General features: G+C 32.4%; 4 protein-coding genes and 1 long non-coding RNA gene across 6 annotated transcripts in view; 2 read left to right on the top strand and 3 right to left on the bottom strand.

Annotated features, from left to right (window-relative positions):
* LOC114406294 (glycerol-3-phosphate 2-O-acyltransferase 6-like) overlaps positions 1-3,865 on the top strand; it is a 4,405-nt gene extending 540 nt beyond the window's left edge. Inside the window, exons 1-2 of the mRNA XM_028368965.1 lie at positions 1-214; positions 2,644-3,865. The exon at positions 1-214 is cut by the window's left edge and continues 540 nt beyond it. Coding sequence (XP_028224766.1) covers positions 1-214; positions 2,644-3,510 — 1,081 coding nt within the window. The 3' untranslated portion in view covers positions 3,511-3,865. The remainder of the gene's footprint in view (positions 215-2,643) is intronic.
* A 16,839-nt stretch (positions 3,866-20,704) lies between these two features.
* Positions 20,705-26,876, bottom strand: LOC114405436. Of its 2 annotated transcripts, XR_003665218.1 has the most exons (9): positions 26,547-26,876; positions 25,441-25,521; positions 24,357-24,462; positions 24,154-24,228; positions 23,949-24,029; positions 23,649-23,747; positions 22,656-22,716; positions 21,333-21,442; positions 20,705-21,009 (listed from the first exon to the last, which is right to left on the bottom strand). It is a non-coding gene; the product is annotated as an uncharacterized LOC114405436 (long non-coding RNA). The 2 variants fall into 2 exon arrangements; XR_003665219.1 differs by lacking the exon at positions 22,656-22,716.
* Positions 26,877-30,924: 4,048 nt separating this feature from the next.
* LOC114406293 lies at positions 30,925-32,155 on the bottom strand. Its single transcript, XM_028368964.1, has one exon. The coding sequence runs from the start codon at positions 31,643-31,645 to the stop codon at positions 31,259-31,261; it is 387 nt and encodes a 128-aa protein (XP_028224765.1). The 5' UTR covers positions 31,646-32,155; the 3' UTR covers positions 30,925-31,258.
* A 19,083-nt stretch (positions 32,156-51,238) lies between these two features.
* On the top strand, positions 51,239-57,177 carry LOC114406292 (sulfoquinovosyl transferase SQD2-like). The gene is made up of 11 exons (XM_028368963.1): positions 51,239-51,841; positions 52,722-52,788; positions 53,465-53,535; positions 53,989-54,106; positions 54,216-54,289; positions 54,632-54,687; positions 54,770-54,853; positions 55,187-55,274; positions 55,358-55,435; positions 55,703-55,759; positions 56,278-57,177. Exons 1-11 carry the CDS (start codon positions 51,480-51,482, stop codon positions 56,774-56,776), a joined length of 1,554 nt encoding a protein of 517 aa, XP_028224764.1. The 5' UTR covers positions 51,239-51,479; the 3' UTR covers positions 56,777-57,177.
* A 13,748-nt stretch (positions 57,178-70,925) lies between these two features.
* Positions 70,926-72,089, bottom strand: part of LOC114406291 (BAHD acyltransferase DCR-like) — a 2,052-nt gene continuing 888 nt past the window's right edge. Inside the window, exon 1 of the mRNA XM_028368962.1 lies at positions 70,926-72,089. This exon is cut by the window's right edge and continues 888 nt beyond it. Within this exon, the coding sequence (XP_028224763.1) occupies positions 71,432-72,089 (658 nt within the window). The 3' untranslated portion in view covers positions 70,926-71,431.

The following is a 72,089-nucleotide window of genomic DNA, read 5'->3' as shown; positions in this document are numbered from 1 at the left end:
GCCGTTCGCGAAGACGTTTCTCGGCGCGGATACGGTGCTCGGGACAGAGCTGGTGGTGACGGCGTCGGGGAGGGTTACGGGGCTCGCTAAGGAGCCTGGTGTGCTTGTTGGTGTTCACAAGAAGGAGGTGATATTGAAGGAGTTTGGAACCAACTTGCCTGATTTGGGACTTGGAGACAGTGTAACGGACATGAACTTCTTGTCAATTTGCAAGGTTGGTATAACAGTAATATATTATGCATATACTCCCCCCAATCATTTCATAATCAATTTTTATATTTCTATTTGACTGAGATCACTACATGAACACACGGAGTTATTTGGAGTATATAATAATTCTTCTCTCTACCTCTCCCGGAGAGAACGTGAACGCGGAGTACAGCTAATTTTAACTGTTTTTTGTTTTTAAGCAACTGTTTACAGATAGTGAAACATGAATTTTAATTAAAGAAGAATACTAAAAACAGTACTTGTGAGAATATATATATATATATATATATATATATATATATATATATATATATATATATATATATATTAATTATAAAGATATAATATTTAATTCACCTTATTAAATGTTTTTCATTATTGTAAGGAGAATGTTCGTTATTAGTTATTAGTTGTTGTATTGAGAGTACTGGATAAGAATTTTTTTATACAATATACTAAATAAGATTTTTTATAAAATAATATAGCATTTAAAGTTAGGAATATATTTTTATCGTAATTTCTAATAAATAACTTTCATCTATGAATTTTTAATCAACATTTTAAATTTTTAACACACTGCCTAGTAACACATGTAATTAAATAAATAAATTTAATTAAAATGCACCGAAATGTAATTTTTTTAATATTATTAATGAATCACGGGTTATCATAATAAGATTGTTGGACTTTGCGATAATTATTTAAAAATTTATATTCAGAGTTATTTTTAATTAATTAACAGTGTATCGAAATTAATTTGTAAACATTTTGTGTGTTTTATATAAGAAATATGTATAGATGTTGTTTTCAGTCACTCGCTTTCAACTTTATGTTTAGAGGTGAGGAGGCCAGTAAGTAAGCTACATATAAAGTGCCTCTCTAATTTTTTAGTTCTACCCCGTCTTTTTCGAAATTTACTTTACTACCCTCGATCAACTTTTCTAGTGGTCCTCCCATTTTATTTTATTTTTCTATGGTTCCGTTTCTGGATACGTCTTATTACAGCTTCAGTTTCGAGCTGGTTATGCCTCTGCTTTTTAAGTTCTCTTTCACAACTCATGATTCGTTATTTTTGTTTTTGTTCTATATACCTCTAATAATTAAAAGATCCCTAATTGATTATCTTCCAAGATGGACCAAATTCAATTTAGATTGGGAACTTCTGACACTTTCCATAAGTTCCTCATGTCCAATCAATTTTTAACACTCAATCAGTGCCGTACTATTTGTACCTCATGTAAAATATATGAAAAATGATGTTTTTATCTCTCTGCATAGTTTTCTAATCATCAATAACAAAGCACGATTCTTATGACATCCCCTGCAGCTGACTTACTCTTTAAAACTTTATTTTCCCTTAGCTGTTTTTGTTTTTTTGTTATATCACGGATTCATAGACTTTTTGTTGATGAGTGACACAAACAGCTATAGCATGACATTTTATAAGGAAATAAATATCATTATAATATCACTATCCTAAATCCATTTTGTTATGATGTTCCACGTCAAGTAAACCACTCCAATAGAACATCATTACCCACCTTCCATTAAGGCCTTTTGGAGCTAAAATAATTATGGGGTGTTTGGTTTAATTGTTTTTTGTTTTTATTTTTATTAAAAATAGAAAATGGAAATCAAAATGTGTTTGGTTGGATTTCTGTTTTTATTTTCAGTAAAAATATTTTTCCAAAAAAACCAAAAACTAGAAATAATAAAATCTCGTTTTCAGTTGAAATCAGGAACCTCATTTTGGGTAAAATGAAAGCGCGGTAGCAAGAAATATAATTTTAAGCAAATTTAAAAATACATTTCCTTTTGAAAATGCATTTTTAATGTTTTTATTTCTTAAAAACAGAAAACAAGAAGTCAAACCAAATATGTTTTCAGAATCCTAATTTTTTGAAAATAAAAACAATTTTCAGAAAATGAAAACAAAAAATAAAAATACATACAAACGCACCCTTAAATTTTGTAAAATCATTTTCATGTCTTTCCTTATCAAGTCTGGGATTTGGATCCTTTCTTGTACATGATACGGATTTGTTTGAGAAAAAAAGGACAAAAAGAAAATATCATTATTGACACTAGAAAGTAGGAATTACTTATAATATTTCTTTCTCTCTTATTCTTTAACAAAACCATATCCTCTTACTCAAATAATCTCATTAGATAAACTTTTTTATAAACACTTATGAAAAAACAAAATAAAAAGTGTAAAATTAATTAAACTTTTTGTAAAACTGAAGTACATAAATTAATTTTAACTTACCAAGAAGTTTAATTTATTTTATTTTCTTATTTTCTTGCATAAGTATTTATAAAGAAAATTATTCAAATAAGATCCAAATTCAAGCAAGAATTAAATGAAAATGTCACTCATGCTCATTTTTCTCATGTATCCAATCTATTCATTAACTGTGTTTTCCCCTACAGGAAGGATACATGGTGCCAAGGATCAAGTGTGAGCCACTACCAAGAAACAAGCTTCTAAGCCCAATAATTTTCCATGAGGGCCGTTTAGTTCAAAGGCCAACACCTCTAATGGCACTCTTGACCTTCCTATGGATGCCAATTGGCATAATCCTCTCCATCCTAAGGGTCTATCTCAACATCCCTCTGCCAGAAAGACTTGCTTGGTACAACTACAAGCTTCTTGGAATAAGGGTCATTAGGAAGGGTACCCCTCCACCCCCAGCAAAGAAGGGCCAAAGTGGAGTCCTATTTGTATGCAACCACAGGACAGTTTTAGACCCTGTGGTTACAGCTGTTGCATTAGGAAGGAAAATTAGCTGTGTCACATATAGCATAAGCAAATTCACTGAAATAATTTCACCAATCAAAGCTGTGGCACTCTCTAGGGAGAGGGACAAAGATGCTGCCAACATCAAGAAGTTGCTTGAGGAAGGGGATTTGGTGATTTGCCCTGAAGGCACCACTTGTAGAGAGCAATTCCTCTTGAGGTTCAGTGCCCTCTTTGCTGAGCTAACCGATAGAATTGTCCCGGTCGCCATCAACACCAAGCAAAGCGTGTTCTACGGGACATCGGTTCGCGGCCACAAGCTGTTGGATCCTTATTTTGTATTCATGAATCCCATGCCAACTTATGAGATCACTTTCTTGAACCAGTTGCCTGCAGAACTCACCTGCAAGGGAGGGAAATCTGCGATCGAGGTCGCAAATTATATTCAGAGGGTTCTTGCAGGGACTCTCGGGTTTGAGTGCACCAATTTGACTAGGAAGGACAAGTATGCCATCCTTGCAGGAACAGACGGTACTGTTCCATCTAAGAAGAGTAGTTGAAATTGGAGAGAGACAAAGTAAATTAATCAATCAATCCCTTCTTTTGATTATCTCTATTGATCTCTCAAGTTGTTTTCCAAAGCGATTAGAATTATTAGAGTAATAAAGACTGATTGTGTTTATTCCCCCATAAAAAATACAGTTTATGTATATTGTTATTATGATAAATACAAATTATAGTTTATGTTATATCGTCAGTCCTGAAATTTCTGTTAGACTTCTTTTTTTTTTTTGCATAGTGGTTATGAGTATCTTTTTTGCTACAATGTATGATAGTTATGACAAGTATAGTACTACAGATGGATGTTTGTGATTATAAGGTACCAGCAATAAAGGCATTGGTTTGGTTCCTTCAATTTGCAGGCAATTATAGCTAGAAAGCTGACAGTGGTGTCTATGCATAAATAAATAACTTGTACTAGAAATAATGAAATATACAAAAGACTAGTTAATACGATCCATGTGTTACAGGGAGGCATGTCGTTCAATTGGCCAAGTATCAGCCGAGGCAAAAAAAAGTCACCGAGACAAACAATCATAGCATTTCCAAAAGACATCAGTAAAGACTTGGATCAGAGAGCAGAACAAACATAGATTAACTGTGATTTCTTTATAAATATGGTTGACTATATGAGTGAAAAAAAAAGACAAATGATTATGTGGTTGAACTATTATGTTCTCAATCAATTTTCACAATATATAATCAAAGTTTATTTCTCATCAACCGATAAACAGAGCTATATATTAGGTGGAGATTGATTGAGATAATTTCTAGTGTTGACTCTAATTTAGCTTCTATGATCTGGAGAAATCATTTGATTTGATTTAATGGATTGATTAAAGTTAACTAATTGATCGTCACAAAATATGTTAAAGGCTTTTTTTTAATAAAAATATGTTAAATTTATTTTATATATGACAGATTAAATTATACCGATATAATTTTGATAAACTATTACATCGTTTAATAATTTTTAATTGAATAATGTTGGCTTAAAATTCATCATTGGATTGAAGAATCATTTAACATAGATCATATATATAAAATTTCATAAATTCAAAATTAGTTGTTACATTCATATAGATTAAAATTAACGTAAATCAAAATATACTATAATATTAATCATTTGATTACTTTTGAATTGATGTTCTATTTTGATAAAATTTCACATAAATAATCTTGATAATATGTAGATATAATTTAATGGCTAGATCAACAAAAATTATATTTTATATCAAATTATAAAATAGTATAATAATTAAGATGAAGAGTTACATAATCCCAACTCTCTTTATATTTGAAATTAGAGGATGTTTTCCTATTTAACCGTAGTTGTAATTGACTTGATGAGACTAATTAGTCCTAAAAAAGTTAGTTTAAATAAAAACATATACACTTCAAATTTTCATTCAAAATTTGATCTGAGAGTGAAATAAACAATGGTTGTAAGCCAATTACAAGTTAAACCTAACTTAGAGGAGTGTTATTTATGGATGAGATAAATGTTTAATTATATACAAACATGTGGTCCCTCAATTCATTAAAACTAGCTAGAGGGTATGGGACCATAGGGCCGTTTCCTATATATGAGATTATTCAATTAGTATATAATTGAAATTAGTTGTTACCGCATTCATATAGATTAAAATTGATGTAATACAAAATTTTTAAAATATACTATAATATAAATCATTTTTTGATTACTTTCTTATTGCTATTCAATTTTGATAAAATTTCACATAAACAATCTTTGTAATATGTAGATATAATTTAATGGTTAGATCTATAAAATCATATTTTATATCAAATTATAAAAGAGTATAATAATTATTTAAGTTACACCAGTATATATATATATAGGCTTAATTCCAAATTTAATCCCCCTATTTGTCTCAGATTTCAAATTTGGTCCCCCTATAAATTAATCACCAATTGAGTCTCCCATTTTTTACAATCCTATTATTTCAGTCCCCAAGTCCGAAATTGGATGTTGACTATTACTTGCGAATGTTGACCGTCACATGTCACGGTTTGATTTGATAATATTTTGGTGCACGCTTGTAACCACTTGTGGTAATTTTTATTTTACCTCAACCCTAAAACCTTCTTCCCATAAGGTTTCCTAAAAATCTATAAAAGTTGTAGTTTCACAAAATCCCTAAAAGTTGTAGTTTTGCGAAATCCCTAAAACCTTTAAGCTTCTTCCTATTGCCGCAACAAAAAACCGAAGCAAGCTTGCTGTCCTATTTGGCACTTTGTGGTCGTGGTCCTAAAACCTCCTCGTTGCCTGAGCCACATCGTCATTGGCATCATTCCCAAGAAAAGGAGTTTGTTGTCTATAGGTCGAAGCCCCAAAGTCACGTGATGTGTTTATGTAACGTAGAGGCTCCACTGGTGACATCGTGGATTGAAGATAATTCAGGGAGGCGTTTTTGTAGTTGTGGTCTATACAGGGTAAGGAATAATGTTTAGTGTTGGTCATGTTTTGGTTTTTGTGTTTATTTTGCCCATGTTGGTTACAGGTAGAAAAGGGTGTCTGTGACACCTTCTACCCCGACATATATATAAATAAATAAAATATATAAAAATATCGATAAACAAATTCACGTGGATAAAAGGTTCACATTCACTTCACTATTATCAATTAAAACTTATTAAAAACATATTCGACTCAAATTAAGGCCGTCAAAATTTACAAAAATATTTTTTTAAATCAATGAGGTAAAATAAAATAGACTAACATCATACAATTAATATAAAAACTTATGCCCCAATGTCACATCATATCAGAGCATTGGGTCCCCGACGTCCTTCAGCACAAGGTTCCTTAAAGCAATTCACCTAGTCATCTGTTCACCTGAACACAAAGTTCAAGATCATCACAGGATCCAAACACAAACAGCACACAGGGATTGAGTTATCATATTCCTAACTAATGGAGAGAAACAAGATAACATGTAGGTATAAATATCATATAAAAAAACTAAAACTTACTTAAACATAACTCACGTCATTTTGCCATTTTGTTGTCCAACATCACATCACAACACATTTCATTCATTTTCACAACATTCACATACTCAAGGATCAACACACAATATCATCAAGTCAATCAATATCGATTAATACACAAGCATTATGCAACATATACACTAAGACTCAATCCTATATGCAATGTGGTATCATGTCAGTAAAAAACCACGTCAGCTGCCTAGGAGTACATGACAAGACAAGACAAACCACATACTAGTAAGTCAGGTCACTCTCACTAGGTAAGATCACAGGGAGACCAGTCAGGGTCACGGTGTTTTGTGAGAATGCTCCAACCATATGGGATCAACATAGGCTTAAAGGAGCACTCAAACCAGGTGACCCCCAAGGCCTACACTCCGAAGAGTCCGTCAGGGTCTCTCCCTCCTGATTCAGGTCCAACCCAGAAAATATTTTAGCACTTAGACTCTATCTATGAACTGTACAAAACACACGACTCCTCAATTGTTCTCAAATAGTTTATCTCGTCGTCCTTAAAGGGTCTTAGCATTAACTCGTCGCCCTTAAAGGGACTTAGCATTAACTTATCGCCCTTAAAGGGTCTTATAGTCGTGTGATTGTACAATTCATAGTTCATAACTTAATGCACAAAACATCTCAATCACATACATACACAATTTATCACATACACTCGATCTCAATCACAATGGTATAATCTCAATTAACATGTTATCACACCTCATGAATCATATACACTTTACCTATGAACTCTGCAATACACACAACTACTCAATTGTTTTCAAAATCATTTTAACTCATCGGGTTCCCACATGTACAACAGATCCCATCACAATATTCGTCACCCTTAAAGGGTCTTACAATTATGTGATTGCACAGTTCATAGCTCATAACTCAATACACACATCTCAATACACATCTATTTCACCATTAATCACAGGTTCAAATTATCACATACTCACAATTTGAATCACCATTTCATAATCTCAATATAACAATTTATACAAAAAGTTTATCACAACATGGGGAGTAAAACCCCTCAAATAATTTGACATAATTATACCAAAATCAATTAATCAAAATCATAGATATATATAAAAAAAAACACCAAGATCACTCTATTTTATCCACCAATTTGCATCAAGACATCAATATTGTATTTATAATAATAAAGGAAAAATTATAATTTAATAAACATCCCAAAATAAACCCAATTTAATTTTCTAAGGATCCCTACACATGTTCATTTTAACCTCAATTGCGATAAACTCATCCCTTACCTCTAAGCGGGCTCATGTGTCTTCCGACAGCGATAGCAGAATCTCTAGAAAGTTCCTGAGATTCCTCAATTTTTTTCTCTGATTGCTCTGATAGGGTTTCCAAACGTCAGAGAGAAGAAGGGATTGAAGCCTCCATTTTGTACTGTCTTCGTGCGATTCTGTTTTCTCTCTCCATGGATAATATTTCACAACTCCCATCGGTGAAAGTGTGCGGAATTCAACCACAAACCACATAGTAAAATTTTAAGACAATCCAATGGTTAACAAATTTGGAATCATAGTTTTACCGAGATAGTTTTTGGTTTCTACGAGAAAAGAAAAGGCTATGATGCGAAGTGTATTTCTCTCAGCTCCGACATGATTTTGAAATTCCCAATGCTAAGAATGTTCGGAAATGAGTTCTAAACTTGATGCTCAAATTTCACGATAATCCAACGGTGAATGAGTCTGAGATCATCGTTTTTCTGATATGGGTTTGGTGGTATGCGGGAAAATGAAAGTGAGAGAGAGAGAGGAGGCGTAAAGGGTATGTCTCAAAACTGACCTAAGATGTCCCTATTTATAGTTAGGCTACTCATAACCTATTATTTACTCTATTTATTTATTTTTATTATATTATAAAAAGGAACACTATTTTATTTTCTATCAAATGAATAAATCAAATATATTTTTTTTCTTCAAACCATTATTTTAATACAACCATTTCTCCTTATTTATTTAATTACAAAAACCTCATCATTTTTCTAAAACTCTATTTATTTATAAATAATAATTTTTTTAATTAGTTTACGAAAAATGGGATGTTACAGTGTCACTTTTTTTAGTGGCACGATCCACTTGTCAATAGTCGTGAGAAGATGATCATTGTAGCATTTTTGAAGAAGGTTGATGAATTGAAGGTCGGGGAAAAGGGTTTGCAAAGCAAGATCAGTGACATGAAGATGAAGGGAAAATTTTGAGGGATTGGATTGGTTTTGTCTTGGGTCAGTGTTTGCTTGTTGGTGTTTTCATTATGTAGCAGGGGAATATGATTTAATGGTGGTAATTTGCTTGTTAGTGTTTTGATTATGTAAGGTTTAGGATGAAAGTACTGGTAATAAGTTAGTTGTTGGTGTTTTTAGTCTGCAAATTATAATTACTGAATGGTTATGTTAATGAAATAAGAGTTTATTGGTGTTCAACTTTGGTATTCATTTGGTATTCAGGTTTGTTTGGTTTTCATTTTTTAGTTGGTGCGGTAATTAAAATTAGTGAATGGACCTATATTATTCCCATGGTTGAAATCTGTTTCGACAAAATAGGACAAATTCTTTTTGGATATTACCATAATCGTTTCTTATTGCAAAGATGAAAAATATGATGAGCTTAATATATGCAAATTGTAATATGATGAACTAGAGTAATGGATAAGTTTTCACACAAAATATATTTTCACACTAATGATCAATGATGAGCAAATTAATGTTGAAGATATGGTTAGTGGTTTGTTTAGAAGTATTTCCACATTTAGGTAGGTAAGGTTGAACCTTGTTTCTCAAAAATCAAAATTTAAACAATATCACCAGAGCACCAAAAGTTGCATGTATTAAGACCAGATCACAATATCACCAGAGCACAAATATGGCAATGAACAATAAATAGTAACTTGAACATAACAACAAAACATAATTACATAAGAGTGCATTACATAGCCTCATTAAATAGTAGCTTAAACATAACAAGAAAAATTAATTAGATAAAGAGTGCATTACATAGCCTCATTAAACAGTAACTTGAACTAACAAAAAACAGAGCCACAAAATATATAACTTCTACATCCAAAAAAACTTCAACAGATAATCCAATTGTGCTTCAGTCCTCCATGTCAACTCAATTAAATGATTCTTGATTCTTGTGTTAGATTGGTACTTTCACCTCCTTGAATTCCTGTAGTTGTCACTTGTACATAAAACATTTTTATGTTTCTTTGTTACAACATTGGTGGGAGAGGCTAATTTTCTCTTCAAATTCTGTTAAAATTGAAAGCAAATATTGTGAAAATGATTAAACTGATTTGACACACCTTAAATAAAGGTTAAAAGTAATATTTACCTTATTCCCCCCTTGTGGAATGTTCGTATCAGCAGTTTCCTTGCCTTTACATGTCCTTTTGTTGTGACCAATTTTCCCATATTTTTTACAAACAACTGATTTTGATTGTCTTGGCAGCTTGAAGTTGTTCTTAGACTCATCATTACTCTTGTTTCTTGTTTTCTATGGTCTTTCAGGTGCCCTCCTCATCACTGGTGGAAGCATGACTGGTCTTTGTAAAGGAGACCACAAGTTTGATCCATTACATGGAAACACAATAAATGAATATGTTGACAAGAAAGTAAATCTCCAATCAAATGCAATCAAAACATTCAATTAAAAATAGTTACCAAAAACAATCCAAAAACAACAATATAACAATAACAGAAAATAACACATGTAATAAGAATTGACACTAACTTAGGTTGGACACCATTGAGCCACATGCATGCTAATTTCAGTTAACTCTCACTTTCTACAAGAACATGTATGTTCTTTTAGACTAACCACAAACCTTTCTATGTCTGTTGACACCTCAAACAAAGATAAATCAACATCACCAGACCAATGTGGCTGCCTTGCTTCACAAGCTTTCTTGTTTTTTTCAATGATTGCTGAATTTTGGGACAAATAGTACCCTCATACCTCATCATCATAGTCTTTAACTTCACAATTCTGGAACTAATGTAAAATCAGATTCCTTCTAACAAACTGATTATTGGCTTGTCTCTGTACTCTATAATTGCCTAGTTGAATACCTTACACATTTTGTTGACTTGCAAATCACACTTGGTGTTTAGTTTAAAAATCTTGTCCAAGCACTAGGGTTTAACTTTTCCAAATCCTTCCAAGCTTTTGCATCATAATCCTTAATCTAATTCATAGCCTTTTCCCTATCACGAACAATAATTGCTCGAGCTACCATCGACATCAATTCTTTCATATGTGCTACGAGGTCCTTCTTTCTCCAATTACCATCTAAATGTTTCACACACAACCTATGTTCTACATTATGTCCAAGCTCCTTGATTACCTCAACCAACCCTTACAAATAACAGTTAATAAATTAAATAACAGTAGAAATGCAATGATACAAGACTGTTGTGGGTCAAAATAACAACATCAAATTTAATTTTACCTTTTGTTGGTCAGAAATGAATGCTCAACATCCTTCATGAATACCATCTAAGTTAACTATCAAAAGATCAACAAACCACTTCCAAGAAGAATAATTTTCAGATTCCACAACAGAAAAAGCAATGGGAAGCATTTGATTGTTTCCATCTTTACCTACTACAGACAACAATTGGCCACCAAATTCTCCTTTTAGAAAGCAGTCATTCAATCCTATCAAAGGCCTGCAAATGGTTGCAAATGCAGTCTTACAAGCCTCGAGACATACATAGATACGTTCAAACACAGGACCATGAAGAGTTAAGTCACATTTTATTTTGACTGTGTTGTTCTTGTTTTTGTCTAGTATCTCAACAACATAACTTCTCAAGTGCTTATACTGATCTCTAGTTGCACCTTTAATTTTTTTTTCATTGCCCTATCCTTTGCTTTGTATGCTTAATCCAAGGTCAACCTGATTCCCTTTTTTCTACACCATAAGCAATTAAGGCTTTTAGCTTCATATCGGGGGTGTGCATTAATAAAGACATCAACCTTTTTGCCACCCATTCAGGTGTAGCCTGGCTGTTTCTGGCAGTTCTAAAGCAAGAATGTTGATCTTTGAATGTCACTACTTGTCAATAAGTCGCTTGAATGGATTTGTTGACCTGTAAGTAGAACGGACAACCCTTTTTTTTTTTTTTTTTTACAGATTTCAATGACTATCTTATTATCATATTTTTTAACCTTCAGATTCTACTTAGAGATTGTAGCAAAGGTTTTGATAGCCTCTAGAATTTCTTTCTTATTACTGAATTGTAGCCCTACCTCAAACTTTACATCTTCATCATTTTCAGGCACCTTATACCGAGGAAACCTAACTTATGGATAAGCTTCAACATCACTTCCATCTAAACTATCTAACTCATCAAAATTGTCCATCTTCATCACCAAAATCAGAATTGCTTGCAACTGAAGTATTATGACCATGCAAGTCTACTTCATTAGTCTAATATGTGGGTTGACCAGTCTGTGTAAATGTCTCTCAAGGTCCAAGGATTTTGTTCAATCCCAGTTTTCTTCAAAGTCACTATGTGAAACTTCACTTTACTCACTACTATCATCATCATCTTCCTCAGCCTCAACATCATCACCTTGAACACCAATCTCCCCTTCAACCTCAGCCTCCATCTCACCTTGAACACCAGCCTCCCCTTCAGCCTGCACTTGAACCTCCACCAAACTCTGTTCATGAACCTGAACTTCAGTGTCCATCTCAACTTGAACATCAGCCTCCCTACAGGCTCCACCTGAACCTCCACCAGACCTTGTTCATCAACTTGAACCTCAACCAAAGCCTATTCATCAACCTACCCCCTCAGCCTCAACTTCACCCTCCACCATAGCTTCAACTTGAGCCTCCACTCCATCAATTACAACAACATCATCATCCTCAACATCATTCAACTTTTTTGACAATGTTTCAATCACCCCTTGGTCCACATAGACATCAACCACATTGAAGTCAGAAACATCTTCAGCCAATTGCAAAATATCAGAGTCAGAATTAAGTGGCTTCAACCCTCTGCTCAGTGCTTTTTCGGGGTCCTTATACCATAAACACTTGAATGATTTGTACACGAGGGAGTTAATCAACTTCTTGAAGTCAATATAGGACATAGTATCAGCATCCCAACCTCATTCTTTTTCTTCGATATTACCATTGATATACATAGTAAAGGGCTAAAAAATGAACATCCCACCATGGTGAATTTTTAACCTCACTGTTTGTTCTTCGATTGGCCTGAAAAAAATGATAGTAATAAGAAAAAAAATTCCTTTACATAGTGAAACCCACTTTATATGTCAATTCAATAAATAAAAAAACTTGAATGAAAAGGCAGCCTAAAACATGAATAAAAACTACATGAACCAAACAACCCCACAAGAAAACAAAAGCAAAAGCCAAAATGGCGAGGAAGACATAAGGGACCACAACAAAACAAAAACCAAACAACCCCACAAAGGAACCCCAATCATCCACCATGGTAATATAAAAAAAGCTTCAATACAATAACCTAACTTATCTACAAAAGTACTGGCGTTCCATCTACCTACGACTATTGTGATGCTCACGCGCACAAAGTCACAAACCTTCCACACCTCCCCTTGTTCAAAAAGTAAGTGACAACGACTTCCACTTGAACGGAGGCCCAAAATCACGAGGAAGACCACTGTCAACAATGACTCTAAACACCTCACGTGTCTCACACTCTAGGGATTCACTTCGGGTTCTTGCTTCGAATTTTGGGATTTCATAGTTTTGGGTTCTAGGAAGAAGGATAAGTTTAGGGACTTTCAACTTGCCTAAGGTAATTACTGATGAAGGTTGAGGTAATTACCATAAATGGTTAAAAGCGTGCACCAAAAAATCATTCAATCAAACCGCAACACGTGACAGTCAATGCTCGCAAGTAATAGTCAACATCCAATTTCGGGCTAGGGGAGTGAAATAATGTGATTGCAAAAAAAATGGAAAACTCAATTAGTGAATTAATTTATAATGAGACCAAATTTAAAATCAGAAACAAATAAGGGGACTAAATTTGCAATTAAACCATATATTTATATACACACACACACACAAACACACACACCTTATGATTAACAGTTTAAATTACTTATTGGAATTATTAAATTAAAATAAAATAAATAATAAAGATGAAGAGTTTCATAATCCCATCTCTATCTATATTTGAAATTAGAGGATGTTTTCCTATTTATCCGTAGTTGCAATGGACTTGATGAGACTAATTAGTCCTACAAAAGTTAGTTTAAATAAAAACATATACACTTCAAAAATTCATTCAAAATTCAATCTAACAGTGAAACAAACAATGGTTGTAAGCCAATTACAAGCTAAACCTAACTTAGAGGGGTGCCATTTATGGATGAGATAAATGTTTAATTGTATACAAACATGTGGTCCCTCAATTCATTAGAACATGGTGTGACTCTAGATGGCTTGCATTAGGACCTCAAGTGTTATTGATGAAGGCAAACCAACCTTGTGTTATCGCTGGCAAATGATGTGGATCGGTTTAGATGTAATTGTTTGGCCCTTGTAATATACACAATTCCAAACAACAGATGAAATCATCTAAAAAAAGAAGAGTTGATGCAACACTAAGTTAATTGATGTTATGAATACGTACTATAGGTTAATAAAATTGTGTGGAAGGTAATACCTACGTCAGTTATATTTATAGGCAAAAATTCTTAAAAAAAGGTTTCGTCCAGTTAGGCAGAAAAATTAACAAAGGATTATCATTGTTGCTAACAAAATCAACGGCCATGACAAAATCGAATCTTCTAATCATTATCACTTTACCAATAAAAGTAGTGGTCATGATACTGACAACATTTTTTCAACTAATTAAATGTGAAAAATTAAAATTAATCCCCATAATAATATTCAATTCCACATTGTCAATGTCTCATGTTGCATGGAGGATCGTTCCACTGAAAGTGATAAAAAAAAGTTCCATAATGCTATCTTTTCAATTCTTGTGCAATATATATATATATATATATATATATACCAGAGATCAGCGGAAAAGGAATCGAACAGACAGAAAGGAAGTAAGAACGAAATATGAATGCAGTATGTAGTATGTAGTATTGAAAATAAGGATGAAAGCAGTAAATAAAATAATTTAAAAAAAAAAGTGAAATCATAAAACAAACAAAAATGGCGGCAAAGCTGCACAGAATCTGTGAAGGGGGAGAAGAGAAGAAATCGAAGCGGCGGCAGAGCCGCACAAGATCGGTCAAGAGGGAGAAGGGATGTGAAAAGAAACTTTAAGTTTATTCAAATTGAAATTGAAAGAAGAGCTTACAAAGATTTTTATTTCTATGCAGAGTGCCTCTCTCTCTAAAAGTCTGAAAAATGGCTATCTGAAAAAAATAATTGTTCTAGGTATACTGCATTCATATTTTCGCTGATACCAAAGATTAGCGGAAAAGGAATTGAACAGACAAAAAGGAAGTAAGAACGAAATATGAATGCAGTATGTAGTATGTAGTATTGAAAATAAGGATGGAAGCAGTAAATAAAATAATTTAAAAAAGAAGTGAAATCATAAAACAAACAGAAACGGCGGTAGAGCCGCACAGAATCTGTGAAGGGGGAGAAGAGAAGAAACTAAAGTGGCGACAGAACCGTATAGGATCGGTCAAGAGGGAGAAGGGATGTGAAAAGAAACTTTAAGTTTATTCAAATTGAAATTGAAAGAAGAGCTTACAAAGATTTTTTCTATGCAGAGTGCCTCTCTCTCTAAAAGTCTAAAAAATGGCTATCTGAAAAGGAACCTCACAATGGGGACGAGGACTCCTTAAATAGACTAATTGATTACTGTTTCTACAGTGCCGATAATATCGACCGGAACTATTACAAAAGTTGGCTTAAACATTGATTTTTTGACTGGATTGATTAGTTACAATGATTATTCATTCATTACAACTAATTAATCATCTTCCAGTGAGATGCCAAAACAATCATCCTTATTCTGGTAGAAAGGATCATCATCTTGGTCATCAATGTCTTCTAAAGATTCGGCCCCCTTCTTTAAAGATTCTTCATCTTTTTTCTTGTTGAAGTAGGTGGAGAACTTCCTTAAGGTTTTGGGCAAGACTTTCTTTGGATTTTGAACTGGCTAAGAACACCACAAGCTGAGATTTCTGATTCAGAAATAACGACATTTCTGGATTAGCAGGTTTGAGAAATTCAGGGTGGCTCTAGAACTAGTTCTTGACTTGGTCTGGAGCATCCTTTGAGGTATCAAATTGTGTCCACCATTTTACAAAAGCATGTCTCTGCAAAGGTGGATATTGCTTGTTGTTTTCAGTTTTCCCATACCTGTATTGCCATGAAAAGATCCATGACAAAGCAAAGCTAGAAAAATACATTAAATCGGCAGGAATTCTTGATTCCTGGTTGTTGAACAATCTATTGAACTGTTGAAATCCTTGTTGGACTTCTTCTGGGAATATTTGTGGTATTGGACCAAAATAAGTCCACCATTGGAGAAACCAGTTTGGAAAATTGTATACAGTGTTGTTTTTGAAATAAATTAACCACAAATGCTTGTATTTATTGTTCTGATGCCAAAACACATTGGTCCAGGCATCAATGTAGTCCCAATAAGTGTATCCTGCTGGGTCAAATGGTGCAAAAAACTTTTTGGGTTGGTTAAGATTGGTCCCGTAATGTCGTGGCTGCATTACTTTCAGAATTTGGATTGTGGAGTGGGTATTTAAGCTTGGGTCTTTTGAATCTTTGAAATGTTTGATGGATACTGAATTTGTATCCACTAGAATAAATTCATAGAACTTTCTAGTTTTATTGAGGGTTGTTGGCCTATAATGGAATCCTTGGGGGAAGACTTTAGCGGTTGCTTTGAAGGGATTTTTGTCCCAATATTCTGGCTCCATTTGTAGGACATTAAAAAATTTATTTTTTGGAATACAGTTGTTGGTGGGTTTTGGTGTTGGATCTTGTTGAGCCAACATTCGTTTTTCTTTTGGGTTACAAACTGTCTTGGTTTGTTTGGTCTTTTGGATTTATTTTTGGAGATCTGTTTCAGAATCATCGTCTGATTCTGAGGCCATTTCTCCCCAGGTTTTCTTGGCTAATTTTGGGATTTTGGTAAGGCCTATGTCTTCTAAGGACTGAAGGGTTTGAATTGACCAGGCGTAGTCAGCCACAATCTGTTTTGCTGTTACTGGTTTGGGGGAGTCCTGAGTGGATGACTCAGGTTTAATGGTAATGACCCTTCAATTTTTGTTTTCTGGGTTGATGACCTAGTCTGGGTAGGTGACCTAGAGGATGATGAAGTTTTCTTCTTGATTATTGGCTCTGGTAGAGCTAAAAGAACTTCTTTTCCTTTACTACTTGATCTTCCTCCTCTCCCGGAGGAGCTTGACACCTTAGGAGACATTGGTATTTTTCTGTAAAAATTCACGTGTGAGGTAGTCAGGTAGAAAATTTGAGGTGCCCTTGATGTATTCTATTTCAAAATCAAAGACGCTCAAGATTGCTTGCCATTTGGCAAAAAATTGTTTTGATGCAAGATTTTTAACATCTTTTTGAAGAATGTCTTTGGTCAACTTGCAATCAACCCTTATTAAAAAAATTTGATTTAGTAAATCAGATTGAAATTTGGAAATGCACAAAACGATTGCTAAAACCTCTTTTTTAACAGTTGAATATTTTTCTTGTGCAGAATTCCAATGCTTTGATGTATATGCAATGATATGTTCTTGGGCATGGACTTTTTGTTTGAGGATGCCACCATAACCTATGTCTGATGCATCAGTTTCGACAATTTTAAATGCCTGCAGAATGGGAAGATATAGACATTTTATAGATTGGACTTTGAGTTTGATCTCTTTAACTGTTTAGGTATGGAGATCAGACCAAGGAGGCGGATTTTTCTTCAGCCTATCATGTAATGGTTTGACAATATTGTTTAAGTAGGGGACAAATTCTCCTTCATAATTGAGACAACTTAGAAATCTTTGTAATTGGGTTTTGTCTAAGATTTGGTTGGGGAATTTGTTAGCAAATTCTATTGATTAGTCTATTGGAATGATTGTACCTTGATATATGTTATGACCAAGGAATCGAATTCGGATTTGGAAAAGATTGATTTTTTATTTAGAGACTGCTAGTCCATTTTGTCTTATGATATTGATAAAAGTTTGTATATGTTTAAAATGTTGATCAATATTTAGTGAAAAAATCAGGACATCATCTATGTAGACAATGATAAATTTTGAATAAGGATTGAAAATGTCGTTCATAATTTTTTGAAATTCGGAAGGGGCATTCTTTAGTCCGAATGGCATTACATTCCATTCGTATTGCCCAAAAGGTATAGTAAACATTATTTTGTACCTATCCGATTCTTGGATTTGGATTTGCCAGAATCCAGATTTCATATCAAATTTTGAAAATATTTTTGCAGAATTTAATCTGTTAAGTAAATCTTTTTTGTTTGGAATGGGATACCTAATCCATTGTAATGCTTGATTCAATGGTTTGTAGTTTATGACTAGGCGGGGTGTTCCACGCTCAAGTTCAGATTGTTAGTTGACATAAAAAGCCACGCAAGACCATGGGCTTTTACTTTTCCGGATTAAACCTTTATCGAGTAAATCCTTAATTTCCTTTTGACAGTGCTAAAGGAGTTCTTCATTCATTTGAATCGGCCTGGCTTTTGTGGGAATTTGTTTTTCCCTAAAGTCTTTCTCATAAGGGAGATCGACAATATGTTTCTTTCTATCCCAAAATACATTTGGCAAATCAGAACAAACAATTGATTCGATATGACTTAATAAAGATTGATTTTTTTTCTTTTACTTGTGGTTTTCCCAATTGTATCTGAATATTATTAAAAGATACTTCTTCTTTTAAGAAGTTAATTTGGTTAATCTTATTTTCTATAAGATTTATATTTCTGGAGATTGGTTTAGTAGAGAAATTAAATATAATTTTTCTTCCTAAATAATCAGTAGTTATTCCTTCATTAGATATTTGAATGGGAAACAAGGCTCTAATGAAGGGGGTTCCTAAGATCATTTCGTTATTAAGGTTTTTTACCATAAGAAAGTTTATGTTAATCCTAAGACCTTGGTTTTCAATGATTGCATTAGATAGTTTGTAATTGATCTTTAATTTGGATCCATTTGTTGTGCTGAGTTTTTCTGAGGTTTTCTCGAAGAATTTTGTAGGAATTAATCCTTCTAAAATACAGTTTGAATCAGCCCCTATGTCAAATAGGGCCATTGTATCTAAAACAAGATCATTAATAATTATTTTTATGTTTATGTAAAAATTTTAGATTTTAATCTTGTTGATTAATCCCATAAACATATCATCTTCTAGATTATCTGGTTGATTTCTTTCACTGTAGTTGACACTTTCAGAATCACTATCTTCCTCAAGTTGAGAAAGAATGATCTGATGAATTTCTTGTTGTTGACGAAGTTCTTTCACTTCTTTTTTTTTTATTGTTTATCTCTGTTTGAAGATCTTGGATTGTTGTAGGTTTGGCTGAAGAGTTTTCTAATCTTTTGAATATGTTACTTACATCAAATTTATTATTTGTAATAAAATCCTTTTGTCTAGGTTTTATCTCTAGTGTTTTCTTGAGTTTTTCCAAAAAAACCTTCTTTTCCTTGGGGTCAGGTATAGAATTGATTGCTTCAAACAAGAGATCTTGTTCTCTTGTTAGAGTATTGATTTGTCCATCATCATCTATTGATGATAGTTGGTCATTTTGTTGGATTAGGTTTAGGTTTTCATCGAAGAGCACGGAGGATTAAGTTTCTGTTTCTTCCTCCGAGGTTTCTATGACCAAATTGTTTATTTGCTCTTCAATTGTTGGTTCTAAGTTAAGGTTTCTTAACTTCTTTTTTAGTCTGCAATATTTACTAATGTGGCCTTGTTTTCCACAATTGTAACATGTTATTTTTTATTTTATTTTTTGTCTAGGATTTTCCATTTCTTTACTGGTTGAAGGTTTGTGTGAGTATCTCCTTCTTGGAAATCTCTTTTTATTGACTGATTTACTGTCATTGATTTCTCACCTAGAGGATTGTTTTTTCTTTTGTTTTGGACAGGCCGGTAGACCAAATTGTTCGCAGAAAGAACCTAAATCTTTCTTTGTTTGAGCCTTTTCTTTGGCTAATTGCCTCTGAATTTTGTCATCCTGACAAATTTTTAAGGCTACCTTTTGGGCATAAGAAATTAATTGACCGTAGCTTAAGCTTTCATATGGAATATCTCCATTGGCAGATTGACTACGGATTTTATCTCTAACTTTGTCTCCTAATGATCTTGGAAGACCGGCTATAAATTTTTCTTTCCAAAAAGGTTGTTGACTATCTTCTCTAGTGTAAACCCTAGTTAGGAAAGTATCTCTATACCACCTAAAGTCTGCTAAGGTTCTACACTTAAGGTTTGACAACAATTCTGCAGACCTATCTTTCCATAGTGATGGGTCGTCAATGAAGTGTTGAGCTATTGTAAAAATTAATGTATTAACAGCATCAGGAATCTCCTTATCTTCGTCATTTGTAATGACTTTTCCATTGAGATCTGTCTTAACTGCATTGTAAATCTTTGATTTTTCTTCATTTGTGATATAATTATCCCACCAACCTTTTAATTGTCCGAAAAATCCTGCCACCACTACTACAAAAAAGGCTTTCTACATCGGTTATTTGAGCCATTCTACATCAGTTTTCAACCGTCGTAGTAGCGGACGATGTAAAAAGGGAAAACTTATTCTACGACGGTCGTGAAAAACCGTCTTAGAATGTTGAACATTCTACATCGATTATAAGAGGACCGATGTAGAATGCTAATGATTCTAAGACGGTCCTACACCGAAGACCGTCTTAGAATGATTAGCATTCTACATCGGTCATCTGAGAACCGATGTAGAATGTTCAACATTCTAAGACAGTCTTCGGTGCAGAACCGTCTTAGAATCGTTATCATTCTACATCGGTCCTCTCAAAACCGATGTAGAATGTGTTTTTTTTTTGTTTTTTTAGGTAAAGCTACTTTTATTATTCAATTATTAAAGAAAATTTTTAGTTAAAGCCATTATCAAATGCCCATATATCCCTCATGAACCACTAATAGTAAATATAGCAGTAAGAAACTTTAAAAATTTGCTTCATGAAAATGCAATTATTTATAGTTAAGAGTTACCATACAACAAAGCAAACATGAGAGCAGAAGAGACAGTCTAACTTGAGCTCAATATAAACTTGATCTAGCTAGTCACCACATGCACAAAGTTGGTCAAAGGTTTTTAAAAGTTACCATACAAATAAACAAAATCTATATTGAGCCAAGGACATACGTCAAGAGAAGACAAAGCAGAATTTTGAAATGGCACAGGAGAGCATAAGACAGGTACGTCTACACTAGATAGTGAGGTCAATAGAAATCTGCAGAGTGCAGACAAAAAAACATTAGTCAGCAACACATGATTGAAAATACAAGAGTAAATATCAAATAAGTCTGATTTAATTTAGGCCAATGAAAATGACCGATGACCTTCCTAAAAGCATTGTTTAGCTTATTTCATAGTCAAGCTTGTCAAAATAATATTTTTTTTTTCAATAGACTTCACAATCATGTTTACAAATAAGCTCTCATTTTATAAGAACTTATAGAATAAATGCTTAGTTAACTTGTTTACCAAAACATGCCAAAGTCTCAATTAAAAAACCTGGAAAGGAAGCTATAAAGAATTTAAAAGGTTAGTCACCTGTAATTTAGTAAAAAGTCATATAAAGCATGTACATTGTTGTTGCCACTAAAAGCTAGCAAAGATGCTGGGCTATTATCAACATTAGAGAATGACCTTAATCGCCAAGTCTGTGTTATTTCAAATAGCAAGCACCAATTAATATAAATTATACAAAGAGAACAAAAAAATAGCACTGGAATTAATTGATAGACAAACTCACAGAACACCATAATATGCATAAAAAGGACAGCCAACTATTAACATGAAATGCAAGACAAACTCAAAGAGAAGTAGGCATTAATGGGAAGCTTGCGTACACGTTATATTGTTTAGATAAATTTGAGAGAGATTTTCGTAGGGTCATTAGGAATGTTAGGGGGGAAGGGGGTGAAATTAAATTTATTCACTGGGTGTAACACAGTGAACTGCAATTAATTGCACTTTAATTTCTTTTTCTACTGTTCCTTTTCTCTTTTCTTTTCAATATTCAGAACAAAAAAGCATATATATTGCATTGGTGGTTTCCGAAAAATCTTATAGTTACGCAAGAAAAAAATGTTCAAACAAGGAAGATTTGAATGAACCAGTTATGTGATTATGACTTTCTACATACTCTAGTCACTGGGTTTCTCACTAGTTGCTATCCTAAACTTTATTATTAATATTATTTACTTTCTAGCAACATATATATTAACTCAAAAAATGTAGATAAGAGACTAAAGTTTTACTTTAACCTAAATTAAATAACTTCTACTTTTGTTATTTTTTTAAAAAAAATCAAGACAATCGACAGAAAAGAATAATTAAATGAGACGTGAACTTTTTAACTTAAACCAATAGAAGAAAGAAAATGAATTAAAGAATCTTCATGCACGAAGAGTAGCAAGACCAAGACCATAACCTCTTTGCGACTTATTCTATCTAATATAAGTTCCTTAGCGAGGAACCTATGTCACAAAGGACATTTTGAAGTGCATTGGATTCTACCTTTGACCCAAAGAGGTCCATGCATTATAGCATTTCTTGTATCAAAATCAAAAGACACTATGGCCTACGGATTCCACCCTTCGTTTGCAAGGTTGGCAGCCAAAAAGGGAGTGAATTAAAAGTTGTATCAGAAACTATATATGACTAAGAAGTTAAGACATATATATTGGAATCCAAGAGACATTGGATCTTGTAAATATTGCAAATGTTTTAGCATGTGTAGAGCCGTAGACCGCGGGATTCCAGAATGTAAGTTACATTTCAAAAAGAGTGCAGGAAGCAAACATGGGAGTGCAGAAATTGATTCCCAAATTTAATTGAAGGCACAAAATGGAGAATAGAAATTGAAGGTACCCATATTTAATTGATTCCCAAAATTCAGCTTTGAGCTGAAAAGACTTGAACTTTCTAGTTGCTGAAACGAACAGAGAAAGCATTACAGCAAATAAACTATGATAAGAAAAACGAACAGAGAAAGCATTACAACAAATAAACTATGATAAGAAAAATGAACACAAGGGAAGAAGACAAGACAGTGAGAGGCACCAAGAATGGATTGCCCAAAACTATGATAAGCACTAGCCAAGAATGGATTGCCCAAAACCAGATGTAAAGGCACCAAGCCCACTAATCTTGGAAGAAAGATAGTTAAATTAATTTTTTCCTCTAATTTATTTGTTAAATTTAATTTATTCTTTTAATTTTTTCAAGATAACTTAATCCTCTTAATTGCTTAAATTAATTCAATTTAATTTTATTATCTAAATTAAATCATCGTCATGGAGAAATCATATTTGATGAAAATTTAACATCGTCTTATTTTAAACGATTATAAATATATTTTTAAATATGATTAATTTAATTTAGACAAAAAAGGATAAAATTAAATCAATTTTAAATAATTTTAAAAATCATAATTTAAAATTTTGAATAAAAAATTAAAACATCAAGTCAAGAAAGAAAAACTAATTTAACTTAAAAATGCTAAAGGAGGAGAATTGAATAATAAGAAATAGGAGTGGCAAGGTGGCAGAGGGGGCAAATCAAATCAGGAAAACATGAGCACATATAAAGTGGAGCCACAGGATGAAATGGAGCCACCTAAGCAAATAGGAATCTCCATGATGCCTAAACTGGTAATATTCAATTCATTGATGCAAATCGGGTTGTCTGAACTTGAGAAAAGCTCAATGCATTGAGCAGAATATGTACACCGTAAATTATGTTCATTGTTAACTAAGCACTATAGCTAGTAAATAGTAATTATCACAAGCATCATACTAAAACATCAAAAGAGCATCATGGGCAAATTTTTTCTTTAAAATAAAAGATAAAATTTCCACTTACATAGAAATGGTCCAGTTTCAACAGAGTCACCCTCCACAAGCTTGAGCTGGATGGTTACTTTCCGAAACATATATTTTCTCTTAGATCCAAATCCAGCACCTACAGTGTTCAAAAAAAGGTCACATGTTTAGATGAAAAATAACACATTTTGCAGGGCTATTAAATGGACTAACAAGAATTAGATCTAACAAAAAAAAGTGCAAAATTAGATCTAATAAGAATTAGTTCAAAAGTGATTTGTAAAGACTTCTCATCACCATGAAATAGATATGATGTAAAGGAGCTGCTCACTCCACATACCTTGCCCAAAAAGCATATTCCTTGGGAATCCTTTCTATCCTTATTTGGTAGATCAAATTTTGTGGCATTGCAGACTTCATCCTGCAGATGATGTGGCAGGAGATAAAAAATAGATTAAATATTTCTTTAAAAATAGTGTTAAAAAAAATCTTCATTAAGAAAAGTTTAACATGTTAGCATTCATAAAATTGTGATACCTGGTTACCTTAGTAAAAATAATTTTTCATTTATTTGATTTTTATGCTTCGCCTTGAAGAGTCCACATTTTGTGATACAATATCTTGCATTGAGAATAATGATGGGTCATTACAATTCACAAAATTAATACACACACACACTGGAGTACACTAATTAATTGAAGATTCAAATCCAGCAATTACTGACAAGACAGTAGGAAACACGACAAACCTTAAGATGACCAAGCTTCTTCACTGCACTAATGCTCTCCCTTGAAACAGCTCCTTCATGCCATTTTAGACGCGATCCATGCTTGAAATATTTTTCTGCACCCTTGCTACATATTGAAGAGCAAATGAATAAAAAAGAAGTTACTACATTTAGTATATTTGGTGATAACTAATTAGCTTTTGGCTTTTTCCTAGTCATTGATTCATAACTTGTCCCTAAAAGTGAGTCCCTAAAACATAATATAATATAAGATATTGTTTTTCTCCTTTAAAATGAAAACAAATAGAAAAAGAGTTAAGCACCCTGCCATTACACATTGTGAGAGGCTTAATGGTGTTGGATCGGAAATCAGCGCAGTTGTCTAAACTTTATGCATGCACTCTGTACACTTGCAACAAAATCATGGAATTATACAATCTCAAACGTAAGCACTTCTAGAATTGCCTACATTGCTGCTAAAGCTTAGGATTTATAAATCAAACTGGCCTACATTTTATTTGATTATAATTATATAAAAAAAAAATATCATTTTAAAACGTTGGATTAAATTCAAAAAATATCTTATTTTAAAACGTAAGCACTTCCTCTTATGCTTACTGGGATCATGAATCTATAGCATAACCCCATTTTAAAAGTAAGATGTCAAATACACTAATGAGCTCAGAAAGATATTTCTCTGTTTAAGATACAATACAACTTTCAAATTCCCATGAAACACTAAATCTTATCAACATCACGACCACAAGTGCTATACTATGAATCCTATGAACGGTTTGTTTTTGATATGCAAGTTGTCAATATATCCAAATAAAATAATTTACCGGGGACAGTTAGACAATGCAGCCTATATTCATATAGAGAAAAAAAAATTCTTAAATGACTATCTAAGCATTATCATCCAATTCAAAACCATGGCCAAATTCAGAAGAATTATGTCTACAGCTAAGCATAGATGTATAAAATGATAATCAATAAAATCCAACAATCAAATTATTAATGCTTACGCGATAGGTATAGAGATTTCAATGCTCAAATACACTGGAACATGATGAACAAACAGAGTGTGTAAAAATTTCAAAATTACCTGGAAAAGGCTTTGATCAGAAGCTAAGCTATAGATAATCCCACTAACAAATGCATCACCAGCAACCTTGCCCTTAAATTCCTGCACAAAAATTAGGCAACCGCCATTAGCATAAAACTGAGCATTTAGAAGAGACAAAAGAAAAAAATGTGAAATGATTGAACATCAAAGAAAACCTAGTATCAAATTTGCATTTGAATGTCCCTGTTGACTATCCTCAAAGAATGAAAAGGGAAAAGCTTATATCAAAGTACATCCAAATGAAAAATAAATTTAATTATAGGTTTTATACAAAAGGTATAAACACTTAGTCAAATAATTTATAATTTAATTATATTTTAAAATATTTTTTAAATTTACTAATTTATTGTAACCACAGTAATATTGGATCTTTAATGGAATCTTAAATATTCTAACCACTAATATTGGATCTTTAATGGAATCTTAAATATTCTAACCACTAATAATCAGTCTTTATTTATTGATAAGAATTAAATCTAGTATCAAAGATTTACAATTTTTCCACGTACTAAGACTCATTTGATAGACTAATAACCAGTCTAATATCATACTTAAAAAATTATAATAAAAAAATCAAACAATATCTTAAAAAATTCCAAAAAATAATGAATGATTTAGAATTTTTCTTTTAGCATGAAATTCTACTCGTAATCACCATTTTGCAATAAGGAAATAAACAAACAAAAAATTGCTTGGAAGATTTCTCGCAGGTAAGGGTATTAAGAAATTGCCATCAACAAGACAAAATTAAGCATAAAAAAAAGTAATTGAATTCTCGAACAGCAACGCTCGAAGTCTCGATCAAGCACATACACCATAGTAATCAACATCAACTTGTTCAAAATCAGGCAATTGCAAATTTGCAATAAGAAAATTTTAATAAGGAATTAAGTATCTAAAAACAGAAATAAGAAATCGTGAGAAAGCATGGTACAAAAATTGAAACTGAGAAAATTGATGATGAAGAAGAGTTAGCTATTTCTCTGAATCTCCTGAAAAATTGAAACTGAGAAAATTCCCAAAAGTTCAAGCCTTTCCCAACATGCCACAAATTAACAAGAAAACTAGTAGTCTTTTGATTTCACCTGTAGGCATTTCTTTTTCCTTCTTTCACACCGGAAACACGCCAAAACCCAAATAGGATGTAATGGATTTGGTAAGTTCCTTGATTCTATTCCAAAGAGCTATTTGGGGGTGGAGATTTCATCGCGACAGGGGTTTGGGTTTTATGGGGGTTAGGGTTTTTTGTAGTTTTACTGGAGGAGAGGGGAATGGGGGTGGTGGTGGTACCAGGGAAAAGGTGGAGAAATGTAATGGAAAGAGGAGAGAAAAGGAGAAGGAGAAGACAACTAGGGAGTGGGGAGAGGAACAGACGCCAGCTGGGAAAGAAAAGGAACAAGTGCCACATTTGCGAAAAGAAGAGGAACAGACGCGAGGGACACATTAAAAATTAAAATGGTAAATATGATGTCGTAAAAAGAAGCTTTTTTAGTAGTGCACTAAAATATCTATAATGGTTTCTTCCGAACATTCATGGGAGGTTTGGTAGGCTGTAGCTACCATGGTCATATGTTGGAGTGTATTCATGATGTTATACTCTGTTTGTGCATCTATGTTCCATTCATAGATATTGTTTGCACTAAAACTCTTAAAATTGTTTTCACCTCTTTCTTCTAATAGAAGGTCAGGGACAGTTGGGCGTTGATAATATAATTTAGAAGGTGTTTTCCAGTGTTTGAAATTAATTGGATTTATATTCTTTTCTGCTACTGATCTTATCTCAGTTGCATTGTCGGAGTTTTGGTCACTATCTTCATTAATAACATTAATTAATTTTGAGGTACTTCTTGTTACCATTTAGGAAGTATTTTCCGAAGTTTGGGGAGTTTATGGAATGACCTTAAGTAAACTACCAATTTTGTTTAGTAATTCACTATGGTTGTCTCCTTCTCCTTCAATTAAGGATTTAGTTTTTCTAAGTTCCCTAATTTTCCGTTTAGCTTTATCACTAACTTTGAACGGCTTGAATAATGGTTTTTCAATGGGAATGCTCGGCGAAGCTTCCTCAACTATTTTTTGTTTAGGAACGACCTTAGTTTTAATGGTTTCTCCTGAAACTTGTAAATATTTGTTGGTGTAATTTGCCTGTTCCATTAGGCTCTTAATGTCTTTGGAGGTTACTTCCTTGTTGACATCTTTGGTTTTGAATGGGACTGCCATGACAGGCTTATTGTTACTATCTTTGACATTTGGTAGTTGATATTGTGTTGTGGGAGGTAATTCTGATTGGATTAACTCACCATCCTTCATTTGCCAGTTTGTTATGACATTTGTTGCTCGATCACCTATGATGTCTTGTTTCCATGGGTAATCTATATGCTTTCTGATGGTATAAGCATTGAATCAATCAAAGAAAAGGACATTAATTTTGACTCTTTCGACAAATTCATAGAATTTGTCTTGGATCTGTCTTCGGTTTGCACCCTTGTAATGTTGGAAAAACCATCTCCTTTGAAGTTCATTCTCTGAAGAGTAAAAGTCTTTCCTAAGGGTTTCCTTATCAATGCTAAAATGGTCAGATAACATCATAAGGTTCCATAGAAGAATAAGTTAGGGATTAGATTGACTTTTGGTCGTCCTCCTACTCTTGGTTGTAAGTTGTTCTAGGTATACTAGAAGTAGTATCTAATCCAGATCCAAGAAAGGAATCGAAATATGAATGTATTATGAAAGAAGAGCTTAAAATATTCAGCGAATATATATATATATATATATAACAATAACAACAGTCACATGTAGAAAATAACTTCATGTTAATCTATAAATATATATAAAAAATAAGATATTTTGGTGTAAACATTTTTATGCACATTTTATTCCAATAATTACATTCATAAGTTATTATTTTATCGTTATAACTACCTTCACAAATCACCCATTAACTTTTATTATTTTCCTTTTTATTTAAAAAAATAAAAAAAACAGTTAAGCACGGAGTCCCTATTTTTTGCTAATACTAAATAATAACGGCCACATATAAAAAATATAACTGCCTCATGTAAATAAATTTTGACTTTCTTCTATTTTCCATCCAGAAATTTTGCATGGCCTATCAATCCCATTTCTATAACTACATGTAATGTTGGGGCAAAATATCAAAGCTTGATCCTTACAAGATATCTTCCGAGTTTGAACAAAGTGCCTAGTCAAGGAATCTGTGATCTCGAAAATCTCTCAGTGGATTCTTAATGATGATATGAGCCATTTACTCAGAATGACCTTTGGAATTTTTGCTTTTTCTAACCATGGTATGATTAATGGATTGACATTATTAGCGTACGTGTGAACTTTGGTGCTTTCTATTCTGCTTGTTCCATCATTGCGTGCCCTACGATTCCTTTTTGTCACAATTTTTTAATTGAATATGCTTTATAGATAACCGTCCAATCTTGTTTACAGGTTCCAGTGGATGACGATGTTGATGATATTAGACTGATGTTGCTTTAGCAAAGTTATTAATTCATTTCAACTAAAGCAAGACAAAAGGAGTAGATAAATAAGGCGTCACTAGGAAACAATTCTTAGGTCAAAATTCTTTTACGCACTTTTTCATGGGACTTCGGAACCACCTTGCACCTGGCTTAGTTAGACCTCTTGGAAAGAACCCTCTTTACATGTCTCAAGCTTCACTCAGAATTAATTATAATACAAATAACTTCCTGAAAAAGAAGATCGACCACCAGCAAGAATCACAAACTTAATAGATATGATGATCGATTTCCCAATAAATTGAAGGACCATTCAATCTGGATAACACATGCATGAGTATCAGTTTTTATCCCATAAAATCACAATGCAACTATAAAAAAGTAAAAAACAACTATTTATTGCTTTATCTTCACTTGAAAAATTAATTAGTTATTTGTTCCCATGAAGCTAATCCAAACATACTGTTTGTTCGATTTTATAGTTGATTTCTATTTATTTATAGCTAAAGTGAAGATTATGTACTAGTACTAGTATTACATATAGTCGTTGGATTCCCTGCTCAATGGGTAATTTTGGGATAAAATTCTTGTACTCTGCTGGTCAAAGGATTATGGAAAAGTGGAAGCCAATTGAAGAATGTATATTCACTGATTTCCAGGATATGGCTGGTAGTGGCTTTCAAAGTGATGGATAGAAGAGGCCTAGATACACGAGCATGATCTTGTCTATGAGCTGTGGGGTAGCGACGTATCATAATTAACAAGAAACTTTCAGCAAGCATCTTGAATGGTTTAATTTGTCTTGGGCTTCACAAAACATTGAAAATTGCTTGTGCATGGCCTAATTAATTGCAATCATCAACCAACATCGCAAAAAAGTTATTTAATTTATAAATGGTTATTCTAACATTAGTTAAAATAACCAAGTGATTGAATAAAAATAATTAATATATTAAAATTAAAATTAAATTGTTCTAATATTATTCAAATTCAATCTTCAATAAAAAATAATTTTTAATTAAATTTTATTTATCTTTTAATCAAATTTCATATTTGTCATAATCTCTTTCCTCTCGCACTTGAAATAATTTTTAGACTACTCGTCTCTTTCATTCTCTCACAAATTTCATACTATTTTGTTAGGCCACGTACCTTTTTGTCCGTTTGCCTAATTCAAAAGCTTGTAACTCTGACTCAACAACTGTTGAAAAGGGTAAAGGACCAAAGGTAAACTGCAAAATTGGCGAATTTTATCGTAATGTCAGATTTATAATCATATAATGACTGTGCTTTGAAAAAAAATGCCTAACTATCTTTAGCTTAAAATTAAAATTGCGTTAGTAGCAAAGGAATAATGCTTGTTGTTTTTATAATAATAAAAAAAATAATGCTTGTAACTCCTTTGTTCTCAGACAAAAAAAAACTCCTTTGTTCATAATGTAAAAGACAACTTTACCAAAACAAATATTTATTAGGCGGAAAGAAAGTGAGATATTTGAAAATGTGCATGATTTAAGTTTTGATTTCCTTTCAATAAATTACAGATGCATAAACATATGCAATTGCGTAATAATAAAGGTTAATTTAGTTGATAAAAAAATAAATTTATATTCTAATAAGATGTAAGTTTGATTTTCTTTGCCAATAAGATTTTATTCATCTTAATTTTCAAACTCAGTGAGCAATCCTTTTCTAAAAGTTTTTTTAATATTTAAAAACTAGTTCAGTAATTATAATAAGGTGAAATTGTTTATAGTTCGAACCTGTCCAGTAATATTTTAGATGAATCTCTTCTAGAAGTCTTGACATACCATATTATATACCATGAGGCCTTGTCTATTAATATTTAGAGTTTCTCCGTTCTACCACTTTTTTATGACAAAAAAATATTTTTCTTTTCAAATCTAAGAGAATCATAAATTTGTTATATATAAATCAATCAGCATTCTGAAAACAATATTGACAACAACATAACTAAAGAAAGGATAGTTGGTCATTAATCAATTTCGGGTAATGATGGTGAGGAAATAAATAAAAACCGACTATCATATCAGGACCATGACAAAGTAGAACTAGATACAATGTATTCTTATGAATCAACGATCAAGGTTCACAATTCAAACCATAATTTAAACCAATGCTTATATGAGAATCTCAATCTCTACTCAAACTCCAATACCAAAGTGGCACTGTGTACAAATGATTAACTTCTATTTCCTACTAATGAACATGTCAATGGAAACCAATAAAGCATACCATTTTTTCTCTAATATACATCGATCTCTTGCATGTAGAAATTACAAGCATTCCTAGAGAGAACTTTCAGAAACTGAACTGGGTCTCTCCCTAGATGAAGAAGAATGTAAGAACTCAATACAATCTTCAACAGCTTTGGCACGATGTGAATCAGGGGGGTCTGACACAGAACGTGTTCTGACCAAAGAGGATGAAGAAACCTTCCTAGAGGATCTCCTTCTCATGGAAACAACTCTTATAGCACTTGCCACTTTTGCTCCAAGTTGCTGCAAGAATCTCACAGGTGAAAATTTAGGGTCTTTTGGAAATCTGAAAGTCCAAGTTCCTGTGACCCTCTTCTTGTTTCCACCACCACCAACACTTGTTTGCTTGAGAAACATGATTGGTTTCTCATTAAAATCAGGAGTGTAGCACACCTTTTCAGTTGTTCTCAACATCATGAGAAACAATATAATAAAATGCAAAAAAAAAAAAAAAACTCAACAATTTCAATGTTTGTATCTATTTGTTATGTAAGACAGAAAAACAGAAAGGAGACAGAGAGGGAATAGCAGTAAAAGGGGACAATATAAGACAGTAAGACACTATTGTTTGTCACAGGAGTGTGTATATATATAGATAAACTAATTTAAGGAAGCAAAGGGATAGTAGCTAGCTAGGTTCAAAGTTAAAGCCTAGAGAGTGATGTTTCAGGAACATATAATTAAAGACATAGATAGGGATGTTTCAAACTCATAGCTTCAACTTGATGACCTTGAGAACAAGCAATCTTATACCAGAGGGTTAAGTGCATATAAAATCATTCATATGTGATATACGTACGTGCATGAGACATGCACACATGACACATGGGCCTATTACGGAATCTAACACATTACCACATTTATTGTGGGTGGTAGGGGGGTACAATTATTATGCTATCTGTGGCTGTTGTGTTTTATAGGCTAACCATAAGCATGAACTATATGATGTGAATTGTGTAGTATGGTTAGTAGATATTTATATTGGTTAAGTATTCAATCGCTCGTTGGAAGAGATAAAACTCTTAAACAAATTTTAATATTTTAGAATATTAGTCAATGATTTTAGGTCTAAAATATCTTAGATTTACCAAATAAAAATATATGTAAATAAGAACAACAAAATATTGAATGACCAACATGTTTTTAGTTTCAGTGATATTATATTTAAATTTTTTAAGTAATATTTTAGATTTAATGAGTCCGATGGATAAAAAGAAAATAAATAAATAAAGAGATTATACTAAAGTTTATTGGCAAGATTTTTTGAAAAAAATTATTCATAAACTTTGCTAATAAATAATACTTCACACAAATATGATTGTGAAAAAAAATAGCGAGTGTGTCCTTTTCTTTCTCTTATATCAAGAAGAGAAAAGGGAGTTTTGGTCAAAAGAAAAAGTAGGGGAGAAACGAAGAATGAAGAGGGAGACAAGAAAGAAACTGTTGAGGAGGTTAAAAAAAGTGGTAATGGATAGATATAGAGAAGAAGGAACCGATAGATACTCTTCTAATCGGCGTTACTTTTGAGGATGTATTTATCGCAGGGTCTACTTGCTTTTTTTTCTGTATCTGAAATCTAGATATAAGGGCCCCAATATTATGTGCAGTGAGAGAAAGAGAGGAGAGGGAATATATTTGAGTTTGACCGTGGAGTAGGCGTAAGAAATAGGGCATTGGTTATTTATCTTTTTTCTATTCTCTGGTTGGACTTGGACATTCACAAGACAAAAAATGTGGCCCATATATGGCCTTCATAGTCACAGTCATATCTGCCAGGTCTTTATTTTCTTCACATATCATTAATTATTTTTTATCTTTTTTTTTACGGTAACACTATTGTCATATTAGTAGGTAAAAAAAAAGTATCCAAATTTTATACTATGGATTGCATTTGAGACTTTTTTTTGTGTTTGGCAAAAATTAGTTGGCAATTTTTATTTTACAGAATTCATTGGTAGCATTTATGATATTAAATTTAAAAATACACATTGGTGTAAGTATCGGTCGAGAATGAAATGTATTTTTATCAAATGTGATGATTATGAGAGAGATTACTATTCAAGGACATCTTGTTTCAGTGTCATTCCTAACAATGATTTAGTCTACACTATAAATTATTCATATTTTTATACAATATTTGCATTTAAGAATGATCGTTAGAGTCATCAATTTATATATATACATATATACTAAAAATACAAATATCATCACACTACTAGAAAAAGTGTTTTCTACGACAATGAAATGACAACGGTTCCCCAAGAACCATCTTAGTATATTGGGCTATGGCAATTTTGTAAATATGGAATTTTTCAATGAAGACGATTATACGAAAATCGTCTTAGAAGGTTGTCCTTCTAAGACGATTTTTAGAAAACCGTCTTAGAAGTAAGTGCCTTTTACTCTCTTGCTTCTTACTCTATCCTTCTCACTCTCACTTTCATTTGATGACTGTTATGTTTTGAAAACCCTAATCACCTTCCTCTCCTCTAACCCCTACCTTCGCCTGGTATTCCTCTTCTTCATCCCCCCCCCCTAATCCTCGTCGGCCTCTACCTCTCTCACATCCACTCCCCAGAGCCATCGCTCCCCTCGCGGGGTTCAAAGCCATCCTCCTCGCACGGTCGAGATTCGTGATGATATGGAAGGGAAATGGGAGAGGATTCCCTTGTCGTGGGAGATTCTACAATCATCGCTAGAATCCTGAGGCACTGTCTATTGGGACTATTGAACTCTCAGGATGTGAAGGACGCAGTGTGGTGCTTGTACGTTCGCACTTCACACGATTTGGTGCCATAGGCGTACTCGGGACAAGGAGTCTCATCCAGCTTGATGTTAAGATTCGAGAGGCTACCAAGGCGAATGCCGCCACTAACTCGAACGCCAACACCTTCATCATTTGACATGATGTCATTGAGCCTCTACTATTAGAGGTCGACTAGATTTACCATCTCGCCTGTGATGTAGCTCCATGTGGAGCTTGTAGGCCTTGGATCGTCTTCATCAATGGAGTCCTTTGCTTCTTGAAGTTTAATGGCAGCGGAGTGAAGAAAGAAGAAAGATGATTGGAGACGCCACTTCAAGGAGAAGATAAGTCAAGAAGAAGCTCACCACCATAGGAAGACATGGATAAGAGCTTAAAGGTAAGAGAAGATGAGTGGAGAAATTCCTATTCTATTTCTATTTACTCTTCGCCGTCTACAACACAAAAAGTTTTGGTAACTTACTTACAAATTGTATCTTAAATAAAAGAAAGATCAACATCCTTTAAGCTAAGACTAAGGAATAAAAGAGGTCTGAACTTTGAAGTGAAATTCTCAAATGATCAAAGTTGAAAAAATGCACACACATGACCTCTATTTATAGCCTAAGTGTCACACAAAATTGGAGGGAAATTTGAATTTCTATTCAAATTTTACTTGAATTTGAAATTGAATGTGTGGAGCCAAAATTTCACTAATTATGATTAGTGAATTTTAGCTATGGTTCAGCCTACTAATCCAAGATTATCCACTAAGTGTGCTTAGGTGTCATGAGGCATGTAAAGCATGAAGGACATGCACAAAGTGTGACTATATGATGTGGCAATGGGGTGTAGCAAGGAAATGCTCACCTCCCCCTCTAAAATTTACTTAATGCATGTGAAATTACATGAAGGACATGCACAAAGTGTGACTATATGATGTGAAATTACCTCCCCCTGTAAAGCATGAAGGACATTTCACCTCCTAACACACACATCAAATATTCACTTAATGCATGTGAAATTACAAAACTACCCCTAATATAAAAACTAGTCTAGGTGCCCTAAAATACAAAAGCTAAAAAATCCTACATTTCTAGGGTACCCTACCTACATTATGGAGCCCTAAATATAAGACCCAAAAATAATGAAATCTTAATCTAATATGTAAAAAGATAAGTGGGCTCACACTTAGCCCATGGGCCCGAAATCTACCCTAAGGCTCATGAGAACCCTAGGGCCTTCTCTTGCATATCTGGCCTAATCTTCTTGGAGTTTTCTATCCAATGCCCTTGAGGGGTAGGATTGCATCATTCCCTCCCCCTTGAAAAGGATTTGACCTCAAATCCATAGGTTCTTGAAACTCTGGGCTTCTTCCCTCAACACTTATAAAAAGAATAAAAACATATATATTAGTGGCGTTTGGTATGTTGGAGTAAGGTAAGGTCTGAAAACTCATTTCCTGGGCATTTTCCCATGAGGGAACATGGTTCCTCACCAGCTCAATGAGTGGTGCTACAAATATAGACAAATAAGGGACAAACCTTTTGTAAAAGTTTGTTAAGTCATGGAAGCCCCAAATTTTTCTTATACTTGGTAGAGTGAGCCACTCAGGAATGACATTTATTCTCTTAGGGTTCGTGGGAACCCCTTGATCACTATTTAAAAAATTAAGGAAAGTAATGCAATAAAACATACCTTTTTATGTATTTTCATGTTGATTATTCCTACCAAAAAGTACGACAAACCTAAGGTGTCCCATATGAGCACCTAAGTTTGTATTGAAACTAAAAATAAGAACAAACCTACCTAATGAATCCCTATGTACACAAATCATGAAGATGTTTGGTGCATGAGTGATTCTAAAAAAGAGGGTTGCACCATTCAACACATTCATCATACCACCTATTGGATCTATTGTAGTAGTTAGACATCCCTTATTCAAATGTTCTTCCTTTTCTCTTTGATTTGTTTGTAGATGCAACACAAGTAATAATGAAAGAGAATGATGTTGAAGTTGCATTAAGGGCTCTTGAAAGTACACTTTTAGAGGTAATATCTCAAACTACTAAAGAGGAACAGGAATATCAAGCAAAACAAAAAATTTATGAGAATGTAAGTTGAGAATCAAATCCTAGAATGTCATGGTTCCTTCATTCTCTCTATTTTCTTATATTTCACTCTTTCTCAAGTTAAAGAAAGGTGTCTTTAATGAGCATGATATTAATGAAAACAAAACAATTGCAGGATCTGACCTTATGTCCTTACAAATATTTAACTAGTGTCAATTGTTTTAAAAGTTTTTTATAGACTTTGCTTCATAGGTTACATATACAACCAAAAATCTTAAAATTATTTCACTAACAGAGAAAAGTAGAGTCCTGACCCCATCAATATAGAGGTGATATACTATATTCATAAAACATAATAAAAAAAGAAAAATTAATTTTGTAAATTTTATTACCAAAGACAATGTTATATTGCTCCTCTCCCAAATTTTAGTATTAGTTACTCTAGTTCATGTGATCTTAGTATCATTAATCACTTAAAGGATTTTAATTGCTTAGCAAAATTGGAGCATATGAGTTAACATGTGGTTTATACTTTGGTTAAAATGAAAACTTGTAGGTACCTTAAGCACTTGGGTTGTGAGATTAACATATATGCGGAATTTCACTTATATATGTTGATGACAAGGTAATGATACAATCTCTAAGCTGCTAGTGTTGTTGGTACCATTGCATCTTGAATTTTCTCCCTTTTTTCATCCTTCTTTGTTCACATGATTCTAGTTGCTTTTGTTTAATCCTTTCAATATTCTGTGAAGGATATATAGTATCAACGCTTTAACAATTGACATGAGGTTTGTGTTAATCAAAGCATCGTATTTAATAGACCATATGTACTTATGTTGTATCAGTAGCAGTGGCGTTTCCTAGTTAAGTAAAATGTATTTGGAGATGGCCATATGGGTTGAATGCTTCTAGTATTGCCCATGTTTATGAATATATTACTTAAGTCTAGGTCAATATATGGCAGCTCCTTCTCTAATAAATATTGTGAATTTTTCCAATGATCTTTCCCTTTTATGGTTAGTTTGGTATGGAGGTAAAAATGGGGTTAATAAATCTTGATTCATTGATTTTATTTGTAAAATTGTATTCAAAACTGATCTATAAAGTGACCCCCATTTTTTGGATAAATACTAATATATTAAGAGTAATACTCTCAATGATTGAGATTTGATTTTAAATTTAATCCAATGGCTTCTATGATTATTCAGTCAATGTGATATACTATCATTGGATTGAGTGTAATACTCTATTTTTGTCACATTATGCTATGCCTAACTAACCCTTAGCATGCAAGAAATTTTTATCATATGAAAATCAAATCAGTGCTTAGCATTCAATGGGGATATGTATTGAACAATGTTTTTATATAATATTATTTGGGATTCAAAAATTAAAATCCTTGATCTAGTCACCCCTGTTACTGTTGATGGATTGGTAAATGCACCAATGTATCCCAAATAGTAAAGTTAAAACAAAAGTCCGAGTATCGTATCCACAAGGATTTTGTTTGTACTTAGATAGATGAATATTTAATTAAGAAAATATTTGAAAAAGGTAGTAGAAAACAATAAATTAAGTTGTTCAAAATTAAATCAAACAAGAAAAAGAATTAAACATGAATTTAAATTAATTAATTAAAGACAGAAAAGATGAGAAAATCCAATAATATTGTAGAAGGAAATTCAGAAGATGAGAATGTTGGAAACTTAGCCTACCAAAGCTACTCCTTGACGTAATGTTAATGATTTTTCTCTATTTATAATTATTTCAATTCACACATGCATCTACTACTAGTATACTCTAACTTTGGTTTCCGCACGAAAGAGCCTAATTTATCTATTTTCTCTTCCAAATCCCTTTGTAGAGCTAAAATAGTAAATTGCATTAAGAATAGAGGTGTATAACAGGCTAAAAAAATATCAACCTATCCCTAGTGATGACTTTATTTAGATACCCTTTTTCAGTTCTATTAGAAAATAATCTTTCCCAACACTACCCCTAAAACTTACCATACAAATGGGTGATCAAGCCACAAGCAATAATATTAAGCACAAGAAAGGATAATGCAAAAGTAATATTCATAAATAGATAGGGAGAGAAATTACATCAAAAGTAGTTAGCTGCCAAGTTCCCAACAAAGAGATTTTAGCCTCTTATTGTCATGAAGGCTTTACAATTGCAAGAAGGGAATATTTAGTAAAGGGGAAAAGATAAGAAAGGGAATGGAGGGAAGGGATGACTCTCATTGCTTGCTTCTCCTTTTGTTAGCCTTTGCCTTCTATAAGGTTGGAATTTTTGTGTGTCTTTTGCTTCTTATCTCTTCTTCTTTTATAGGTGCAGATTAGTGGGCTTCTGAATTAGTTTGATTTCCTTAATTAGTCCTTCTTTCCTTAATTATTTTGTTTTCCTTAATTATTTTGTTTTTCGCTTTCCTCAATTAGTCTTCTTTCCTTAATTAATCTTTATTTCCTCAATTAGTCTTTTTCCCTCAATTAATTTGTTTACTTAATTAACTTGTTTTCCTTAATTATTCCTACATTTTTGGGCTTTATTTTACTCATTAAGCTTCATAAATCCATCACTTTTAATATTCTCTACACAAAAACTTAAATGATGTTAATTTAACAGTTGATCAAAAAGGAAAAATTAGAAGAGAAAAATTACACATTCCTTTATAATTTAACCCCAAAATATACTCATAATTAGCAGTTATCAGTTACCCCATGATTTTTCAATTGCTATCAAATCTTTTCTTTTGTTAAGTATTATCTTATACTGGAAAGTTTTCAACTAGATACTAAAATGCATTGAGGTAGATTTAATCTGTTTTATTAATTGGAACTTGCTTTATGTGGACATAACCTTTAAACTAAGCCATTCACATAGTACATATCTCTTCATCCTTCATGTCTGGGGGCATCATCCTTTGTGATTTCTTTTATTGGTATCTTAGGCACATGAAAGAATTCCTTCAAGTAAATATAACTAGGTTCTGTAAAAAAAAAAGAAGTAAATATAACTAGGTGACCTTAGGACTTCTTTGTATTAAATTAAAAGTTTACCAGTGTGAAAGCTGTTGCTAATTTAATTGGTAGAAAGTTGGTATGTTCATCATTCTCCCAAGCTCATATTTTAATTGATAAACAAGTGTTAGTACTATAATTTCATAATTATTCTATCAGGTATTTGTTGGCATGTCGTTAAGAACATATTTAGATGCGGTTTGGAAGGATGGAAAGGCTCTAATTGATCCTTTTACTTTGGTAATAAACATTCAGATACTTCCTCTGTCGTTCTGCCTAATTCATTGTATTTCATAATTGAACTTGTTTTATAAACCTTACTTTTCTATAAAGTAATGTTAAGATAAGACTTAAGTGGGTTGTAGATGGAAATTGGAGGTTTGAGAATTCTAGTGCTGACCAACTAGTATTGTATTATTGATTAGGCTAGAGTAAATTCATTGTAATTTGCTAGTAGGAAAATAACCAATTATGAATTTTTCTTTATTTTTAAAATTTTTCATATGATTTTTTATTTTTCAGTGTTTTTTGTTATCGGTTGGACCTAGTTGTAAAGGACCATAGTTCAACTTCTTTCTTTTTTTTTTTTACTTTTTGGACTCTTTAGTTTTTGAATAAGCATAACCATTGCAAGTTGTCAAATAATTTAATAATATCATACTAAGACGGTTCCGAAGGTCGTTCCTACACAGGATCTCGTGTTGGATCTGGCACATGCTCAAGCTCCTCTAGAGCGGGTTCTGAAGCTGGTTCATATGTAGGGTCAGGATCATACGATGGTAATGGAAAACAAATAAAATCATGCATGCATGTGAGACAAACCATATTATATACAATCATATGAGGAAAAGAACATGTCAGTGTCATTGTTAGTTCACTAGAATTATACCTTATTATGCAAAAAATAAGTTTACACTACTAGAAAAAAGGTTTTCTAAGACGGTTCTCAAGCACATTTTACGACGATTCCCAAATCTTCTTTGAAGTTGATATCGTGAAAAGTACGATGATTCCCAAATCTTCTTTGAAATTGATATCGTGAAAAGTGTTCACTTTCCACGAAGGTTTTACAACCGTCTTTGTTTGTCGTTTTCTAAGACAGTTTTGAGTCAAAACGGTTTCAAAATATCTTTTTAAAAAAATTGAGGATTCTAAGACGATTTTCACAAAAATTGTCTTAGAATGTCTTTTTAAAAAATAAATAAATTGAGGATTCTAAGACGGTTAACTGTCTCAAAATGTCATTCTGAGACGATTTTTCAAGGAACCATTTTAGAATGTCTTTTTTTAAAAAATAAAAATAAAAATTTAGGATTGTAAGACATTTTTTCAAAGAACCGTCTTAGAATATTTTTTTTATAAAAAAAATAGTTTTATTTGGAAAGATGGGAGCACTGGTTAACCTCGGCACATTATTTGCACCTACACAAGTTACAAAATAGTATCAATCTATAGCACCAACAATGCACCAACAATAACTTGAATTATTATTTTTAATTTGGAAAGAGTCATTATTTCAGCATTGAGTGCCTACTTGGTGACTTGTTAAAAAGTATTAGATCATGATATATATATATATATATATATATATATATATATATATATATATATATATAACATTTTTATATTAAAACTTCATATTTGTCCTTTTAGCTCTAGTGGTTGGTTTGGTTGAGAACCTATGGGGTACGATGAGAGTCATCCCTTTTATTTTTCCTCGTCTTCATATTTTAAAAAAATACTAGCTAATGTATCTAATTATTTTCTTTTGTAATATTTTATTATTTTTGGGACAATTTTTTAATAACCTAAAGTAATCTTTAATTAAAGGTAAAGTTAATAGCATTGATAGAGAAGTATTAAACTTCACCATACTCGATTTTTTTTATCAGCAAAAAATAGGTATTATATTGAGAATATACGATATACCCAACCTTACAAAATCTGCATTATCCCTTCCTATCTGAAACCAAGGCATTGAAGGGGATTCAAAATCAACATCCCAGCATGGGTTACACCATATTTGACATTAACAATGCAAATATTAAGTAACCATCAAAACTAAAAAAAATCCCACTTATCCCAAAAGTTAAAGGAGTGAATAGGCAATTTAGTCCCTGAGATTGTACCCATTTTGCATATTAGTCCCTAACTTAATATTAAATTCAAAATAGTCTCTATCTTTGCATAAGTGTTGCAAAATAGTCCTTCCGTTAAATTTTAAAGTAATACCATTAGTGAGGTCAATTTTAGTGCCACATGGACTATCCAACATGGCACTAAAGGATGATGTGGCATGACACGTGGACGTGCCTCTTAAAAGATGTCACGTTATTTGATGATAAAAAAACGAGTAAATAGGCAATTTAGTCCCTGACTTTGTACCCATGTTACATATTAGTCCCTAACTTAATGAAAAATTCAAAATAGTCCCTATCTTTTGCATAAGTATTGCAAAATAGTCCTTCCGTTAAATTTTAAAGTAACGTTGTTAGTGAGGTCAATTTTAGTGCCACGTCATTTGATGATGATAGAATGAGTGGCTTCTTCAAATTTGATGGTTTTGAACCAATTGAGGCATATATACGAAAAATAACCCACACACACTTGCGCAAATCAAAAGAACCAAAAATCCACAGCAACAACTTTATCTATGTAGTCGTCAACACCAATGGGCGAAGTCTGCATAACTATTCTCTTTTCCTCTTTTTTTTTCTTCAATTACCAACAATGTATCATTACGGGTTCTGTTTTTTTTTTTTTTTGTGTTTTGAATAGGAAGAGAAAAGACCAAAGGAAAACAAAGTGGAGGAGAAAAAAACAGAGGAAGAAGAGAAAAAATCAGAGGAATCAAAAGATGACAAGGAATCCAAGGAGGAATCTGAGCCGCCAGACATCGTGCAAGGCACAACCTTCGCAATGCATGGACACTTTAAGCACGATTTCTGGCATCTTTTAAGTTAGGGACTATTTTGCAACACTTATGCAAAAGATAGGGACTATTTTGAATTTTTCATTAAGTTAGGGACTAATATGCAACAGGGGTACAAAGTCAAGGATTAAATTGCCTATTTACTCATTTTGTTATCATCAAATGACGTGGCATCTTTTAGGAGGCACATCCATGTGTCATGCCATGTCATTCTTTAGTGCCACGTTGGATAGTCCACGTGGCACTAAAATTAACCTCACTAACGGCGTTACTTTAAAATTTAACGGAATGACTATTTTGCAACACTTATGCAAAGATAGGGACTATTTTGAATTTAACATTAAGTTAGGGACTAATATGCAAAATGGATACAATCTCAGGGACTAAATTGCCTATTCACTCAAAGTTAAAGACAACTAATAATAACTAGAACCATTATTTCACTGTCAAAAAAAGCTTTGAGAGAAAAACATACCATGAGAGCGAGAGTGATAGTGACACCTACACCGTGAGCAAGAGTGAGATCATGAGTGAGAGTGACATCGACAGTGACGACACCGTGAGCGAGAGTGGTTTCACTGTGAGCGAAGGGTGGTTTCACCGTGAGCGAAGGGTGGTTTCAGTGCCACGAGAGTGAGAGTGAGAATGACACCATGAGTGACACACCGTCAACGACAATGGTTTCAGCACCGCGAGAGTGAGAGTGAGACTAACAAAAGGGTTTGTGAGGGAGACGAGTCGTGAGGGAGAGATGGGTAGTGAACTGTGAGAAGTGAAAAAAAATTATAAATAGGACAATACAACGTCGGTTTTTTCTCCAAAAACCAATGTTAGCCAACTCACGTTAATATCGATTTTTCAAAGAACCGATGTTGAAGAAATCACGTTATTTACGATTATGGCACAATGTTTTGGTTTATATCGGTTTTCTATAAAACTGATGTTATTCTAATGATGTTAAAAGTAAATTTTGTAGTAGTGAGAGGAACATGTTCCAAGTTAAAATGCAGAATTCTCATTTAAATATCTTTTTTTTTTCCAGGTGATCTCAAGTGAATTTGTGGAATCGACCTTGGCTTAATTTCACAATGTTGTCTAACAAAGCATGTCTTCAAAATCACTAAACAGCTGGGTAATGTGTCTCTGAAGATCAATGTGAAAGTTTGTTTGCTCTCAATCACCAAACTACATATTCCTTACTAAACCATTTTTTTTGTATTGAAGTCTATTTGGATTTGGTTAATTATTATATAGTTCAATGTCCATCTTTTTCTTCATTATTGTGTGGATAACAATTTTTTCAATAAATACATGGACACTGGCCTAAAATCCCATTCCATGGTGTAGAAATTATTATGCATTCATGTTATTTTATTTTTAGCCAATGTTGGCTCCCTACTTTTGGGGTATTCATAAATTAAAAATTAAAATTGATATTACTTTTGATAAATGCTTTCAATAACTAAATAGTGGTATGATATGGTATTAATAATATCTTTTGCTATTTTAATTTTGAATATTAATTGTTCTAGGTTGTTGTGTGATGGGTTTCAATTATCTTACATTATATCTTGGTTTATAATTTTCATGTGTCCTTTTTTGTGTAGAGATTTACTGGTTTCCTTTAGAAAGGCAATAGGACAAAAGCCACTACCAATTATTTTTGTATAAGGGCGTGCAAGCATACACACACAAAAATCAGTCTCTTTTCTAATATCACTCATTTTACTTTGTTATTTTTTTTTCTTTTGCTTTTCTTTTATTATAATATGTTTATTCTTTAATATATATAATTTTTCTTGGTTGTTTTATCTACATAGTGTTTTGTTTTATTGTATATTTTTTAATTTTAAAAAAAAATATATATTCTTAAATGGTTCTCTGAAAAACTTCTAAAGGAAAACCATTTTAGAATCCTAATTTTTTTTAAAAAAAAATACATTCTAAGATGGTTCTTTGAAAAACCGTCTTAGAATGTCTTCATTCTAATACGGTTTTTGGGAAAACCGTCTCAGAATCCTAAATTTATTTAATTTTTTAAAAAAAAACATTATAAGATGATTTTTACTATAAATTGTATTAGAATATGGTCATTTTAAGATGATTATTTTCCTAAAAATTATCTTAGAATGATAGTTTTTTTAAGACGGTTTTTTAAGAACTGTCATGAAAAGTCAAACTTTTCACGACGTTGAATTCAAAGATGGTTCAAAACCATCTTTGAATGTGTCATAAAACTGACGTAGAAACATCTTTTTCCAGTAGTGCTATTTTACACAATTCATTTGTAACATCTATCTATGATATTAAATTTAAGAATTCATATTGGTGTAAGTATGAGACAGACAAGGGATGTATTTTCATCAAATATGATAATTATAAGAGACTACTATTCGAGTTCACCTTGCGCCACTCTCATCCCTAATAACTATTTAGTCTAATACAATATAAAATCGTATTTCTAAAAATTATTAATAGTTTTATACAATATTTACACTTAAGAATGATCATTAGAGTCATCAATTTATATATATACATATGTACTAAAAATACAAATATCACTATAATATGAACATAAAAATAAATATGATTGCACTTTATATCACTAATATATGTAAAAGCTATAGTCTTTTTTATAATAAGTATTAAAATAAATAATTAATATATTTACATATTAATAAATGATACTCTATATTTATCTTAAACAATTTAAAATTACATATCTTAAAATAAAAATAAAACGTTAATTTTCCATGCATGAACATGCATACTAGTTAACAAAATAGAAATATAATGACACATGAGACATAAAACAATGCAATTATATATGATTTAAATAGGAATGAAACATGGGGCACAACTACATGTGTTTATGTAGTTGTCACATTAATTACTAATTTTTACAAAATAAAAAATCAAATATTTTTATTTTAAAATATAAGACCAAAATTAGAGATTTTAAAAATAGGAGAGAAAATTTGTATTTAAGTCTTTTTTAAGACATTTGTTAAACATACCTCCCACTTTTAATCTTATATCTCCCTTTCACTTATTTTATAATTTTTTTCCAAACATATCCCTTTCTTCTTTTGGAAAATAGCACACCCCTTTTTACTTCTTCTAATCACATTTCAACCACTTTCTTGTTTCTTTTTTGTTCCATCTTCATTATATTTTAGAAAGAAAATGTTGGATACTCGATCCTGCGTGTGCATTCCCAGCGTTTTCGCTACCGACAAATTCATCCTCATTTCTTGTAAATGATTCCTACGTTGATAACCAATGAATTAACAAGGTCATGGCCAACAACACACATGTCACCAACAATCTAATAATTTTGAAAAGTCAAAAAGGGAACTCTTGAAATTTAAGATTTTTTAGAATACAAAGGATTTTATGGAAGTGAATGCAAGTACCCAATGTGGGTCTTGATTCATGAGAGAACCTCTTTTTCATTGAGTTCCTTGATCGAAGTTTGAATTGAGGGACATTCCTTTGAACTATTAAAGTATTCTTTTACAATTTCATATCCAGTTCGTCCCACATGTCCAACTGCACCACTTTGTGCCTTAGGATTTATGTTAGTGATTTCTCTTTTTCTTCTTTTAGTCTCCATATGAAAGAGAGAAAAATGATGGTTGAGATGAAATGCTACGAAATACAACAATGGGGTGTACTAATTTATGAAAATGAAGAGGGATATATTTGGAAAACTAATTGCAAAATAAGTAAAAGGCTGCTATGTAATTAAAATTGGGAGGTATATTTAACAAAAGCCTTTGTTAATAACAAGTAATTTTTATTTTTTGATTTGGATATTTTTGTTTTTAGTTCATCTATTTGGGTCTAAAATGTCTCATTTTGATAGGAATGTAAAATTACATTCCAAAATGATTACAAATTTTGACTTTCAAAATGTGAATCCGAAAGGTAAAAAAACCATTCCAAAAAGAATGCATGAAACAACTTGAAGGTGCATGAAGCAACAACCCAAAGCAAGCCATGTTGTAGCTTTGTTAATAACCAAATGGCCTTCAAGTTTAAACGAATTATGTATATGGGGAGTTGTTATTGTCCCCGACAAAAGTGAGAAAAGACCTTTTTACCCCTCATTGTTTCCTTTCACCTTCTTATCACCCCGCCTAACCCATCATCACTACACCAGCACTACATGTCATCACCTCCGTTCAAATCCAAAATTGCCGCACATCACCAGAGTCACATCAACCACATTCTTGCTGCACCACCACCTGATCGTGCAACCCCCTCACCGACCAAATCTGAATGCAACACCACTACCAACGTCGCATGTCACTCCCAACACCAAATTTGTGTGCGCTACTCCTCACTGGTCCAACCACCATCATGTGTCTTGACCACTGTATCCAAACACCATGACAACTCCGCCTTCCCTTGGTTCGTGTGCCCCCACCAACTCTAGATTTCTCGTCTGTTAAGGTGGAAGAGAATATATATACGATGAAAATATGATTCTGTTGTACAATATACAACGAAATCATATTATTGTTGTATATATTTTTTTTCACCCTCATTGACAAATACACAATGAAATCATGTTTTGTTGTGTTTTTTTTTTTTTTTTTGCACCGCATCACATAATGGAAACACAATTTTATTGTATAGTTATACAACCAAAATCAGCCCCTTGGAATTTGGTAATGACAGTAGGGCCAATAGCAAACCCCATGTATAAGTGACACAACTACCAGGCTGCAAGCTCATCTCTATTTGCTATCTTCGAATGTCTTCTATAAGGTTGACCAAAAATATAATGTTTTCTATAAGTACACGTATATTCAGAGAAATTATCAAATGATATTAGGAAGAGTGAGATATTTATCTTCCAAAGAATATGCATTAAGCAGTTGCTTTTTAATATGTAAGAATTTTTTTTAATAGTGAATATGTAAGAAAATTTAGTTTGTATAACAGCAGCTTGCTGATATCAACCTACTATTTTCAGTATTTTGGGTAGCCAATCATACACAATTTCTATTTGTTTTGTGTACGAAAGCCGATTTGAATTAAAATATGTTGTATAACAGCAAACTGTCTTATCGTATACCCTATGGCAAAAGATGCCAAACGTGACAAGTATATCCACGTTTTATGACGCTGATCGAAATATATTTTCATTTGTTTACTTGCCCCTTCAACAAGCTTTCTAAAATAGAAAATTTTTAACTAAAAAAAATCTAAAAACATAATCTTTTGAACAATACCTTTATAATTTATTAAATTTATTGAAAATAAAAAATTGTATGAATCCCACTAATTATTTAATAAGTTTATTTCATAATTTTGTAATTTCTAATAAATTTTAAATCAATAATATAGAATGTGTTACAAAAACTGTGTTATTAGGATTAAAAAAAAGTATGTCTTTAGTACTTTTCTTTAAGGCTTAATAGGTTATAGGTATGTCTGTTTCATATAGAAAAATAAATTAAAAAAGGATATGATGTTAAAAAAAAGTTCATTTATTTATAAAAGAAATCTGTGCTGTTGCCAGACGAATGAGAAAATAATTCAATGGTGGACATAGAATAACCTAATAAATTTTCAATTAGATCCTAAGTATATCTATATAACACTAATGCTATTTTTTACAATAATTTATTTGACAAGAAAGATAAGTATATTTTTTTAAATAAAAATTAATAAAAGAAGAGAAAAAGACCTATGACGTAAAAATGTTTAAAAATAGCATTTTTTTAATGTAAACTATTACAGCACTGTCATTCACGTAGAAAATAGAAATACACCCACACAATCCTCTTGTATCCTCCTTCTCCGTCCATTTTTGTTTTCTTTATATTACTTATTAAATGAAAAATGAAAGCCCCTCTTTCTTCCTTCAAGTACGTACCTTAGATTTTGTGAGCCATACAAAGAAATATTCTTGGCAAAATTATTATTTCCGTGACCAATAAGCATCAATCAAGTTTCTTTAGACACAATTAATTATGCGTCTACCCAATGGATACGATTTAAGAGGCTTAGGAATTAAGGTTTTAGGTTTGATAAGTATTTGATTTATTGTTCCTATGGCCCATATATATCTTATAAATAACCAATTCAAGATACCATATATATGGTAATCAAGTTGTGGATCGAATATCCAATGGAATATGTTCCTAACCCATTTCTTTCTTTTCATCACCATCTCCTACTTCTACTTTTACCAGTCAATCAACTTATAGAATATTTATTGGGCTAATTTGAGCTACATTTTGTCTAAATATAGATATATTACAATCATAATTCAATAAATTATATTCTTGGTCTTCCTAACATTGAGACGATAAAATGAAATAAGTAAAATCAGAGAAAATTAAAATAAAAAAGTAAAAGATCGTGCCAAGTTCATGTTGATTTTTCACATACAAGTTGCGCTTAAGCCACTTTCATCCTTCTGTCTCGCCAATTTTATAGCATTTGGGACGGGGTAACTCAGTATATTGCCCCCATCAACATGTGCCTTGTAAAATAGGTTTAAACTTTCACTCATCTCTTTGGATTGAAATAATTAGATAAATCTAAGTTCTCATGTAAAAATACTCTTTGAGTTCAAACTAGGGAAACTCTTCCTGCCTTGAAATGGATCATGGAATATCACCCCTCTTTCTAAAATTTCCTAATGAAGAAACAAATAGAGAAAGAAACAAGAACACACAAGACAAAAGATGAACAAGCCATAGCCTCACCACGTTACAAAAAGTAATCACCACTATCACATAGGAAGGATGACACATGGGGGTGTGAAAAGGATTTTATTTGTGAGGCTTAAAATGTTCTAGGAGTGGTGGGACTTATAAGAATGGGCCCAATGGTATTACAATAACCACTAACCAGTTGTTGTCTGCTGGTAAAATTTTCAGTGCCCCAACAGAAGGGAAAAGTAGTAATTATAAGTTAATAAAATCAGTTACAGCTTTCTCGATAGAACTTATTATTGTCTCAATATGAATGTAAAAATAAAATGAGATCAGATTGTCACGTGTTGGGTAAGTAAAGGATGTGGGCATGTGGCTTTGTACTGCACTCAGCTAACTTATACTGAAGAGAAATAGGGAAAGGTCACCGATGGATTTCTCCTGCTAAGAAACAAACTAATAATTAATATTTATCAATAAAAAAAATTATACTGAAATTGTGGATAGAAAAAATCACACAGTTGAGTTATAATATCTTCTCTGTCAATTATGTAAGCCTAGACTTTTGTAAGGAATCGTCATATTCCCATTCTTGGCTTTTTTAATCAAAGCTTCACATATTTAGGTTCAATCAGAGAAAAAATAATGTACATTTCCCCTGTTTGTGTATATGGCTGTCAAGTGTGGCTTGAGCTTGCTATGGTTTAGGAAGTTAGCTGTTAGGTGGTTAATTCTGTTATATCCTTTATAATAAATATCCAGAAGTTAGTTAGCAGTTAGAATTTGAATGTAAAGCTCTTATATAAGACTTGTTCTTCTTCCATGCTAACACTAATGAAATGCTAATGATTCCCACTCTTTCTTCTCAATTTTCTATTGCTTTCTAAACACTTTAAGTTCTGTGTACTCGAGTTTGAGATCATAGAAAACTTGCAGTATCTATTTATCATAACCGTTGCAATACTTAAAATAAGTGTTATATGTAAGCAAACTATATGCTTATTTTTGTTTTAATTGCAAATTACAAAAGATATTTAAGAATACGTGTGAAAAAAAGTTACAGTTCCGGCAAAACGGCCAGGGGGAGATTCAATTCTATTGTCAAACAACAGGCAAAAGGACTGTGTCATTTTGATAGTTAAGGTTCTTGGACAAAATTATGTCTTAGTTATCATCTTGGGGCTGATCTTATATTTCAACCAAGGTTGCTATATGAGCATTATTATTGATAAATAAAAGGGTGTTTCATTCGGTAAATATAACTTAATTGAGAATATTTTGGGATTTTATCAAAGAACCAAATGCTTTATTTACAATGATTATAAAAAAAATAAAAATGAAGGAATATTCCCGTATCTTAACTCTTGTGCATGCGACTGAATTTATGATAAGTAAAAATCAATGACTTGGTAATATGAAAGTAGTGATTGCTCTTTAAATTATAAATAAATGAAAATATGTTTTTGTTCTTTTGATAAATTATTGACTTTATTTTAAATTTCTAATAATTTTTTTATTGAGTCCTTAATAAAATAATAATTTTATTTTTTTATCTTTGATATTTTTTAATTCCTAATAAATTAGATTATTTTGTTTTGAATTCCCAATAATTTTTTTTTCATTTGTTATTAATCCCTTCTCAAAAAGGGACTAATAGTTGAGACGGGATGGATGTTCTTAACAACTTAAGGAGATTCAATGACGCATAGTTACATTTACGAAGGAGGCTTCACAAATCAAATTATTCTTGTTCTTAGATTATATTTTTGACCTAGTGAAAAATACTAAAAAGGAATATAAATGCACATTTTAAAAAAAAAATGAAGATACTATGTTGTATAAATCATTATTAGTTTTATACCTCTCAAGAGGATACAGCCAATGATATTGGATTGGATCACTAACTTTGAAGTTATAGTAAAAATGAATTAATTAAAAGATACTCCATTGAATCAAAGAAGCTCGCCAAGAATATTTGTTTCAACTTACACAACAATACAAGTATATTATCTTCCATGACTCTTAATTATTCAACATTTTGTGTTGTCAAAGTTAAATCCTAGAAAAAATGATTAAGCTCAACAAGTTACTTCCAAATAGGTTTAGATAATGAGTCAAATACAATTACAATTCTAATACAATTGAAAGCAACTCCTAGCAACTTGTAAAAGAAACAATAAATGATGATTTTACTTCCTAAATGCTTAAACTAATAAACATGAATTTTGATTTAATTCTTGAATACGTAAAAATATAACAATTGCGTAAAAAACTTAAACTCACCTAGAATATTAGCGCACATGTTCAAACTGCAAACAATTTCCCCCTTCTACTTATTTGTAGTTACGTAAACTAGCTCCTATGTCACTAAATCTCCTCGAAAGGGTTTCTATTTAAGCAAAGAAAGTGGCGTGAGAAGAATTCAATTCTCCAATCACAAAAGATTATAGTTCATATCAAATCCTTAACTATTGTGTCAAGTGTCAACCCATATTCTCATACCTTATTTTTGTCATGCTTAAAAATATCCCTAAGTTAATAATTGTGTCAAGAGTGACCCAATAGCATATGCTCCCAGTTCCTTTTTGATTCCTTGAAGTCCCGCCAATGTAAAAGAGAATATCCATTGCTGGAGTCCCCTTGCATGTGTCTTAGATTCCTCTCTTTGCGCCCCTACACACACTCTCTCTCTCTTCCTTCCGTGCACAACGCACAACTACGTAGCATATAATTAATCTACCATTCCATTCAAGGCTGTAACTTTATATATTATCATTATCGCTCACGCATTTGCAATCGTCATGAACAACTCTACGTCTCTCTCTCCTCCTTTTTGTTCACCTGCCACATTTACAACAACCCCCTCTTCTTCTTTATCAACTTTTCCTCAGAACTCTCTTAGATTTAGCTGCTCCCAATCGTTTGGACCAAAAGCCATTAACCCCTTTTGCAGAAAAGCACGATTTTGCTCTCTACAAGGGTCAACGAGTGTGAAAAGCAGAAAAAGCTTGGTGCTTTGTGCCATCAACATGACTATAGCAACGGATAGTTTGTTGCAGGTGGTGGAGGAGGAAGAGGGTCCTCCTGATTTTGCTTTGCTTGATCCCGAGGACAATTCTAGGCCTCGTAGAATTGCTCTCTTCGTTGAGCCTTCTCCTTTTGCGTGAGTTGGTTTCTTAATCTGTGATTCTAAAATGTGCACTGTTTGTGGCTTCCAATTCTCATTGAATGTATAATGTTTTAGAGTATTGAAACCCCTTTTGCCTATTTAGTGGTTTTTAATATTCTTTTTATTTTTTCATTGTTGAAACATGGGAGCTGGGTTGGGACAGCATTGAATTTTAGTTTCTGCAGGAGTTGACTTGTTCTTGTTATTCTGATTCAGTGTTGACTCTGGTTTTTGATGAATTGACTGTTGAGGTTTTATAGATCATTTGAATTTGGTTTTCATGTCTCTTTTAATGAAAAAAAAAATAAGAAAGCTTTTTGTTTTATAATTGAATTAATCTAGCTTTGTCATCAACTGTTTCGGAATAAAATTTCTATTAGCTTAATAATAATTCTGTAGTCTTACCATCAGAAACGTGCATCTCAGCTATTTTCTGCTGTTTTTCACCGAATCAGGCTTGTGAATAAAAAACGTTGTCTAGTAGACACTGTGAGAGAGAAAGAGATAGAAGATAGAGAGTAGAAGCGGGTTAATGTGACTAGTGATATGATGTAATAAAAAGAGAGATGAAGAAAAGTGAAGGGTGTGAATGAGGTGTTTACATTATGCAGGTGTCCAAAAATCACAACTCTGTTGATTTGGATGTAATATTGAATGGCAATTACAGCTTATGAATGTGTGAGTGACCAAACATTAATTTTAGGAAAAGTTGATGGGAAATTAACCTTATAATCCCTATGAGATTATTGCATTACACTTGGTACTATTGATGTGTGATCCTTAATAAGATTTGTGGTATGGTGTCTGCTATGAAAGAAAAAATCTGTTCTTCAATTCAAACAGAATGTTCATTCCACCTTTATCTATTTTGCAGATACGTCTCAGGATACAAAAATCGTTTTCAGAACTTTATAAAATACCTTCGTGAAATGGGAGATGAGGTAACATTTTCTACTTCTTTTGTTTCTAGATACACACATGTCCTGTATTTTTCTCTTAACATTGTAAACAAATGAATAGTAGAGTTTCAAGTCAAAAGATAAGGTGCATGCATATTGGGAATTGGATTTTTATCATTAGTTTAGGTGATTTAAATGTAAAGTAAAAAATTACATTTTACTAGATGAACCTTAGTTGAATGAATGCATTGAAAGTTATTTTTGTTTCAAATTCCAAGAGAACTTATTTATTATAATTGGTGACAATCTTCACTATAAACAGAGAAGAGATTTAGTGAAGAAACAACACATGAAGAGAAAGTGTGTGAGAAGAGAGATTGTAAAATAAAGTCACTTTGTTGAGAGAAAAGAGTATTTGTATGAAAGTGTTATCATTTCTTGTAACCATTGAGTAGGGTACTCGAGTTTGTAAAGTGATATACTATTTGAGGAGGGTTACAATCTTGTAAACATTTTTGTGATAGTGAAATATTGTTTGAGATGGTTCCGTGGACGTAGACAAGAGATATCGAATCACGTTAAATTTTTGTGTTTATTATTATTTTTCATACAGTGTAATCTTTATTGTGTTCTTACTATCCTTTGTGGGTGTGAATAATTTTATTTATGATTAGCCAACAGTAAACAAATGCCTTAGCTTTATTTGTGCATGTTATAGGTAATGGTTGTCACCACACATGAAGGAGTACCCAAGGAATTTTATGGAGCCAAATTAATTGGATCCCGAAGGTTGCTGACTTTGATTTCTTTTGTTTTGTTAAGATATTTTTGCTTTTAAGCCATAAGGAACTTAAATTTTTTGTTTTTTAATCACAGTCAACGCTTACTTTTGTAAATTGTCATCCTGGCTTATTTCCTATGCCACTACTTAGAAAAGTAATTTTATGGTACGGCATATTCTTGTTATTTTATTTTTTTGTCAAAGCTATTTTTTCCAGCTTCTCAGAAAAGTATTAAAACTGTTTTTAGGTATTCTGCATTTTCTTTTTTAAAACAACTTATTTAATTATCATAGAAAAATTCAAATATTCTATCAGTTACAAAGCACAATGAAATGGGCTAGTAAGTCCTCATGACATTCATATTGTACTTGCCAATATCTTCTTTAAACTTATGATTGCTACCACAACCATTGCTTCGTACGAATGATCTTCATTTAAACAAAAACATTGAAAAATGCAGCTTCCCTTGTCCCTGGTATCAAAAGGTGCCTCTCTCTTTGGCACTTAGTCCAAGAATAATTTCTGCGGTTGCTGAGTTTAAGCCTGACATAATACATGCATCATCACCAGGCATAATGGTTAGTCTACAATTCCTGCATCTCCTCATTTATTAACTGCAGGATTCTGAAGAACAATGTAGTTGTAAAAACTTATTTATCTCAAAATCTGAGGCTGACTTAATTTCAGGTTTTTGGTGCCCTTATCATTGCAAAGCTTCTGAGTGTTCCTATTGTCATGTCCTATCACACCCACGTACCAGTGTAAGTTGCATATTTAGGACCAGTTTGGATAATGCTTATAGGAGAAGAAAGTAAGAGGTAAAATGAATCAAACTTCTCTTTCAAGTTAAAATTAACTTATGCGCGTCAAGTTTTGGAAAAGTTAGGTAACAGAACTACTACAAAAGTTGAACCGTATAAACTGATTTTAATTTATGGAAAATATTGATTCATTTTCTTCTCTTACAAGGACTTGTGGAGAGGTTTATCCAAAATAGACTTTTCTCACATTTCAATTTTCTGAATGTATTTCATATTTGCAAAGCTGTCTGGGCTTCAGATTAAATCCACTAGTTCTTGTGGTTGATCTTAATTGTTTTTCAGATACATTCCAAGATACACCTTTAGCTGGCTGGTGCAACCCATGTGGTGGGTCATAAGTATGTATATGCTCTCTTTCTTCCTTTGTTCAACTTGGAATCATATTTTTGTGAAATAACATGAATATGCTATTTTATGTAGAATTTCTGCATAGAGCAGCTGATCTTACATTGGTGCCATCAGCTGCCATTGCAAAAGATCTTGAAGAAGCTCGAGTAACAGCAGGTGAACTCAAATACCCCTTATGAAGTGATTTCTTGGCTCTTTGCTCAGTTGATAATAGCAGCTGAACATGAGCATTTGTTTATACTACTAGTTTTCTGTAATGTTGTGTGTCTTACATGATCACATCTCATCTCTATTTATAATGGAGAAATCAAAATTGGTATTGATTACATATCAATCAATTACTGATTATTAGGTAATTGCATATCAATCAGAATCATAAGTTTCTATGTAATAATAAATACAAGATAACATAAACATAAATGTAATCTAACAACTACATTGTCAATGCAGCAATTTTTTGTCTAACTCAATTCTCCTGTTGATGTCCAGCGAACAAGATTTGTCTTTGGAACAAGGGTGTCGATTCTGAAAGTTTCCATCCACGATTCAAGTCCCATGAAATGCGATTAAGGCTGAGGTGCAGACCATTTGCCATTTTCATGTGCCCAAGGTTTGATATTTAATGGGGTTTCAATTTATTCTTAATCTTGTGTCATACAGCAATGGTGAACCTGAGAAGCCCTTGATAGTTCATGTTGGACGGCTTGGAGTTGAGAAGAGTTTAGATTTTCTCAAAAGGTAAAGAACATACTGAAAATTTCACAACACAAACTTATGATTTTGCGGTCCATCAACTGGAACATTGCTGAAAACTTTTTGTTGGTTATTAATGTACTGAAGCTTAAGATGGTCATAACTTTTTCAAGATATGTTTTCCAAATGTTCTGTTTGAAATGACCCTATCTTTCTGTTACTTCTGTTCTTTATAGTCCATGCCAGAGCATATCATAAATATAACTAGCATATGTATCTTGCCTTAACATTTGAAACACACGATTTTGGCAGTCTCATGGATAGGCTTCCTGAAGCACGAATTGCCTTTATCGGAGATGGACCCTACAGGTGACTTGTTCTAACGTGTCTTTGCTTTCTTTTATCTATGCTAATTAAACTTTTCAATAAGTACCTACAGGAGAAGAAACTAAGAGGTAAAGTGAATCAAACTTTTTCCATAAGTTAAAATAAACTTATGCATCTCAATTTTTGGAAAAGTTAGACGAGAGTTTCTAGAAAAGTTTAAGTATTTAAGTTGATTTTAACATACAAGAGATGTTTGATTTATTTTATCTTCTTATTTTCTTCTATAAGTACTTCTTTAGAAGTCTATCTGAATTGGCCTTAAGACTTTAACTAATGGCATTCTCTAAGTGGATGTTTGTGTACTCTTAACTAATAAAATTTGTAAAAAGGGTTTCTCTTGCCATGAAGTTTGACCATTTTCTTCATCTCCATTGTTCTGGCCAATGTAGTTGGTGAAGCCCATCAATATCCCCCATACATGATAGTTTTACTCCAATGATCGGACATTATTATTCTCTATCTTTGGCATCTTTTATTAACATGGTTTCCTAACTGAACAGAGAGGAACTAGAGAAAATGTTTGAAGGCATGCCAGCAGTGTTCACAGGAATGTTAGGAGGGGAAGAACTATCTGAAGCATATGCAAGTGGAGATGTCTTTGTGATGCCTTCAGAGTCAGAGACACTTGGCCTTGTTGTTTTGGAGGCCATGTCATCAGGGATTCCTGTGGTAGGAGCACGTGCTGGTGGCGTTCCAGACATAATTCCAGAAGACCAAGATGGCAAAATTGGCTACCTCTATACACCAGGTGATCTTGAAGACTGCTTGAGCAAACTAAAGCCTCTTTTGGATGACAAAGAGTTGAGAGAAACCATGGGAGAAGCTGCACGTTTGGAGATGGAGAAGTATGATTGGAGAGCAGCCACTCGAAAGATTCGCAATGAAAACTACAAAGCTGCCATTTGGTTCTGGCGCAAGAAGAGGGCTCAACTGTTGAGACCCTTTCAATGGTTGGCTCAACCTATTTTCCCATCTCCAGATCCAGAAGCCAACTCATAAGGGTGGTGATTGATGCAAAGCAAATTCTTCTTTTAAGCTAGCTTTGGATGGTTCTTTAAATGGTTGATTGCTTTGGCTTTAAGGAAGCCTTGTATGGGACAGAAGTGTGGTTGGTTGTGTAATGTATTCATTTGATAGATGTATATATAATGGGATAAAAATTATGGAATGTGCCATGGTAGAGTGGATTAACTAGATTTCAATGTCAATTCATATTGAGGTATTGGATAGTGTAAGATACATTGTGCAACCAGTAAGGGGAGAATCCATTCATGTTTTACTAGTGGAAAACTAGTGATTAAATGCATAAAAATTGGCCCTTGAGAGGATCGAGATACAGATTAAAAATTGATAAGACATTGTAAATCTATGTCCAAAGTGTAGAGTTTTCATTTTGATTTGATTCTGGGTTTTGTTTTGTCTTGAAAGAAACTTTGTCCCGTGCTATTCACATCCACACATTTTTTTCTTTACACTACCACTAGTCTTGGTTTCTTTATATTTCCAAAATACTCCTTTTTCTCTCTCACACTTTCACACCCCATACTTTTGTAGATTTTACAGAAACTTGTCTATGTAGTGAAATTTACATTATGAAAGCTAGTTTCTAAAACGCAGTAAAAAAAATTACATTAGGTATATAGTTTCGGAATAGGTATATGTTATTCCAGAAAGGCAACCCAGGAGAAAAAAGTGGTTCCAAGAGGTATACTTCTTTAAAGAAAAAGGGTATAATGGGTAATTGGAATAAAACAAGGGGTGGATGCTCTTAGCAAAACTGAGGGTGTAAATAGTAGCAGCCTTATTTCATTGTTGAACACTTGGACCCGTTTGTTTGATAATCAAACCCAATAAAACAAAAACACGTTGGGTTGTTAGTGATTCTTGTGATAGAGATCAAAGAATTAAATTTGGTCTCCATTACGGAACAAAATGAGATGGAGAAGGGCTAACCATGAATTAAATAAGAAAAGATTCAGATACTTTTTTTTTTTTTTTAATGAAATCGTGCACCTCGCTTTCCTTGTTTGATGGCCTCCAATTTTGTTTTTCCTCCACGCTCTCCCGTGCTCTCTATCATGCATGCACTACCAAATGTTAAGCTATGTGGGACAAGATGATAGAGAGTGATCGGAAACTTGAGCTACATGGTGGTGTTGGGCCTCGGGGAAACACAGGAAGAGAGGTGTATATGAGGTTATTTTTCTTTCTTTACTTCGTGAATCAATGAAGAGAAAGAAGCTAGATCATGTTTAAGGTAAAGCGAAAATAACTGATCATATTAATTCATATGAAAATAAATTTAACTAAAATATACTTATTTTGTAAATAATTAATTATATTATATAGTTATAATTATATATTTATGACTGTATTTATTTAAAAAATATTTTCGAAAATGATTAATATTTTAAAATAACAAATAATTTGAGATAAAAAATACTTTGAAAATAATAAATAAAGTTAGATAGAAAGAATATATGGGCCGTCAATGCAACCTAACATTATTTTTTGCTGAGTTTAATGCAACCTTACATGTTGGAGCCCAAATGGACTAACAAAAATTAAGAATTATCAAGGAAATTCATATTTATATAAAAAAAATCAAAATTAGTGTCATTACTATCAATAAAAATATCTAGTAAAAAACAAATCGAAGGGAAAAGCGTGGTCCACGAATGGGAGTTGCTATTCACTCTACCAAAAATACTATTCTCACTATCCATATGGGTTTTTTTCTTTACTATTTTTCATAAATATCCTTCTAGGCAAACATGATTCCGCTGTAGAGTTTTACAACAAAATCATGCTTTCATTTAGTTTATTTGGGGTAAAAAAATAATACAACAAAAATATGATTTTGTTGTAAAATTATATGTTAAACTCTACAATGGAATCATGTTTCCATTTCTTTTTTTTTTCACCCCAAAAATGTACAACAAAAACACAATTCTATTGTAGAGTTGTATAACAAGATTGTATTTTTGTTGGTTTGTTTGATGGACGTGATAGTTATGGGTATAAAATAGAATTTGAACTTGAATTACAATACAATATTCATGGCTAACAAACATTGTAATCAACATTAAAGGAGAAAAATTATTAACTATTGAGTTTTACCATGTCTAAAATCAGTACATATAACCGTAATTAATACAATAATTAACTAAAAGGAATCTCTAATGATCTCTATTACATATTAAAATCCTATTGTTGAATGAAATGGTATTGAGTTAAATTATTGTATGCATTGCAAGTAAGATCTTTGTCATGAACAAGCTTCACATGTGCAATATATACTCCATTGTGGTATAATAGGAGGCAATAAACAATTATCCTTTAAAAATAGCTATATTATCATGGAAACGGATAGAGTTGAGTTAGTGAACAAATCAATACATGCTTCAAGAGCTTGATGGAATATGGGTGTGAGCATAATATATCTCTAACAACATCTTGAGTTCTATCAACTTCATCAAATGTTATATTTTTGTTCTTGGACCCCTTTGGTCGTGAAGATATTTTTATCTTTCATTGTATTTAGTTTTGATGGTGGTGAAATTTCTTTGATTATTAACAAAATTTGATAAAGTTTCACCATATTTTTTAGTTATTTGATTAAACATAGTATTTGGTTATTTGACCCAACAATGTTTCAGTGAGTTTATGATTATGAAATCCACAAACTACATAATGTTTCCTCCTTAGGATCCTATCAAGAGGTTGCAACTTTAATTCTGAGTTAAAAATAGGTTGTTTACGTCCATCTGCGGATGTATTTGTCATAGCAATCCTAGAAGCAACCTTGCTAGGAAATCAACCAAAACATGTAGGCAACATGTTGTATCTACATATTACATAAATAAAAGTCAAAACAAATAAAAATAATCTTGTATGCATAATGAAAACTTATTTCTATTTTGAATTTTATTTTTGTTGTGTGTCAAAACTCAAATACACAACAAAAATAAGTTTCCAATGAATTGGCAACATTGACAACTAACCACCCAAACGATTAATTTTTTTCTCTGTTTTTGTACATATACATATTCAGTATTTTATTTTGTATGTATGGTTTATATTTTGGATTCTATATATCTTAGACTTATTATGTCATTGTCATTAATAGTACATTTTTTTGTCTAAATCATAGTTATCTTCCATGGAGATAATCTTGTCTGAGTCGGATTTATAGGATTACTATGGACAATAAAACTCTCCCTCTAAGTATTTCACACAACTATTTATCTAAGACTCGAATCCAAAACCTCTAGTTAAACTGGAATAATCTCACATCAGTTGATCCACATGCTTGTGATTTACGAGTACACCATTACAATAAAAATGCATGATAAAATTAATAACAAATCAACGCAACATAATTAGTACAATTCACGTGTTAGTGAAACATTAAAAGATCTACTCAATAAAAATAATTTGAATTTAGAAAAAAAATTTCACAAATACATAAAAGAAACAAATTTATGTTGTGTGTGAATGTCAAACACAATACAAAATAAAAACACAATTTAGTTGATAAAAATACGCAAGATAAAGTGTTTCTATTGTATATTTGTTTGCATTCCTCTTAATTATACAAACGAAAATGTGTTTTTGTCATCTATTTTTATCAGCGGGAGCTCGTTTTGGTCAGAAGTATTATAAAAAAAAAGAAGCAAAAAACCAAACGAAGTATGGTGTGGGAAGAGAGTAAACCTAGGAATAGTAAAGTCCATTAAAAACTGCATCGGCCTCTTTATCTTTTACTCGTAAGTGGGCTTGGACCTTCCCATTTTGTGTCCTTTTTGGATTGCCTTACAGAGAGAGAAAAGGAAGCAAATAAACATTTTAATAAATAAATGGTGTGAGGTATATATATGAGAAGAATGTATTTTATATGAAAGTGAAATGATTAAATATGAATTATATAACTAAATATGAACGATTAAGATTTAATGCTATATAATCACTTAAAAAATCTTGACAATCCATCATGACAGATAAATGGTCATATGAAATTAAATTTTGAGTATTCACTATATAATTCACATTTTATCTTTTCACTCTCATAAAATATTTTCTCTATGTGATATATGTGTTTAATTCATCATTTGCACAATTTGTGGAATCGTAAAACTCAGCAGAAGGCATAATAGTACCGAAAATTTTGATAAGTGACAAAAATGAAGTTATTGAATATTCCTAAGAATAAAGGTAGACTGTTCTGGGTGTTGTACATGTGGGGATGGTCTGCTGTTTTGGTCATTGGCCTAGTAGTAGGTTTCTGTAGTGAGTTGTTCAGGTAGGCTTAGGGCATATATATTTTTTCATTTGATCAACATGTTGCTGATTTCACGGTGTTTGCTCATTGCGCTCACTTTATAGTATCTAACTGTAAAATAATATGTTCCTGAGGCCCTGACATCCGTCTTTCCAGTTTGTCAATTATTATCTCTGCGACTAATTCTTGGAGGTTGCACACTTGTTGCACCATAAAGCATTAATCAAGTGGCTGGATTATGCTGTTCAATTAGAGAAATTGTTAGGTAGTATCAGATATTCATCACCTGCCTGTTCTTGATCTCTATCAATATTTTATGTAATGCATATTTAGTTTTTGTATTATGTATCATATAAAAATTAATAATCATTATCATCGATAACTTAGAATTATTATCTAATAATTTCTCGCTAAAATCTAGGCGGATCTTTTTTGGAGCAAAATTGACAGATAAAGACAACAAACCCTAGTGGGAATCGTCAGAGCTAGCAGCTAGAGCTGGTTAATGATGATGTAGAGGATCAAATCTTCACTCAACAATGTCGTTCATGAGTGAATGATAGAGGCAGCAGGTCATCTTTTCTATCCTCCTTTTTTATAAGCCATTCAATTTTGCTCTCAAAAGGGACCTCAATTCCACCTCAAAATCTCTCTGTTATGTTTCACATGCAAATATAATTTTCTGGTTCTTATCAGCATCTATATTGCTGTCTTGGAAGCGACAACTGAATGCATTATGGTTGGAGTGCAATATAGACTATCCGCAAGAGGGGTACTATCAGATTACACAACTCATTGCGCTGAGGGTCCCATGAGTTTCTTTTCTTTTTCAATGTTTTTTTCTTCTTGCCTAAATCTTTGTCTAGTAACTAGGTGTTTGAATTTATTTGTTGAAATAAATATTTATTATAATAAAGTAAGTATTTTTTTTAATCTTTTTAGTAGGTTTCTTTAAATATTTTTTTAAAAAAAAATAATTTTCTGTTTATTTTAAGAAAGAAATTTTATTTATTTCTTTAAAAAAAATTACATAAAAATATTTATTTTAAAGTTATTTTTTTAAAATTTAAATAAATTTACTGGATATCATTAACTATTTATTTATTTCTTTATGCTTTACGGACTATGTCTTTGCTTATTTGGGTATTACTGGTTTTGAGCCTCATATTTAGTAGAATAAAGCTTAATATGATACTAGAATTATGGAGTTGATGAACTTTAAGCTCTTTCACCTAATTAATTAATTTTTTGGGTTGGACTTCCTTCACCTGCTTGAATTAAGGAAGGAGTAACAAATATGGTGCTTTCGTTAATCAAGTCTTTGGTTACATAAAAGACTATCTATAGACTAGATTAAGGTATAATTAATGTACTAAATACTAATAAATAAGTCAAGTCGTCAATATAAGAAAAAATGGTTACCGTTGAGATAGTTTTAATTATGTAAAGATTTTTGGATGTCTGCCCTCAAAAGAGAAGATAGTATTAAAATCTCATATATAATACTTAAACCATAAGGTTTTCTCACCCAATAAATTAGTTTTTTGAGTTATACTATATATCCTCTTTTACTTATATTATAAACAGTGCTTATTGTGCCTAAGCTTTCCGTTTTATTTAAAACAATGTGTTTTGCTAACATATTTGTACGCTTTATGGGTATCATGCTATGAAATGAATGTTATGCCACATATACATGAAAGGTTTTGTGTATGTAAATGATACAACTGAATATATACACTGAAGATTCCAAAATATCTTTTAACTGATATTATCTCAAATTAAGATCGATTATTTCTCATTAAATATGACGTTCTCAGACTTTAACCTTAAGCTTAAGAGTTCATGGGAAAGGTTCTAGAAAGTATCCAATCTTTACTATGAAGTTTGACTGTACCTTACAAGTACCTAGCTAGGAGACAGATACTTTTGTATTAGATCTTTTTGAAGACGTATTAGAGCTTGATGTAGCTAGATGCATGCACTTGAGAGCATGGTGGTGGGAATATTGCATGTGGTTAAACGTGTTCATGATCACGTCAAAATTCAACTGAATATATTTTTTGTACGCATAAAAAAAATTCAGTAGAGAAGTAGAGCTAGTTATATCTACCAAAAAAAAAAGTTGAGCTAGCAAATTAAAAACATTTAATAGGTAAACGGTTAGATTTTAGAAAGAAAGATGTTATTCATTTTTAGAAAAAATTATATTGAAATGTACACCCATTTTTGAGTAAAATAATAAAAAAGAGTTCTTTATTTGTATTCCTTTTTTTGCCTTAAAATTTTACACATTTTTTTATTTTGATGAATTAGCAAGAGAAACACTGACACATTTACTAATTACTAATATCTATTTTCCTTTCTCTTCAAAATAAAGTCTAAAGCTTTTAGATCAAGAATGAGAAATGTTGTATAATTAAATGACAATTTTAGGTTTAAGTAATTGTTTTGAGTTTAAACCTTCGTGCATTCTGTATTTAAAAAAATTAAAATGAATACTAATAATTTCGACACTGAAATATACACTCTAAATTTTCAACTTCAATTATTGTATGCTTTAGTTTTTCATCCTTCCAAATTATGAAAGTATGGAGTCCAAAGCATTCAAGTGTTAAATTAACCGAATTCAAGCAAATTCAAAATAGAACAAGCAAGCAAAGCCTTTTTTTTTTATCTATATATAAGCATTATATTTTAGAAAAAAAAAATCTTTGAAAGATCACAACGAAGAACTTGAGAGCATATTTTTTTATAGCAAATATACCTTTTGACAAAAAAATTTAACACTTTTTTTGGTGAATTTTTATAAGTCTTATTAAAATAAAGTTTGGAATTATATTATTTTATGGATAGCAGATGAAATATAAATCAATAAAAAAATATGTTAAAGATGGATGAATAACGTGTTGTTATCATTTTTAAAAGAATAAGATATAAAGTTTTGAAATATCTTCTCTTGACAAGAAAAACTCAAAAAAAAAAAATCCGCTATATTTCACTGAAAATGAAAAGACCCAACGGAAAAAGAGCAAAGAAAAACCATAGCTTTCTAACAAATTGGGGAATGGAAGTCAAATAGACACTATAAAGAGGTAAGAATAACTACGTGGAAAAGCTGACAATAAATCCAATCTAATAGGCCTACCTAGCTAACAAGTAGCTAGCAGTTATAAAACCAAAATCCATGGAACTGAAGCAACCTAAACAAGAAAATTAACTCAATTCAAACAAGGGCTAGCTAACCAAAAGAAAAAAAACAAAATTGATCCAACGGTGACATATCAAAGCCGAAGCATGGAAATTAAAGAAGGGTCATATGTCCAAAGGGTCTTAATATAAAGTTGCATATACATTCTTGTAGTATAGTTTAATGATAAATGAGGGGTGGGGACAGGTGTATAGTCCAAAACATGCATTTTGTTAAATGCATATCCTTCCCCCTAGTCCTTATCTGTAACAGAAGGGCAGTTAATATAAATACGTGCAATTGGATTCATTGATCTGTTTTGAGTCATATTCATTGGGTCCATTTCCCTGGACCGCATCAAGTCAGGGGCATTGAATCATCTAAGTCTCCATCATCATAAACAATTTCCGTCCTAGCTAGCCTACCATTCCAAATTTTGGTAAAAGGAAGAAAAAAAAACAAAATAATGAAGCAATAATGATAATTTATAGTAGACATGCATCTGTGGCGACATATTCTTCTATGTACACTCGTTAAAACTAAAAGGGAATGGGGATTTTGGAGCTGGTCCAGTTGGATTCTCTGTAATTAATGCTGTATCTTTTTGTAATACTTTAATGATAATTCTTTGTTGTTTGTATGAAAAATATAAAATAAAAATTACACTAGAAACCCGTATCTTTAAAACTTATTACAATCACATCACTTATTGTTGAATTCCTACATAGACCTCTCATTTTTGTAATTTCCTTACAGATGCACTCCTACACAGTAACAATGTTTTTTCTGTTAATCCAATAACAATGTTTTTTCTGAATTGGGTAGCGTGTGTTCCATGCCGCACCAGATCTACGCTCATGCTTGCAATGATTTTGAATTGGGGTCGCCGACGAGGTCAATGATGTCATTGCCAACATTGCAGAAGCCGGTGACGGGCAACCTCTTGTGCTTGTTCTCATTAGCAACAGGTTTGTGAGAAATGCGTTGGAGTCTTTAGCTTTGGGTCGAAGTGTTCGAACATAGTCTCAGAGGGGGTGGGATTTCTGATAGGGTGGTGCGTTTGGTGGTGAGGGAGTGGGATTAGAGATTCATATTGGGATAAGAAGTGTGAAGGGCCAGAAAGATTTTTTTGACATTTCACCTAAAGTTAACATTGCCACTTAATGGTGAAAAGAAATGTATTTTAATAGAATGAGTAAAATAAGTCCTAAACATAAGGAAAGGTAGATATAATTTGCACATAAAATAAAAATAAATATATTAAATGTTTCAGAAAAGTAATATTCAATATTTTTTAATTAATATTATATATGATGTTATTGCTGAAAAGAACAACAATATATTTTTTTAGAAATAATTACATTTCTAATTTCTTTAGTTTGAATTATGTGTTATTTTACTTTTCTAAGTTTATTTGAACCGATTATGTCCTCCTGTTTTTAAAATTAAATAAATTTGATATTGTTGTAATTTTTGTTCCAATTAAAACTCAAATTTTTTTTTTTTTTATTCAAAATGTTTACAAATTAAATCTATTAAATTGTTTTAGCTTATCTCACTATATGTAAGTGGATCAAATGATATCATTTGACATGCTTAAAAACTAAACCTTCAAAAATATTATTTAGTTTAAGATCTCCCTTATGACTTCCTCCAACATCCTTTTTGGTCTTTCTCTTCTTCTTTTCATAAGAATAAATCATGCAATCTACTCTTCTAATTAACTAGCATCTCTTGTGACCTTCTTTGTATGTGTCCAAACCACCTAAAGGATTTTCTATCATCTTTTTCTCAATAGGTGGTACACCAATCTTTTCTCACATACACATAGTCATTTTGTATGTCCTTTCTTGAATGATCACACACATCCATCTTAACATTATCATTTTTATTAGTCCCACATTTTTCCCATGTTGTCTCTTTAAAGCCCAACATCCATTTTGCCTATGTTTTTCATAGTCGGTCCCAAGTCTAGCTAGTGTTGTATTAGAGCTTCAACAACCAACGTAAAACTGACAGTTATACCAAACATGGATTATTTAAATTTATCCACAAAATATTTTTCTCACCAAACCTAATATCATTTTAAAATTTTACTAACTATTTATCTTTTAAATTTTTATTAAATATTTATCTTTTAAAATTTTATTAAATTAATTATTTCATATTTCAAACTCATTATAAGCTCTTAAATATTTGGATAGAAAATGAGAATTCACAAGTATTAAAGGAAATGAGTTTGACAACATTACCAAATTTGATTAATTTTGAAACTATAAAAATTCAATTGATTCGGAAAATAGTTAAAAAATAATTACAAAAAAATGGAACAAAAGGGTCAAAAATTTAATTAAGCCCATTTTTAATACATTGTTTATTTTTTAAAAAAATAAATAAATAAGTTATCCCTTTAAAAGATGCTTGTTAAGATAAATATTATCTTTGAAATAGATTGATAATAGTATTTTAAAAAAATATGTTATTAATATTTTCTTCAAAGAACAAGAATGATTAGTGTTCTATATCGGGCGCACAAGAGATCGACTTGGAGATAATTGATTTCCATAACCTGGTACTGCCCTTAGTGGGCATCGAGGACAGTTACCATGTCTGACCTTGGCCCTGTTGCTTATACAGGAAGAGACACTAGAAGAAGGTAGGTAACATACTATTCCAACTACGCTCTTGACTTACATACTGACTTGAGTGTCGAAGTCCCTTTTCAGGTACTCACCCCCACCATCAATAAAGGAGCTCATACACATAGAGAGAAGGAGAGAGACAACTTATATCAAGTTGGGAGACACAAAACCTGGTAAGATCATTTGGTGCCCATCGTGGGGTTGAGGAAAATTTCCTTCGGTCATAGGAGTATATGGTAACGACCAGGAGCTCAATGATCAGATCAACAGAAATGAAAAGAGGCTTCTGTAATCCAAAGCTTTCAAGAGAAATTAAAGGCTCTCCAAAAGAGAAACACAAAAGAAATGGTCACACTAAGACAAAAACAAGAAGCAGACCTCAAGGCATTATGTGAGGAAAATGACACCATCCGAGCTCAACTGTAGGCATCGGAGGGCAACACAGTTCCAACTCAACGAGGGGCAACCGAGTTGGAACATTCCTACATGAGACCAACCATTACAACACCATCGTAGGACGATCTCATCAAAATTCTTATAGTCAATCTTTTGAGGTGCACCATTGACACCCTTTCATTAACGACATCTTGGATACATCTATTCCCCTAGGGTGGAAGCCGTTGAACATCGATCGGATGATGGAACTACAAACCCCAACAAGTACATCAAAGCATACGTGATGCAGGAGAACCTATTCACCGATGACAATTTCATCCTATGTAGAGTATTTTCGAGCTCATCAAAAGGACTTGCCTTGACATGGTGGCATCAACTATCCCCCGGACTATTGATACATTCGACATACTTGTCGAGCGTTTCGGTGGACAATACCCCACATGTCAACCACATCAGAGTTGTTGGAGTTCAGCGACTTTATGAGCAACCTCACAAGTATAGATCTTCGAACACCAGAATCTGCTTATGCATATATGCAAAGTATGCCCATACCTTTGGTTGCATCCTATGCAAGAAGAGGCCATCAAGCATGGACGAACTAAGACATCACGTTGCCGGCTTCATACAAATGGAAGAGTTGTTGGAGTTCAGCGACTTTATGAGCAACCTCACAAGTATAGATCTTCGAACACCAGAATTTGCTTATGCGTATATGCAAAGTATGCCCATACCTTTGGTTGCATCCTTTCACCAAACTATTGTCGGCAGTTCTTCAACCAATCAACCAAATATTAATGACTTCGTCTAGGAAGACAAACATATTATTCTTGATGAACAACTTCAATCACAAGAACATGGACGAGTACGTCGACAACCAGCAAGAAACAAGTAACCTCCCAAATGTGGAATTGGTGAACACAATCGACATTAATTTAAATTCTTATGTACTATGAATGTCAGTTTTCCCTTGTTAATGATTGAACATTGAACACTACATTTTTCTGAGACAAATTGATTGAACATTGTTTTTTCGAGACAATGTCATTGAATCATGCTTTTTTTGAAATATGCAAACCAATAGTAATAAATTAAGATACAATCTAAACCGTTTATATTATCAATGTGATCTTAGTTGTTGGTATGAGTTCACGGGAAAATAGTTGATAACCTAATATAAATAGTAATAGGGGTTAGATACAAATCAACGCCTTTGTCTAATATACTTCATATTGCTTAAAACATGGAGATTGTATCCGCTTTTGTGTATTGCGATGGTGATATGATTCCATGATATGAAGGGATAGTGTTTGAATACTCTAGTGGTTCTAAAGCCATCAAAATAAGTAAGAACATGTTGCTTGATGTCTTAAGGAAAACAATTTTTTACACCGACGGATGAGAGATTGTAGAATTTTACTTGATCTTTTTTACCGTCAACCAATTTAAGTAGGTGATAGTTTTGTTGAACACGACTGTATGAAGCTCAAACATAGCGATGATGTGAAAAAAATGTTTTCATCTATTCGGAATTTAGTACCATAAGTCCGATTGAGTTGAATGCAACTTTTGGGAGTTCTCCAGATGAAATTTTGTCTTGCTGCATAAATCAAGAATTGTTGATGAGATCATTATTCTGAAGCATGATAAATTTGTGTAGTCATTGCACAAACTAGTTGATCTAATTTTTTTATGTACTTTAATTATGTTAGTCCTTGAGTTATTTATCTAAGTTTTTTTTTCGTCTTCTTCATTCTAGATAAACTTGGTCTCATTTTTTTTAGGTACATTTACTTTCAAATTAAGCCACATGTTTTAAATATTTTATTTAAGGATTAATTATTTTATAAAAATACTAGTTGATAAAAATGGATACAAGTGTTTTCTTTAAAATGAATTAATTTAAAATAAATCTTTGTGGCATGTTGTGTGGAATTAACAACACGATAGAAAGATTTGAAAAGAATTTTAAACAAAATAAAATTAATATAAAACACAAAATATGCAAAAAAAAAATTTTTTTTTATAAAAATTAAAAAAATAACAAAAACATATAAAAACTAGCTAACAACTGACAACATCATAGAAAGATTTATAAAAAAAATTTAAGCAAAATAAAATATAGAATTAACAACAACATATGCAAATTAAAATTTTATTATATATATATATAAATTAATAAAAAAAGAAAATTTAAAACAATTAAAAACATTTCTAAAACATTTTTTTAAAATAAAGACTTAGTTAAAAAATTAGTTTTTCAAGAACCAATTTCTTAACTAAGTTTAAAAAAAAAAAATAAAGAGTCCACGTTGAGAAATCAGTTTCCCGTGTACTAATTTCTCAACGTATCTAGAAACAAAAAATAAAAGCATTAGTTAAAAAATCAATTCCTGGAAGAGATTTCTTAACTAATGCGAAAATGAAAAAAAAAAAAAAACTGTGCTAGATGAAAAGCCGATCCCTAATCAACTGGTTTCTCACCTGAAGTGTATCATTTACATAAATAATATTTTACTTATATTATTTGCATACATAATTTATTAATTTGTATTTTTTAAGTAGAAAAGCCTAAAAAATTACTTAAAAAAAATTCATTTTCTCACCTCAAAAAGGCAAGTAGAAACTCAAACTTGTGAGTTGTCAAATTTGAAATCCTATCTAAATCTACCTGACCGATCTCTTAAAATTGAATGTTTTCTATTTTATCTACAGGTATAATTGATGGAATTTTTAAAGGATGAAATGTACTATAAATATAAGTTTATTTTCAATGGTGTTGAATTAATTTGATCTTTTTTTTTTGTTGATAAAGAAATAATTTGATCTTTGAATTAATGAATATTTTTCCTCCGCATTTTATCAGTGATTTTAAGGAGGGATCACAGCAGTTGGAGTAAAGTACATGAGTATTCTCATTCATGCCCAATTCACTTTATTGTTGTTTTCAAACAGAGTTATGATACCGCGTTGTACAATTCCATACACACTTGTGTTTTAACGCTATATAACCTGGTACAACATCCAATCCACTTTAAAGTAGATTTGGAACACAGTTTCAAATCTTCTCATGCATAAAACAAATATATGTATTGTCTCAAACATTGAAATTTACAGTTAAAACAACAAGTAGGTTCCTTAAATTACAAGACCCGGATAATAACTTAATAAATCAACAAGCTATCAATTTTTACCAACAAACATACATAGATTTCAATTGATATCCATGTCCAATTCCAAGCTCATGATTCATGATTTCAAGATTATATACAAGTAGCTGTCAACTCATTAAATAACCTAATCACTTATCTTTTGCGGTTGTTGTTTAATGAAGATATCCAACGATGATAGCAATCTTAACACCTCATATGTTGGATTCATGCTGGAAATTATCACAACAATTAATTAAAGCTACACGGCACATGTTTAAATGAAACGAAGCATCTCAAATTTCTTGGCCACTTGGGTGGCCCCTGGCGGTTTAATTTCACATCCAATTCTTTAATTAATCAATTAAATTTATTGATTATATATATTCCCAACGCGCACACATTTATCTCATATTCTTTATCCACAACTATACCCTCAAACAATGAGAGTTCCAATCAACCACAATATTCACACATCGTTATCTTCACTCAATTCTCAAATGAAAATAATAATATAATAATTAAATTATATAAAGGAAAAAGTAACACAGAACGAACACTTTACAAAACAGCTAAACGAAAACTCCAAATTCCAAAAGCCTATTTTGGCTTCAACATATTTTCCTTTTATTTTCCAATTTCCATTTTTCATCATCGTCATCATCATCCATATTATTATTTATTTATTATCATTTCGTCCTAGTATTGGTCACCTGAAAAACCTCCCCGGAATCACGTTCAGAAAACCATTATATCAGTAGGGCCAACCACCGAAACACCCAAACACAGCCTTAGATAAAAAAAACACTGAGACCCCACCCTGCGAACGTTTGACCTTTGACCAACACAAAACGACGCCCACACCCCATGGTACTATTGTCGTGCAATCACCCACCTTCCCTGTCCTTAATTTCATCACCGACTTATATTTTTTTTTCACTCCCTCGTCGAGTTTTCACTATCACTACTACTGTGCAGCAACTTAATGAACAAACTTATTCAAACGACCTGCGTTACGTATTGCATAAACTCCATGTCGTTTTCGAGCCCCGCCATGGTGGCCGGGGCCAAAACGACCTCCAAATCGACGCTGCCGTTTCCCTCTCTCCCTGGAAACGCGGAAATCTTTCCGTCGAACTTGTTCGCTTTCCCACTCCGAATCGCAACAGGTCTACCCCAACCGAAGTCGTTGTCGTACATGGGAAAACGTGGAGAGCTTCCCATGGTGATCATCGCGCCGTCGAAGTTTCCGAGGGGAAACAGCCTCGGCGCGCTCTCCCAATCCTCTATGCCGCGGCGCACCGTAGCGTCATCGTGCGCGACGACGTTACGGTGCAGAAGATCTGCGCAGAAGCGCAGATCGCGCGAGAGGATTTCTCCGACGGTAGCCACCGTCGGGATGCTCTGGATCGCATTGCCGAAGTACAACGCGTCCATCTTTGGCTCTAGACGGTGGCGGCAATTCACCGCCATCCGAAACGTCGACGTTTTTGCTGGGTCGTTGAATTTCCTCGCACGTGTCACCGCTCGCCAGAGCTGAGCTGATAACGACTGAAACGACGAGATCTCGTTTCTTCCGTTACCGTTAATTTTTCCGTTACCGTTAACGATTTTCCAACCGTCGTTTACTTGTTTTCCCATAACTTCCGTTAGTTCG

Source organism: Glycine soja, chromosome 3 (genome assembly GCF_004193775.1).
Source record: "Glycine soja cultivar W05 chromosome 3, ASM419377v2, whole genome shotgun sequence".
Lineage (NCBI taxonomy): Eukaryota > Viridiplantae > Streptophyta > Magnoliopsida > Fabales > Fabaceae > Glycine > Glycine soja.
Note: the sequence above shows the minus strand (reverse complement) of the source record. Positions and strands in the feature narration are given on the sequence as shown.

Excerpts from the sequence above, each read along its gene's own strand:
- LOC114406293 (XM_028368964.1), bottom strand. The coding sequence starts at position 31,645 with ATGATGTTGAGAACAACTGAAAAGGTGTGCTACACTCCTGATTTTAAT.
- LOC114406292 (XM_028368963.1), top strand. The coding sequence starts at position 51,480 with ATGAACAACTCTACGTCTCTCTCTCCTCCTTTTTGTTCACCTGCCACA. Across the intron at positions 51,842-52,721 it reads GTTGAGCCTTCTCCTTTTGC|ATACGTCTCAGGATACAAAA; the intron begins GTGAGTTGGTTT and ends TCTATTTTGCAG. Across the intron at positions 55,436-55,702 it reads AGTTTAGATTTTCTCAAAAG|TCTCATGGATAGGCTTCCTG; the intron begins GTAAAGAACATA and ends CGATTTTGGCAG.